Source organism: Muscardinus avellanarius (genome assembly GCF_963383645.1).
Source record: "Muscardinus avellanarius genome assembly, chromosome: 12".
Classification (NCBI taxonomy): Eukaryota; Metazoa; Chordata; class Mammalia; order Rodentia; family Gliridae; genus Muscardinus; species Muscardinus avellanarius.
Window position 1 is genome coordinate 77,689,150 of NC_137798.1, and position 61,529 is coordinate 77,750,678.

The window sequence follows — 61,529 nt, forward strand, 5'->3', positions numbered from 1 at the left end:
TTTAGTGATACCATGTCTCAGAATAACAAAATTTAAAAGACGGGTAATGCAGCTCAGTGGTAGAGAACTTGGGTAGCATATGTAAGGTTCAGTCCCCAGCACTGCAAAAAAGAAAGTTTTAATGTTTGGTTTTCACAGTGCCCTGTATGAAGAGTTTTTTGTTGATCCAAATCAATGACTGCAGGTAACACTGCATATGATCAGATGTTTGCAAATTAATTTGATGTAAGAATTTTTTTTTGGGGGGGATGGTACTGGGGATGGAACCCAGGGGCCTTCTACCTCCGGGCTACACTCCCAGACCTATTTTATATTTTATTTGGAAACAGGGTCTCTTAAGCCAGTGGAGGCTGGCTTTGAACCTGCTCGAGCCTCCTGTCTCAGCCTCCCAAGCGCGGGGATTACAAGCGTGCGCCACCACGCCCGGCTAAGAAATTATTTCTTAAATTAAAATTGGTTGTAAAGCCAGTTGTGGTGGTGCACGCTTGTAATCCCAGCACTTGGGAGGCTGAGGCAGGATGATCGCGCAGGTTCGAAGCCAGCCTCAGCTACTTAGTGAGGCCCTCAGCAACTTAGTGAGACCCTGTTTCCAAATAAAATATAAAATAGGTCTGGGAGTGTAGCCTGGAGGTAGAAAACCCCTGGGTTCCATCCCAGTACCACAAAAAACTTAAAAAAAAATTAGTTGTATTCTATCCATTCCTACAGAATATTTGAGACAGTGCTTTGGGGGTAATTATAGCTTCATTACAGAGTTGTTGAAATTAAGTAACTCTTTGAAAAAATCTTTATAATTACAAGTTTAAGCCAGCCATGGTAGCATGCACCTGTAGTCAGAGCTACTCACAAGATTGAGGCAGCAGGAGGATTGCTTTTGCCCAGTAGTGTGTGGCCAGTCCAGGCAACATAGCAAGAACCTATCTGAAAGTAGTGAATCATACAGGACTGTAGTCCTATATCTACAATTCTGAAATTAAAAAAAACCCTGAAAACCAGAAGGTGTTTCATAGCTAATTTGACAACAGATTCTTACCTGAGCCAATGTATAGTCTTTATTTACCTTAAGACTGTTTCTGTTTCACTGTAGACTTAACAATATGCTTGGTTTTATAATTCTAAGACCCTGTGAGAACACTATGTTATTTGTATCATACTATTTTTATAGAACCCCTAAACTCTGAATTGTAGACACATTTTGTCTCAAGGGTTTCAGAGAAGGGATTCTGAGCTCATCTTAGTTCATCTTCATGGCATCCTTTGAGCCAGCATTACCATTATTTTATTTAATTATTTATTTATGTATTTATTTATTTATTTTTGTTGGTACTGGGGATGGAACCATTCTACCTCCAGCTATACTCCCAGACCTATTTTATATTTTATTTGGAAACAGGGTCTCTTAAGCCTGCAGGGCTGGTTTTGAACCTGCGCAATCCTCCTGTCTCCGCCTCCCGAGCATGAGGATTACAAGCATGTGCCACCACGCCCCGCTTTCTTTCTTTCTTTTTCAGTACTGGGGATGGAACCCAGGGCTATTCTACCTCCGAACTAAACCCCCAGTCCTATTTTTTATTCTTTATTTTGAAACAGGGTTGCACTGCATTGCAAAGAGCCTCACTAAGTAGCTGAGGATGTCCATGAACTATCCTCCAGTCTGGGATTATAAGCATGGGCCGGTGTAGCATTATTTTAAAACAATAACTCTATATACCATACCTCCTCCAAACTCAGCAGCTTAGAGCATTTATTCCCTCTTGAGGCTCTGCTGCAAGGTATAGGAGTATGGATCAGTTGGGACCATTCTGATTTCTTATTCTGGGGCCCAGACTGAAGGGTCAGGGGTTACCCATGGTAAACTCTTCACGAGGCAACAGCAGAAGTACAAAAAGATAAGGTCTACTGCAGAAGCATGGGTCAAGTGTCTGCTTACGTCTCATGTGCTGAGATCCCATTGATCAAAGCGAGTTATCATTGGTGCTAAAAGAATTGCTTAGCAGGCTAGAGCTTGGCACAAGATCAAGCCCAACATTACTGGGGAGAAGTGCCGTGGTCCTTTGATGATCTTGGGACCACTGTAGATCACGAAGCCTGAGGATGTCCAAGTGCTCATATAAAGTGGTGTATTTGCATATAACCTATACACATTTCCTGTATACTTTAAATCATCTCCAGAGCCGGGCGTGGTAGTGCACGCTTGTAATCCCCGCGCTTGGGAGGCTGAGACAGGAGGATCACGCAGGTTCAAAGCCAGCTGTGCTGGCTTACGAGACCCAGTTTCCAAATAAAAAGTATAAAATAGGTTTGGGAGTGTAGCCCGGAGGTAGAAGGGCTTCCAGGAACCCCAGGACCACCAAAAAAAATAATAATAAATAAATCATCTCTAAATAATACTTAATATAATGAAAATGCTGTGTGAATAGTTATATTGTTTAGGGAATAATGACAACAGTAAAGACGTCAATGTCAGTACATGACCTGTACAGACACAGGTTTTTTTTTTTTTTTTCAAATACTTTTTTAAATTTGTGGCTGATTGAATCTGAGGATGACAAATTTTTGGATATGGAGAGCTTACTGTATAGCCCTCCCTTGGGGAAGGAGTGAATATTTGATGAATAATAATCTAATATATCACAGATGGTCCACAGGGGTGGAGTGGGATGGAAGGAGGGGGAGAAAGTTAAAAATTAGGATGTATCACTATTGCTCTTTTTAGGATTTTGAAAAACCCTCTTGTAGGGGTAGGAAATTATTTGCTCCTCATCTTTTATAAGTCAGAAGGGTCTATGTATTCCTAAAGGGTTTTTGTTGTTATGGAGGGTGTGGGGGTGGTACTAGGGATTGAACCCAGAGGCATTCTACCTCTGAGGTACACTTCCAGCCCTTCTTATTTTTTTGTTTGGAAATAGGGTCTTTCTAGATTGTTGAGAGCCTTACCAGATTTAGTTTTTGTTTGGAAATAAGGTCTTGCTAGATTTGTTGTTAGGCTATCCTCAAAACTGTGAGCCTCTGGTCTCAGCTTCCCAAATACTGGGATTACAGGCATGCACCACACCCAGATAACTCCTAAAGTTTTTAATTAATTTTAAATGATCTTTTAATAACTTCAGTGTGTTTTATAGTTTGGTTACATTTACTGTTGGATGTGAGTGTTCAGCACTTGGGCTGCCTGTCAGGAAAGACTTGTCAATGTGATGTCAAGGCTGAATAAATACTATTTCTGGAAAAGAATAAATCACAAGCTTATTTGGTCCTTGAAAACTTTTTTTTTGTGTGTGTGTATGGTACTGGGTATGGAACCCAGGGGCCTTCTACCTCCAGGCTATACTCCCAGACCTATTTTATATATATTTTTTATTTGGAAACAGGGACTCTTAAGCCAACAGAGGCTGGCTTCGACCCTGCGCGATCCTCCTGTCTCAGCCTCCCAAGCGCAGGGATTACAAGCGTGCAACACCATGCCCAGCTCCTTGAAAACTTTTTATCATTACAGTGCAGATGCAGGAAAAATTACTTTTAGCAGTTTTCTAAGTGAAAGAAAAACTATACAAGTAGCTTAGACATTAAAGCAGGCATAAGCCCGTTGTGCTGAAGAAGCTCATGATTAAGTCTCATGAAGATATTTTTGTAGAGAAGTGATTCTGTTTACATTTAATCTCTGAGAGTAAGGAAAGAAAATAGTATCAATAATCATGTTCTATAGTAGATAGAGGTTTAGTTGTTACCTTGGATGCAGTGAGACTGAAAAAGGTACTTTCCTGTGGGTGCATCTTTGAGTGGGATTTTTATTTATTTTCTTTTTGTGGTACTGGAGGTGGAACCCAGGGGCTTTTCTACCTCCCCAGACCTGTTTTATACTTTATTTGGAAACAAGGTCTCACTAAGTTGCTGAGAGCCTCACTAAGTAGCTGATGCTGGCTTCCAACCTGTGCGATCCTCCTGTCTCAGCCTCTAAAGCACTGGGATTACAAGCGTGTGCCACCATGCCCGGCTACAATGAGTGGGATTTTTAACAAGCTCATTTTATTTATTTATTTATTTATTTATTTATTTATTTATTTATTTATTCAGGTACTGAGGATTGAACCCAGGGGCATACTACCTCTAAGCTACATCCTCCAGCCCCCCCCTTTTTTTTTTGGTGGTGCCGGGTATTGAACCCAGAATCATTCTACCTATGAACTACATTTCCAGCCCTTTTTGGTTTATATTTTGGAAACAGGATCTCACTAAGTTGCTGAGGCTGGCTTTGAACCTGAAATCTTCCTGTTTCAATCTCCCAAGTACTGGGATTACAGAGGTGTGCCACCATGCCTGGCCTCAGCCCTATTTGTTACTCTTTCTTTATTTTTTATTGTTTTGGTGGTACTGGGGATGGAATCCAGGGACATTATACTTTTGAGAAATACCCCGAGACCTTTTGTATTCCTTTATTTGGAAATAGGGTCTCACTAAGTTGCAGGTGGCCTCACTAAGTTGCTGAGGCTGGCCACAGACCTGCAGTCCTCCTGTTTTAGCCTCTCAAGTATTGGAATTACAAGCATGAGCCACCATGCCTGGCTTATTCTTTATTTTTGAAACAGGGTCTCACTAAGTTGTAGAGGGCCTCACTAAGTAGCTGGGTTAATGGTAAACCTGCAATCCTCCTGTCTCAGACTCCCCAATACTGGGATCACATGTGTATACCATGATGCCCAGCTCTGACAAGCTTATTTTGAGATTCTTAAAGTTGCTTTAGATACTCTATGAAATGCTAATGGATAGAGAAGGCTTTCTAGTTGGACAGACTTTTCAATGGAGCACATCTAAGCTTTGAGATTATCTATAGCTCTCCTAAGGCTTTTTTTTTTTTTTTTGTCTTTTTGTATAAAAAAGAAATTCTAGTTGCTTATTAGGGAGTGATTATTTTCTCTTGATCTGATTAAGCAAGTGTATTTATTTTTTATTAATTTATTATTTGTTTATTTTTTTGTAGTACTGAGGATTGAATGCAGGGGGATACTACCTCTGAGCTATATCCCCAGCCCTATCTTTTAGTCTTTATTTTGAAACAGGGTCTCACTAAGTGCTGTGGCTGGCCACAAACCTGGGATCCTCCTGCCCTAACCTCCCAAGTACTGGAATTACAAGTGTACTACCATGCCCAGCTAGCAAGTGTGTATTTTATTCATTTATGTATGTATGTATGTATGTATGTATGTATGTATGTATTTATTTATTTATGTATTTTTGTGGTACTGGGGATGGAACCCAGAGGCATTGTACCTCTGAGCTACACCTCCAGCCCTATTCCTATTTTTTGTCATTTTATTTTATTTTATTTTATTGGTACTGGGGGTGGAACCCAGGGGCTTTTCTACTTCCAGGCTATACTCCCAAACCTATTTTATATTTTATTTGAAAACAGGGTCTCACTAAGTTGCTGAGAGCCTCACTAAGTAGCTGAGGCTGGCTTCAAACCCGTGCCATCCTCCTGTCTCAGCCTCCCAAGCACTGGGATTACAAACGTGCATTACCACACCCGGCTTTAGTCTTTTTAGTTTTGAAACAGGGTCTCACTGAGTTGCGGAGGGGCCTCGCTAAGTAGCTGAAGCTGTCCATGAACTTATCCTTGGCTCCTGTGCCACCACGCCCGGCTCAGCAAGTATCTTTAGATAAAGGGAATGGACAGCAGTGAACTCAAGTGCTTTGCTCTCTCAGTCTTTGGCAGATGGCCAGAGAAAAAAGAACCAAGGTGTTCTTCTGTCCCCTCCTCCATCCTCTGCCATCCTGGTCACATGAAAGAGCCACCCTTCCTAGCTACTATCTTTGTGTTCACAGGGCTCAGCTGAGAATGTTATAAAATCTCAGAGTGTCTTAGGAGGAGTGCAGTTTGCAGACAGCCTCAACTACTTGGTGAGGCCCTCTGCAATTTAGCAAGACCCTGTTTCAAAATAATAAAAAATAGAAGCTGGGCATGGTGGCGCACACTTCTAATCCCAGTATTTGGGAGGCTGAGACAGGAGGATCTCAGTTCAAAAACAATCTCAGCTGCTACTTAGTGATGCCCTTTGTAACTTAGTGAGACCCTGTTTCAAAATAAAGAATTAAAAAATAGGAATGGGGGTGTAGCTCGGAGGTGGAATGCCCCTGGGTTCCAGCCCCAGTACCACGAAAAAATAAGTAAAAAGAATAAAAAATAGGGCTGGGGGTGTAGCTCAAAGGTAGATGTCCCTGGGTTCAAACCCCAGTACTGCCAAAAAAAAAAAAAAAAAAAAAAATAGGGCTGAGTGCTGGGTGTGTAGCTCAGAGGTAGAATGACCCTGGGTTTCCTCCCCAGTACTTCCAAAAGAAACAAATCTAAGAGTATCTTTTGCCATGCTGCCCAAACAGTCGGGTCTATGACCATACTGCCATTAGTTATTTTCAGCTGTTACTGGACCAAAATCAACTCTGCTTGGCCTGCTCTTTTCTTTGTACCAAGTCTGTGTTGCCGAGTTCAGGGCCTGCTGCCTGCCTCTTCATCCTTCTGAGCTGCATGTGACAGTAGCTTTTCCAAGTATGTTCCTCTGTAGCACTGTGATCAACGTGGATGACTGGAAAACCCCGGGCTGGGCATTAGATAACATTGGTTCTGGAACTGTCCTTCCTCTGTTATTTGCTTACCCCTTAACCCTGTACATGCAAATTCTTTTATCTTTCCTAAAGATTTTTTTTTCCCATGTCAAGGCATATTCTTTTCTTCAAAGTATTTTTTAAAGAATTAAATGGAGTAATGGATATGAAAAGAACTTTGAAAATGGTATTGTGATTACTATATTATTGATGATTCTTAGAAGACTGGGAGCCAAGTGCTGTGGTGCGTGCTTGTAATCCTAGTCCTTGGGGGGCTGAGACAGAAGGATCACAGGTTCCAGGACAGCCTCAGCAATTTAGTGAGGCTCTCAGCAACCTAGTGAGACCCTGTTTACAAATAAGAAATAAAATCAGCCTAGTGTGGTGACACAGGCTTGTAATCCCAGTACTTGGGAAGCTGAGACAGGAGGATTTCAGGTTCAAGGGCAGCCTCAGCTACTTAGGCCATCTACAACTTCATAAGATCCTGTTTCAAAATAAAGAATAAAATATAAGGCTGGGGGTGTAGCTCAGAGGCAGAATACCCCTGGGTTCAATCCTCAGTTCCTAAAACAAAAATAAACTCAGTCTAGGGGGAGGAGTGGTAGCTCGGAGATAGAATGTCTCTGGATTTAATTCCCTGTACCAAAAGAAAAAAAAGACTGGTCTGAGAAAGCCCCACTATGATGATGGTTTGTATGGTTTCTAGTGATAGCTAAACAGATCCTGTAAGCATAAAGGCAAGCATGGAAACTGCTCAAGTTACAGTGACCAAGTGTCAGCATAGCTAATGTTTTTTTAAAAACCAATACATGTCTGCATATGAAGAGTGGTTTTAGCAATTTGTGGATTATAAATTATTAATTTATGGATTATTTAATTTTTGGATTATAAATTATAATTTTAGAGCAGCTTATGCAATTATAGATTTTATTTGCTTGTTTTACTACTAATAAAAATCAGCTGAATATATCTTAGTCCTCATTGCTATAACCTTTTAGAGGGCAGGGATGGGGTTTCATAGAGACGTAATAGAGAACAATATATGAGTTTGCGTTCCTTTGTCAGATATGATCTTGGGCAAGTTAATTTCTGTGTGTCACATTGTTTTCATCTGTAAAATGGGTAAAGTGAACACAGTAAGTTAACTAAATATGCTCAGTGTCTGTCTTGAGTCTTTATGGAAATAAACAGCATCTGTCTTAGTGAATAATTACTTTTCTTATTAATATTCTAAATTCACAGTATGCATTTATATTGGTCTTATTTAGCGAATAAATAATCCTTTTTCTTCTGTTCCTATTTTATCAGTAAATGTAATAGTTTATTTACCTTTTATTTATTTTTACCTGCATTACTCTCTTGCCTTTATTTCATTTGGCTAACACTATCTTGTTTACTTATCTTGTTTCTGCAGGGTCATATGAGGATATTAGTGACAGATTTCTGATTTTTTTTTATAATATAGCTATACTTTAAATGATACATTATAGTTTTCAGAGCAGCCAGTGGAAGTGACTATTAAATTTTTAAATTTGACATCTTGTGGCATTTCTGGGTTAGCTGAGGTAAGAGATGCTGTGCTAAGTGTTTTTGTGGAAAGGAATAGCATAATATGTACTCTGCTCATCATCAGTACTACATGGATGTTAAAATTCAACCACATAGTCAGCTTATAAAAATTTGGATGCCTAGGATAAGGACATTTACTTTGAATACTCACTGTCCCTTGAAAACAGAACAGTTCTATCCACTTTTTTTTAAGGTGGTACTAGGGATTGAACCCAAAGGTGGTTCTGCCTCTGAACTACACCCCAGCTCTTTTTAATTTTTTTTATTTTTAATTTATTTATTTTTTTGGTGGTACTGGGGTTCCTGGAAGCTCTTCTACCTCTGGGCTACACTCCAAGACCTATTTTATACTTTTTTATTTGGAAACAGGGTCTCTCTTTTTTTTTTTTTGGTGGTACTGGGGTGGAACCCAGAGAATTTCTACCTCCGGGCTATACTCCAAGACCTATTTTATACTTTATTTGGAAACAGGGTCTCACTAAGTTGCTGAGAACCTCACTAAGTAGCTGAGGCTGGCTTCGAACCTGTGTGATCCTCCTGTCTCAGCCTCCCAAGCGCAGGGATTACAAGCATGCACCACCACACCCGGTTTGGAAGCAGGGTCTCTTAAGCCAGTGCAGCTGGCTTCGAACCTGCGTGATCCTCCTGTCTCCACCTCCCAAGTGTGGGGATTACAAGCATGCACCTCCATGCCCGGCTTCTTTTTTATTTTTGAAACACAGTCTCATGGCTAGGTGTGGTGGTGCATGCTTGTAATCCCAATACTTGGGAAGCAGAGACAGGAGCATCCCAGGTTTACCACCACCCACCCTCTGCAACCTAATGAGGTCCTCTGCAATTTAGTAAGACTCTTTTTCAAAACAATGAAAAAGGGCCGACGGCCAGGCATAGTGACGCACACTTGTAATCCCAGCATTTGGGAGGCTTCACAGGAAGATCACTGCTCACTGCAGCCTCAGCTATTTAGTGAGGCCCTTTGTAACACAGTATAACCCTGTTTCCAAATAAAGAATAAAAAATAGGGCTGGGGGTGTAGCTTGGTGGTAGAATGTTCCTGGGCTCCATCCCCAGACCTGCAAAAATAAATAAATAAAAAAAATAAAATGAGCCGGGCATGGTGGCAACACGCTTGGGAGGCTGAAACAAGAGGATCGCACAGGTTTGAAGCCAGCCTCAGCTACTCTGTGAGGCTCTAAGCAACTTATTGAGACCCTATTTCCAAATAAAGTTTAAAATAGGTCTGTAAGTATAGCCCAGAGGTAGAAGGCCCCAGGTTCTATTCCCAATACCACCAAAAAAAAAAAAAAAAAAAAAAAACCAAACAAATGAAATGATAGGGAAAAAAAAAACTTTGCAAAATGGCAAAATTACAAGGACTAGACAGATGATTTTATGGATATATAAAAATTAGGTTGGAGTGGGCAGCATGGAGAAAGAAAGGTTAGGAATATTCCTTTACTTGTAATCCCAGTACTTGGGAGGCTGAAACAAGAAGATTGCAGTTCAATCCTCAGCTACTTATGCCCTCCACAATTTCATGAGACCTGGCAAATTGACATGTTTCTGGTTTGCAAATCAGCCTTGTAACTATTTAATGAGTATGAATGGGCTTACTAGGATTTAATCAGCTTTAAGTAACCTGGTAAAATCTTATTTCAGACCTGATCTTGGACCTGCAAGTGACAGCAGCCTTTGAGGTCTTTAGACAGCTTGGCCTGGAGGAGAACACATGAAAGAAAGGTTTGTTTCTTAGTAATATAATTGATGAAAGGATTTAAAAAATAAGTGTTATAGTAATACACAAAGTTCTGTTTTCTTTTTTCCTTTTTAGAACTCCAAAAGGCTTTGTTTTCTGTGAAAGAGTATTTCTTAACAGTTGCTCCAATGACAGAGTTACCTGCACCCTTGTCTTACTTCCAGAATGCACAGATGTCTGAGGACAACCACCTGAGCAATACTGTACGTAGCCAGGTACAGTGCCAACCTCTGAACTTCCCTTGCCAGACTGTGGATTCAGTTATCTCCTCGCCTCCAAGAGATGCTGAAGGGGCTGGTCAGGTTTTCTCTACTTTGCCAAATTTGTGTATTTGTTGAACTTCGACTGAGAGAGAAAAATCATTGTGCCCTTTGGTACTGGGGACACAGGGTTTTGTCTTGTTTTGTTTTTAAATTTTTTCTGATGCTGGAGTTGAACCCATGGCCTCCCTCATGCTAGCCCAGTGCTCTACCATATACACTCAGGCCCACAGGCTGTTTTAGGGTGTGGAGGTTGAGCCAGATATGGTTGTATATGCCTGTAATCCTAGTACTTGAGAGGCTGAGATAGGAGATCACGGGTTCAAAGACAACCTCAGCAACTTACTGAGACTTTCAGCAACCTAGCAAGACTCTGTTTCAAAAAAAAAAAAAATTAAAAGGTATGGTGTTGTAGCTTGGAGATAGAATGCTTCTGATTTTGATTCCCCAGTACTACAAAAAAAAAAAAGAAAGAAAGAAAAGAAAAAAGATATGGGCATTGATATAGTTCCTCCCTGGCTAAGATATCTTCTCAACTGAAGACTTCTCCATGTTCCCAAGGTATAAGCTTCTCATAGTCCACATTGTTTAGTATTTTAGTGTCTTGCTCTTACTTTTCTATGAGTACATTTTATTCAGTTTTTCCAGTGCCCAGCACAGTTCCTAACAGTGTTGTGACTAAACAAGTGCACATGTGAGGATTAAGTGTAAAAGTCCCATTCAAGGGAGGGGATCAGGAAAGGGCTCTGGATAACGTGGCATGGGTCATGGAGATTCTTCCCCAGCTACACACACAGGCATCAGGTCGGCCTGTAACTCATTAGCTAGCCATTAGATTGAGCACTGACGCCAGAGGAGGCCTGTGAGATGACTAGAGAATTATAGGATTTTTAGAGGTGGAGCCAGAATGAAGAAAAACACAAGGCCAGCTATAAGCTCTGCAGGGTCCGCCTGTGGGCGCAAAAGGCTAGAAATCATCAGCCAGATGTGTAGAAGTTAGTCCATGTGATGAGCAATCAAACTAGAGCACAAGGTGACCTACAAGTTTTTCTAATACTCCAAAGGCTTAGGATTTCTCACTTTTTCCATCGGTAAGAATAGGTAAAGCCCAGTGTGGTGGTACACACTTGTAATCCCAGCATTTGGGAGGCAGAGACAGGAGGTTTACGGTTTGCAGACAGCCTCAGCTACTTAGGCCCTTTGCAACTCATTGAGACCCTGTTTTCAAATAAAGAATACAAAATAGGGTTGGGGGTATAGTGCAGAGGTAGAATGTCCCTGGGTTTCAGCCCCAGTACTGAAAAAAAAAAAGAAAGAAAGAAAGAAAGAAAGAAAGAAAGAAAGAAAGAAAGAAAGAGAAAGAAAGAAAGAAAGAAAGAAAGAAAGAAAGAAAGAAAGAAAGAAAGGTAATTTAGCTGAGTTTGGTGGCACACACCATAATTCCAGTATTTGGAAGGGTAGGACAATAGGGTCTCAGGCTCAAGGCCACCCTCAGTAACTTAGCAAGACCCTGTTTCAAAACAAAAGTAAAACAGGGCTAGAAAGCCAGGTATGGTGGCACACACTTGTAATCCCCGCATTTGGGAGGGTGAGTCAGGAGGATCACTGTTCAAAGCCATCCTCAGCTACTTAGTGAGGCCCTCTGCAACTAAGTGAGACACTGTTTCAAAATAAAGAAAAAATAGGGCTGGGGGTGTAGCTTGGAGGCAGAATGCCCCTGGGTTCCATCCCCAGTACAGGAAAAAAAAGAAGAAAAAAAAAGTATAGATGGGCCAGACTTGGTGGCACATACTTCTAATCCCAGTACTTTGGAGGCTGAGACAGGAGGATCATGGTTGGCGTCCAGCCTCAGCTACTTAGGCCCTTTGCAACTCAGTGAGATCCTGTTTCCAAATAAAGAATAAAAAAAAATAGGGCTGGAGTGTAGCTCAGAGATAGAATGCCCCTGGGTTCCATCTCCGATACAATGAATGAGTGAATGAATAAAATAGGGCTGGGAATGTATCTTAGAGGTAGAATGCCTCTGAATTCAATCCTAAAACTTTTTTTTTTTTTTTTTGCAGTACTGGGGGTGGAACCCAGGGGCATTCTGCCTCCAGGCTACATGCCCATTCCTATTTTTTATTCTTTATTTGGAAACAGGGTCTCACTGAGTTGCAAAGGACCTCACTAAGTAGCAGCTGAGGCTGTCCTTGAACTGTGATCCTCCTGTCTCAGCCTCCCACATGCTGGGATTACAAATGTGCACCACCATGCCTGGCCCCAAAACTCTCTTAAAGCTCAAAAGTTTGGTATGACCAGAAGATAGGGTGGCTAATTATTCTGCTCCACCTGAGACTGAGGTTCCAGAACACAGGACTTTCAGTTTTAAAACTAGGACAAGCCAGGTGTATTGGCGCAAGCCTGTAATCCAGTACTTGGGAGGTTGAGACAGGAGGATTGCAGGTTGAGGCCAGTGTGTGGTATCTTAATGAGACACTGTTTTATAATAAAAAATAAAAAGGACTGGAGATAAAGCTCAGTGGTAGAGGCCGCCTGCATTTAATTCTCAGTGCCACCACCAAAAGAAAAAAGGAAAAAAAAGAAAACTGGAACAATCCTAGGCAAATAGGATCAGGATGGAATTAGTTACAGTACTGTAAGTAATAAAACTGAAATCATTTTGGAAATGACTAGCCAAGTCTTATTTGGTTAGAGAATGGTCTTATATAATTTGAGTTATACTACTTGAAGTTATACTGTATATTAGTATAACTATCATATAACTATCTATAGTTAACTGTCTTATATAACTTGGAGACAAAACAATATAATGACAAAACAAAATTGCAGATCAATTAAGTACATCTTTCATCCGCCTTCCTCTTTTTCTAGGATAGTTACTGACCTGAATTAGATGTTTGTCATGTTTACATAAATATTAACATACACCGCAGTATATGTTTTATACTACTTTACATGCTTTAAAACTACATAAATAAAATGTATGTCTCTAAAAGTTGTAGAAAGTTCCTACTTTTTTTTTTTTTTTTGGTGAGTCTGGGGATAGAACCCAGAGGCATTTGACCTCCAAGTTACACCCCCTGCCCAATTTTTTTTTTTTTTTTTTTTTTTTTTGCATGTCTGGGGATGGAACCCAGGGGCATTCAACCTCTGAGCTACACCCCCTGCCCTATTTTTTATTCTTTATTTTGAAACAGGGTCTCACTGAGTTGCAGAGGGCCTCACTAAGTAGCTGAGGCTGTCCGTGAACCGCAGTCCTCTGGTCTCAGCCTCCCAAATGCTGGGGTTACAAGGGTGCGCCACCACACCCGGCTAAGTTTCTATTCTTTTGAAATTTATGTAAATATACATTATAGGAGACATTCCTGTGTTTTTGGAATTTATGTATATAAATGTACATATAGCCCTAGTTCATTCATTTTCTCTTTTATAAATATAATAAACATTCTGTTTATAAATATTTGGTAGTTTCCAAGTTTCACAGTAGCCAACAAGGCTTCAGTGCCATTCACATTCGTGAATCTTTGTGAATCTATGTCAGCTTTCTCAAGGATAGATCCTATGATTGAGTGTATGGGTCTTAAACTATTTTAGCAACTGCCAGAATGCTCTCCAAAGTGGTTTGTGTCAGAATGTATTGCAGGGTTCATTCTTTAATGTTCTCAACTGTTTCTGAATCATTACATGTCAGTCTGATGGGCTTAGAATAGTATCTCATGTTCTTTATTTTACTCATTTATTTATTTATTTATTTAATGGTACTGGGGATGAAACCCAGGGGCATTCGATTTCCAAGCTACACCCCCTACCCCATTTTTTATTCTTTATTTTGAACCGGGGTCTCACTAAGTTGCGGACTCTGGCTGTGAACCACTATCCTCCCGTCTCCACCGCCCAAATGTTGGGATTTCAAGCATACGCCACATGCCCGGCCTCAGTCTGTAGTTTTGTTTGTTTATGGTGTATAGTTTAAGTATTTTGAGTAAGTTCATTGATCTTTCCTTTAAAAAGTATACATATTTATATTTTTTAAATAAAAAATAGTTCAAGAAAAAATATGCAGTATAGATTTAGCAGCCCTAAATATGGAAAAAAGTGCTTTATATTTTATAAAGTACTGTACCATTGCTGTGTAGTCAGCTATTTTTCGGCTATTCATTGTTTTACATCTAAACTGGGAAAAGAAGAGAAGAAAAAGATGTGCAATCTTGACAGTTTTTTCCTTTAGTCTTCCAAATGTTCTCTAATACATTTATCTCATACTTTTAAAAAAAGGACTATGTTAGAAAAGGATAATTCATTTCAACATGAGGAAACATCACAGAAGGACAGTATGTGTTCTGGGGAGTATGTGTGAAGAGGGCAGACATTAAATTAGTTTCTTTGATGACTAACTAAATGCAGAGATTCCCAGACTTGATTGGCATATCACTCTCTTTCCAGAAAATAAGTTACTCAGCACCTCCGCTCTGTGTGTGTGTGTGTGTGTGTGTGTGTGTGTGTGTGTGTGTGTGTGTGTTACTGGGGATGGAACCCAGGGGCATTCTAAAGCTAGACTCCCAGCCCAATTTTTTATTCTTTATTTTGAAACAGGATCTCACTGATTTGCAGAGGAAATCAAAGTAGCTGAGGGCTGAGGCTGTCTGTGAACTGCGATCCTCCTGCCTCAGCTTCCCAAATGCTAAGATTACAAACCTGTGCCACCACTCCCATCTTCCCCTAGTCCTGTTTTGTTTTTTATTTTGAAATAGGGTTTCACTGAGTTGCAGAGGGCCTTCCTAAGTTGCTGAGGTTGGCCATGAACCTGCGATCCTCCTGTGTCAGCCTTCTAAGTACTGGAGAAATCTATCTTTTGTTTTTCTATTTTCTTTTTCTTTTTTCTCTCTTTTTTTTTCTTTTTTTGTGGTACTAGGGATTGTTGAGCCCGAGGATACACTCTCAGCTCCATTTTATTTTATTTTACTTTTTATTTTTAAACAGTTTTGTTAAGTTGCTAGGCTTACTTCAAACTTTTGATCTTCCTGTCTCACCCTCCCAAGTACTAGGATTACAGGTGTGTGCAGCCATACCTGGCAAAATCCACCTTCTTTAAGTGAAAAAAAGAAGTTGCAGTGACAAATTTGCAGCTTTTTACATTTGGGAGGCTGAGACAGGAGGATCGCGGTTCGCGGCCAGCCTCAGCTACTTAGTGAGGACCTTGACAACTCATTGAGATCCTGTTTCAAAATAAAGAATACAAAATAGGGCTGGGGGTGTAGCTCAGAGGTAGAATGCCCCAGTACTGCAAAGAAAAAAAAATTGCAGCCTTTTGAGTACCTATATTTTTTTCCACCTACCACCCCCCCTCCCGCCACTGGAGAGTAGTATTAGCAATGTTGGGAACCTATGCAACTGGGGAGTTAGAACAATTGATGTAAAAGAAACCCAAAAAGCTTGATATAGTGGAGACTTTTTGATAATTGGAGTTGGTATTATACCCTCGTCCTCAATTAAAACTTGAGGTGGTTTTTTTGTGTGTGTGTTTTGTGGTTTTGGAGATTTAACCCAGGGGCATTCTTACCTCTGAGCTACATCCCCAGCCCTATTTTTTATTCTTTATTTCGAAACAGGGTTTCACTAAGTTGTGGAGGGCCTTACCAGCTGCGGCTGGCCACGAACCTGGATCCTCCTACCTTAGCCTCCCAAGTACTGGGATGACAAGAGCATGCGCCACCACGCCTAACTGTGAGTCTTCATTTTTAAGAAACTTAAGGTCTGAGAGTACAGCTCAGTGGTAGAGTGGCCCTAGCATGAGTGAGGGCCTGGGTTTTCTCTCTAGCAACCAAATACAAAACAATAAATAAAGACCAAAATGTTTGTAATGCATAATAAATATATTTATCAAAAATATTAAAAGTTTTTGGATGTGCTCCTTGATTATCTAGAAAACAAACCCTCATAAAATAACTTACCCACCGCTAGTGCCAGCCGAGAGGTGTTGGCACCCTACTTTCACCTTCTCAAGTCCTGGAAACTTTTTTTTTTTCCTGTGGTACTAGAGATGGAACCCAGGGACCTTTTACCTCTGGGCCACACCCCCGGACCTATGTTATTTTTTTATTTTGAAACAGGGTCTGGCTAAGTTGCTGAGAGGCTCACTTAAGTAGCTGAGGCTGGCTGTGAACCTGCAGTCCTCTTGTCTCAGCCTCCCAAGTACTGGGATTACAAGCCTGTGCCACCACGCCCGACCGGAGTCTTCTGCTTTTTATGTTTATTACCTCTCTAGGGAGTGCCTGTCCTGAAAGCAGAACTTTGTACTGTGTCTGAGCTGCCTTTAGAGTTTATTGGTCACCAAACCAATTCAATACAAATCTCCCAGCAAATGAACACAGATGCTTTGGGTTTTTATTCTCATGTTAGCAAGGGAAATTTTAAAGTTTGGAACCTGCAAATAAAAGTTTGAAGGGAATCGCATCAGTTGCTCTGTAGAGAGTGTTGTGGGCTCCCTGTTGTCTGTGCACAGTACTTTAGCCCTCTCCTGTCGCTCCTCTTGCTGCCATGTTATATCTGCACTGCTCTCACATGGGCCAGATCTACTGTTTTTCTGAGGAAAAACTACCAGATGATGGTTTGACCTGGAATACGCATCCTGTTCCCTTTTTGTGTGGGCGGGTCTGGGGATGGAACCCAGGGGCATTTGACCTCCAAGCGACTCCCGCTGCCCTATTTTTTATTCTTTATTTTGAAACAGGGTCTCATTAAGTTGCGGAGGACCTCATTAAGTAACTAAGGCTGTCTGCGAACCACTGGGAGCACAAGTGTGCGCCACCACGCCTGGCATCCTGCTCCTTTGAGGTGGCCTTCGAGGTGGCCGTGCAGGGAAGGCTTTACCGCCTTGCATTCTCTCGCCCTCCACCTCAGCTGCAAGCCAGCAGGGCTTGCATGTCGTGTTTGCTCTTGCTCTTGCTTGGCTATCTTAGAGACTGGAAACTAGAAGACACACTGACTAATGATTAAGCTGTTTCTGAAAAGGGCAAAGTGTACAAGTTGTGAAGTAACTGAAGCTCTTGTTTCCTAAATGATCGTGTAAATTGGCTGTTCAGGCGAGCTCTAAAGAGAGCATTGGGTGTTCTTCTGTAGTTTGTGTATCAATTGATACTAGGCTATTACCTAACATAACTTTTTGGTTTTATTCACTGTATCTATTAAAGTAATTTGTACGGTTTTATTTTTCTGGTACAGAATTTTGATGGTAGAGATCTTTTTCCCTGACTTGTTACATTTATGCCAGAAGTAAGACTCCCATTTCTAACAACATTACAGGATATGCTAAAACCAGAGAAAATGGAAGATGTCAACTTCACAGCAGTAAAAACTCAGTTCTTTTTTTTTTTTTTTTTTTTTTTTTTGACTAGGGATCGAATCCAGAGACTTTCTATCTTTGAGCCACACCTCCAGCCCCATTTTTAAATTTTGAACCAATGGGCCGGGCATGGTGGCGCATGCTTATAATCCCCGCGCTTAGGAGGCTGAGACAGGAGGATCGTGCAGGTTCGAAGCCAGCCTCAGCTGGTTTAAGAGACCCTGTTTCCAAATAAAATATAAAATAGGTCTGAGATTATAGCCCGGAGGTAGAAGGCCCCTGGGTTCCATCCCCAATACCACAAAAAAAATTCAACCAAGGCATGGTGGTACGTGCCTATAATCCCAGCACTTGGGAGGCTGAGATAGGAGGATCACAGATTTGAGGACAGCCTCAGCAAGTAGTGAGACTCTCATCAATCTAGCAAGACCCTGTCTCCAAATAAGAAATAAAATCTTAGCCGGGCATGGTGGCGCACACTTATAATCCCAGCACTTAGGAGGCTGAGACAGAGATTCATAGTTTGAGGACAGCCTCAGCCACTGAGGCTAGTGAGGATAGCCTCAGTTACTTAGTGAGGCCCTCCACAACTCAGTGAGACCCTGTTTCAAAATAAAGAATAAAAAATAGGGCTGGAGTGTAGCTTGGAGGTCGAATGCCTCTGGGTTCCATCCTTAATACCACATACACACACACCAAAAAAAGCAATTGAAGAAGTTTCTGTAAATCTCTTGCCTTCAAGTGTTGTATTTACACTATAACATGTCTGGTCTTCATAAATGAAGATTATCTGCAGTAATCTTTCCAGACTTCAAAAGATTGAATTCAGAGAACGTTAGTAAATTGTTGGAAAATTGTGCATGCTTGTAATCCCAGCATTTGGGAGGCTGAGACAGGAGGATCACAGTTCTTGGTCAGCCTCAGCTACTTAGTGAGGCCCTCTGAAACTTAGTGAGAACCTGCTTCAAACTAAAAACAAAAATATAGTGCTGGGGGTGTAGCTTGGAGTTAGAATGCCCTTGGATTCCATCCCCGGTACCGAAAAAAGAAAAGAAAGTCATAGAATGGCAGAAGTATCTTCAATTTCTAGATGGTAATGGCATAATAAATCTATAAAATCAAACAGAAAGCAAACTTAGATGCTGCTTAATGATGCTTAACTACTTGGGGCCTTGAGGAAAAAAACTTTTTCGGGGGGCAGTATTGAGGATTGAACCCAGGGTCATTCAATTCTAAGCTACACTCCCAGCCCTAGTTTTTATTCTTTATTTTGAAACAAGATCGCACTAAGTTGCAAAGGACCTCACTAAGTAGCTGAGGCTGGCGGCGAACCTGTGATCCTTCTGTCTCAGCCTTCCAAATGCTGGAATAACAAGAGTGCACCACCACACCCGGATGAGCATGCTAGCTTTTGTATAGCAGTTAAATTAAAAATTTTAGCACAGATCTTAATATTAATTTGCCAAGAAACGCTAGGCTCCAGCCTAATACAACAGTCCCATAAGTGTTAAATATTATCTCAAACCAGTTATGTCAACTGTTCAGGGAAATGACAGCCTACTTTGGTATTAGAATAATGGTTACAGCCGGGCGTGGTGGCGCACGCTTGTAATCCCCGCGCTTGGGAGGCGGAGACAGGAGGATTGCGCAGGTTCGAAGCCAGCCGTGCTGGCGTAAGAGACCCTGTTTCAAAAATATAAAATAGGTCTGGGAGTGTAGCCCGGAGGAAGAAGGGCTTCCAGGAACCCCGGTACCACCAAAAAAAAAAAAAAAAAAAAAAAAAAAAAAAAAAGAATAATGGTTATACCTCTTAACTCCAGGGAATTGAGAAGCTTGGGCAGGTGCCAGGTAGAATTCTACATGTTGTTAGAAATATATTGCCTATGATTAATAAATGTTTTCACATTTTCCACTTAGTTTGCAACCTTTGGTTAAGCTACTCTTCTAGTTCATCTGATAATGCAAGCTTAGGACATTCCACAGTTCTATTTGTAGGAATCCAAAAAGTAAAATTAAAAAGTCTCAGGGGGCCAGGCGTGGTGGCACAGGTTTGTAATCCCAGCATTTGGGAGTCTGAGACAGGAAGACTGCAGTTTGTGGCCAGCCTCAGCTACTTAGTGAGGCTCTTTGCAACTCAGTAAGATTCTGTTTAAAAAATAAAGCCGGGCGTGGTGACGCACGCTTGTAATCCCAGCATTTGGGAGGCTGAGACCTGAGGATGGCGGTTTGTGAACAGCCTCAGCTACTCAGTGAGGCCCTCTGCAACTTAGTAAGACCTGATTTCAAAAATAAAGAATAAAAAATAGGGCAAGGGGTATAGCTCGGAGGTCAAATGCCCCTGGGTTCCATCCCCAGGCCTGCAAAAAAGAAAAAGAAAAATAGGGCTGGGGATGTAGTTCAGAGGTAGAATGCCCCTGGGTTCAATCCCCAGTACCGGGGGTGGGGGGGGTGGGGGGGTGGGGGGGTGTCTCACAGGGTTATTATTTTTTTCTTTTTTTTTTTCTTTTTTTCTTTTTTTTTTTTTTTTTTGCGGGTCTGGGGATGGAACCCAGGGGCATTTGACCTCCGAGCTACACCCCCTGCCCTATTTTTTATTCTTTATTTTGAAACCGGGTCTCACTGAGTTACAGAGGGCCTCACTAAGTAGCTGAGGCTGTCTGCGAACCGCGATCCTCCAGGTCTCAGCCTCCCGAATGCTGGGATTACAAGCGTGCACCACCACGCCCGGCTTCTTTTTTCTTTCTATGGTGATGGGGATTAAACCCAGGGCCTGATGCATGCAGAGCAAGTACTGCCTCCAGCCTGAGGAGTGATTCTTTTTATGAATAATTTGCGTGTTTGTGTATGTGGTGGGGAGGTTCTGGAGATTGAACCCAGGGGTGTTCTACCTCTGAGCTATACCCCCAGTCCTATTTTACTCTTTTTTTCTTGTGTGTGTGGTACTGGGGATGGAACCCAGGGGCCATGCTATGCTCATTCACAACACTGGGTGTTCTGGTTCATAAAAGAACATGAGCCAAAGTCGGGTGTGGTGGCAACTCTTGTAATTCCAGCATTCTGGAGGCTGAGATCAGCCAGCCTCAGCTACTGAGTGAGGCCCTCCACAACTTACTGAGACCCTATTTCAAAATAATGAGTAAAAAATAGGGTTGGGGTGTGGCTCAGAGGTTGAATGCCCCTGGATTTCATCCCCAGACCCGCCAAAAAAAAATGTGAGCCAATCCCCCTGCTCTGCTCCAAGGCTGAAAAGGGTCTGCTGGAGGACTGAGCAGATGTGATTCGCAGACATTTTCACTCTCTTGAGTGTTTCCTATTATGTGCAGTTTTTAAAGTTTGTTGTAGTCTCATTGTCTATTTCCGCTTTTGTTCTTTAATTTCTCTTAGCAGTATTTTGTTATTTTCAGTGTACAGGAATTTTGGGGTTTCAAGCCTACCTTCTGATTCAGATATTTGCCTGAAGGACTCAACTCACAAAAGCCATTATACCATGGCTACTGGTTTTGTGATGAAAGGATACAGATTGACAGCCGCAGAAGGCAGCATCTAGGGCAGGATTCAGGGGACCCCAGGCACAAGCTCCCAATTGTCCTCTCAGTAGAGCTGTACGGAGGCTGCTTGCTTCTCCTGACAGCATTGTGGCAACACACTTAGAGCACTGCCAGGCAGGGAAGCAATGCCCAGCCTTGGCGTGCACAGGTTTTTTTACTGGGGATGGGCCCCATAAACTTGGCTGGCCAAGTTCTCTAGCCAAGCTGATTCTCTGTGACCAAACGCCCCTGCCACAGATGACATTGTTAGCATAAAGTTCTGGCTTGACCCAAGGCCTCTTGTGAAGACAGTCTTTCAGGCAGAATCTTCCCAGGACTTAGCAGCTTTCTTCTGGGAGCCAGGTGGGGTGGAATCTTTTTCTTGGCCCATGCACAGTTTGGACAGCCCTGTGTGCTGACTTAATCCCTCTTCTGTACGATAGGCCTCACATATCATCCTTCGGGTCCCAGCCCACATGTTATTTCTGCAGACAGGTATTCTCTGGTTATATTGTCCCAGAGCAGAGCCCCAGGTATTCTGTTCTATCCTGTCTGTTTCTTTTACAGTGCTCTCCTACTCTAATCGTCTAGTTACCTGCTTCAAAGAAGTTGGTGAGACAGGGACCTGATCTTTCTCGAGTACTGCTGTGCCCTAGCAATACAGTGTCTAGCACATAACTGGCTTCATGTGTGGGGAGGGCTACTGGGGTTTGGACCCAGGGTCATTCTACCTCTGAGCTATACCCTAGCCCTATTTATTTTTATTTTTATTTGTACTACTGGAAGTTGAACCTAGACTCATCTTACCTTTGATCTACACCCTCAGCTCTGTTTTATTTTTTATTTAGAAACAGAATTTCACTAGGTTTCTAAGAGTCTCACTACTTGCTGAGGCTGGTCGGGAACCTGCTATTCTGTCTCAGCCTCCCAAGTACTGGGATTATAAGTGTGTGCCATCACACCTCGCTACTGCTAAATTTCTAAATGTGCAGGCCATTGGGAGGGCAATTTGGCAGTATGTATCAAAATTTGAAATGTAAGAGGCCGGGCGTGGTGGCGCACGCTTGTAATCCCCATGCTTGGGAGGCTAAGACAGGAGGATTGCACGGGTTCGAAGCCAGCCTCAGCTACTCAGTGAGGCTTCCAGCAACTTACTGAGACCCTGTTTCCAAATAAAATATAAAAAAGGTCTGGGAGTATAGCTCGGAGGTAGAAAGCCCCTGGGTTCCACCCCCAGTACCACCAAAAAAAAAAAAAAAAAAAAAATAGAAGATGAAATGTAAGTAGCCAGCTTGGCGTGGTGCACACACTTGTAATCCCAGCATTCTGGAGGCTGAGATGGGAGGATCTGGGTTTACAGCCAGCCTCAGCTACTTAGTGAGGCCCTCCTCAACTGTTTGAGACACTCTTTCAAAAATAAAGAATAAAGCCGGGCGTGGTGGCGCACGCTTGTAATCCCTGCGCTTGGGAGGCAGAGACAGGAGGATCGCGCAGGTTCGAAGCCAGCCGCGCGCGCTGGCTTAGGAGACCCTGTTTCCAAATAAAAATGTAAAAATAGGTCTGGGAGTGTAGCCCGGAGGTAGAAGGGCTTCCAGGAACCCCAGTACCACAAAAAAAAAAAAAAAAAAAAAGAATAAAAAATAGGGCTGGGCATGTAGCTCGGAGGTAGAATGCCCCTGGGTTCCATCCCCAGTACTGCAAAAGAAAAGAAAAAAAATGTAAGTAGCCTATAATCCAGCAATTATACTTGAGAGAATTTGCCCTCTAGTAAATTCTCACAAGTGTTTAATGATTGTAGGATGCATATATCATAACATTGTTTACAAAATAAAAAAAATGGAAACAAGTTAAATGTCCATCATTAGGGCATTGGCTAAATAGATTATGATGCATTCATATTCTGGCTATTAGCTGCTTAAAAAAAAAAGAATGTGGAACTGAGCATGGCGCCACAAGCCTGTAATCTCAGGTACTTGGGTCTGACACAGGAGAATCGAGAGATTGAGGCCAGCCTGGACAACAAAGTATGAGTCCATCTCAAAAAACTTTTTTAGAAAAGGAAAAGGAATGAAAGAAAGAAGATGTCGTCACACACTGACGTATAACAAATCTCAGAGTTACCCAGCGAGGTGAAGAAAGCCAAGAGCAGCACTGTGCGTTCACTCTGCTGCCACTGTGTGAGAAGGGGGCGCATGTCTATGTTTGCCTATAGATGCAAAATGATTAGGAAGGATTTGTAGAGCAATAATAGTAAATTGGGGGAGGATAGGAAATGAGGTAGAGATAGTTAAGAGGAGGCTTTGAGGGAGACTTTTTGTTTACCTTTTTAATTTTTATTTATTTATTTATTTTGCAGTACTGAGGGTGGAACCCGGGGGCATTCGACCTCCGAGCTACACCCCCAGCCCTATTTTTTATTCTTTATTTTGAAACGGTCTCACTAAGTTACAGAGGGCCTCACTTAGTAGCTGAGGCTGTCCACGAACTGCGATCCTTCTGTCTCAGCCTCCTGAATGCTGGGATTGCAAGTGTGGGCCACCACGCCCGGCTTAAATTGTATCTTTTAAAAAATAAAAGTTTTAAAATAGACACATGTCTATAATCCCAGTATTTAGGAGGCTGAAACAGAAGGATCACAGGTTAGAGACCAGCCTTACCAGTAATTGGTAAGACTGTCAGCAACCCAGGAAGACCCTGTTTGAAAACAAAAAATTTAATGATCTGGAGTATAGCTTGGAGATAGAATGCCCCTGGGCTCAATCTCCAGTTTTAAAAAAAAGTATTCAGAGTACTACAAAGGTTAGAGGTGTGTGGTTGAGAGAGACAATGAAAGTGTGTTTATGTTACTGTTAAACATGTTAAGTGAGATCAGCCAAGCACAGAAAGAGAAGGTTTCTCTAAAATGCTAACGAGTGTTTGGGACACCAGAGGGAGTCCAGATGATAGAGGGGATCCTCAGTGCAGCCAGGGAGGAGGGTAGGGAAGGAGGAAGACTGAGGTTCATTAATGGAAACACTACCTGTGACTCTGTGTACATGTGAATATACCATTGTTAATCTGGACACTTGGTATTGGGAGGGAAAAGGAAGGGGGGCCACCAAGTACTGTGTGAATGTATGCCATTGTCAACATGATCTACATTATATGAGACTAATGCACCAATAAAAAAAATTTTTTTTTAAAAAACCCAGTGCTCCAGCAGACCCTTTCAGCCTGGGAGCGGGGTTTGGCTCACGTCCTTTTATGAACCAGAACACCCAGTGTTGTGAATGAGCATAGGATGGCCTCTCTGCCAGATTTAGCTAATTTAACTGTTCATGTAGCCCAAGAGGAGGTTGTGATGCCCAGAGACAACACAGGGTTTTGTGTTTTTTTTTATGGTGGTACTGAGGTTCCTGGAAACCTTTCTACCTCTGGGCTACACTCCCAGACCTATATTTTTATATTTTATTTGGAAACAGGGTCTCTTAAGCCAGCAGAGCTGGCTTTGAACCTGCGTGATCCTCCCGTCTCTGTCTTCCAAGCGCAGGGATTACAAGTGTGTGTCACCACACCCGGCTAACACAGATTTTGAAGCAGGAGAATGGCATTTGATTCTTGCCTCTGCTGTTTCTGGTTGTAAGATTTTGGAGAAATTGCTTTGTGAATAAATGATATAATGACTGGATATGGTGGCACATGCCTGTAATCTAAATACTTGACAGGAGCTGCGCGTGGTGGCGCACACTTGTAATCTCAACATTTGGGAAGCTGAGACCGGAGGATCGTGGTTGGCGGATAGCCTCAGCTACTTAGTGAGGCCCTCTGCAACTTAGTGAGATCCTGTTTCAAAATAAAGACTAAAAAATAGGGCAGGGGGTGTAGCTCAGGGGTCAAATGCCCCTGGGTTCCATCCCCAGACCCACACACACACAAAATGAATGAATGAATGAATGAATGAATGAATGAATGAATGAATAAAAAATAGGGCTGGGATGTAGCTCGGAGGTAGAACACGCCTGAAACAGAATCTCTACTAAGTTGCAGAGGGCCTCACTAAGTAGCTGAGGCTGGCTGTGAACCTGCGATCCCCCTGTCTCAGCCTCCTAAGTACTGGGATGACAAGCGTGCGCCATCACACCTGGCTTCTAAAACTTAAGTACAGGGTCTAGATCTTACTGATTTCAGTATTGCCACAGCAAAGCACCTGGAATATAGGAGATTTTGATGATTACTTCTGAGATGGTTATATAGAAAATGAAGTAAAAGAGCGCCCTTCACCCCTCACTGGGTCTGCAGAGCCCTGCTGGTTTTTGTTGTTGTTGTTGGTGGTGGTGGTGATGGTGATGGTGGTGGGGTTTTTTTGTGTGTGGGTGTGGGTGTGGGTGTGGGTGTGGGTGTGAGAGAGAGATAGATAGATAGATAGAGAGAGAGAGAGAGAGAGAGAGAGAGAGAGAGAGAGAGAGGCACACACACAGAGAAGGAGACAGAGACTGACTTTGAACCCAAGGACTCTCTACCTCCAGGCTGTACTTCTAGCCCTTTATTTATGTATGTATTCATTCATTCAAGGAATTGAACTAGGAGCATTCTACCCCTGAGTTACACCCCTAGCCCTTTTTTTTTTTTTTTGAAACAGTTTCACCAAGTTGCTGAGAGCCTCACTAAGTAGCTGAGGCTGGCGGTGAACCTGCAATACTCCTGTCTCAGCCTCCCAAGTACTGGGATTATAAGTGTGTGCCACCACGCCTGGCTTAGTGTGTGTGTGTGTTGGGGGGGGTGGTGTTAGGTACTGGGGGTGGAACCCAGGGGCTTTTCTACCTCCGGGCTATACTCCCAGACCTATTTTATATTTTATTTGGAAACAGGGTCTCAGTAAGTTGCTGAGAGCCTCACTCAGTAGCTGAGGCTGGCTTCGAACCCATGTGATCCTCCTGTCTCAGCCTCCCAAGCGCGGGGATTACAAGCATGCACCACTATGCCTAGCTGTTTTGTTTTGTTTTGTTTTGTTTTTGCGGGTGTGGGGATGGAACCCAGGGGCATTCGACTTCTGAGTTACACTCCCACCGTCCTAGTTTTTATTCTTTAAATGAAACAGGGTCTCACTAAGTTGTGGAGGACCTCACTAAGTAGCTGAGGCTGTCCGTGAACTGCGATCCTCCTGTCTCAGCCTCCCGAATGCTGGGATTACAAGTGTGCACTACCATGCCTGGCTATAATGTTTTGTTTTGAAATAGGGACACTTGCTGGACACTTAGGTGGTGCTCCTAAGAGTCTTGTTAAGTTGGTAAGGCTGTCCTTGAACCTTTGATTCTCCAGTCTCAGCCTCTCAAGTGCTGGCATTACAGGCATTTGCCACCACGCCCAGCCTCTGTTATCTTAAAGGCATATTAGGAGATGGTAAAGAGCTTGACTTCTGGAGGCAGGCTGGCCTGTGTTCAGACACTCTGAGACACACTAGCTATCTCTCCTTCCTCATCTGTGAAGTGCTGACAATGGGGTGACTGTGACAATTAAAGGTAATGCATATATTGCAATCCTTGGTGCATTGAACTTTGAAGCTATTATTAAATGAGAAATATGTTTTTAATGATTAGTAGTAATAATCTACAGTGATTAAACTCTATAATCAAAAACTAGGTACAAAGCTGGGCATGGTGGTGCACGCTTGTAATCCCAGCATTCGGGAGGCTGAGACAGAAGGATTACAGGTTCATAGCTATCCTCAGCTACTTAGTGAGGCCCTCTGCAACTTAGTGAAACTTTTTTTCAAAATAAAGAAAAAATAGGGCTGGGGGTATAGCTTGGAGGTAGAATGCCCTTGGGTTCCATCCCCAGTCCCACAAACAATAACAACAACAACAAAACGAGGTATAAAGTAGTTTGTTCTCAAATGATCCTCTTGAGAGAGCTGCTTAATCAAGCTCATGTTGTTTTATCAGCAACAGTGACTATCAGTCTACATTCATCTCCTTCACTTACCTGTGAGGAGGATCTAGGTATTGTTTTCTGTCACCTATTATTTTTATTATTGTTTGTTGTTATTGCTTCTGTTATACATCCTACCCTTTACAAAAACTGAGTTTTGAGATATGAACACTAATACCAAAAGTTCGATTTGAAGATGAAAAACTGTAAACCCAGGCTGAGAGTATAGCTTAGTGACAGAGCACTTGCCCTGGGATACTGGAGGCCTTGAGTTTGATTCCTAGCACTGCAGAAAAGAAAAAGAAAAGATAGATTTAGGGTAAGGATGAAAGTAACAAAATCGTATTTTGATTAAGAATCTGAGATGGTAGAGCAGGATGAGGAGGAAGATGAGGAGCTGACGTCTACATATGGCACCAAACATGTCACCATACTCTTTGTCCCTGTGACCCTCTACATGGTAGTGGTGGTAGCTGCCATCAAGTCAGTCAGCTTTTATACTCAAAATTAAAATCTAAGAGCCAGGCGCACACTTGTCATCCCACGCTTGGGAGGCTGAGACGGGAGGATCGCGCAGGTTCAAAGCCAGCCTCAGCTACTTAGTGAGGCTCTCAGCAACTTAGTGAGAGCCTGTTTCCAAATAAAATATAAATAGGGAGTATAGCCCGAAAGTACAAGGCTTCTGGGCTCCATCCTCAGTACCACAAAAAAAAAAAAAAAAAAAAAAACCCAGAAAACAAAAAAACTAAAATCTAAGAAAAGTTCTCTTGCAGTCATATATTAGTTATGTCTTGTCACCTTGTGCAGGGCATAGTTGGGTAGGCTGTTAAGGCCTAGTTGCTCTCTAGGAGATTTTTTTTCAATTGAATAGTTTTTTAGGGTACTTGTAGACATGCATGCAATTGTAGGAAATAACTCAGAGCAGCACTACTCAGATTTGGTTTTGTGTGTGTGTGGGTCTGGGGCTGGAACCCAGCGGCATTCAACCTCTGAGCTACACCCCCAGCCCTATTTTTTATTCTTTATTTTGAAACAGGGTCTCACTGAGTTGCAAAGGGCCTCACTAAGTAGCTGAGGCTGTCCGTGAACCGCAGTCCTCCAGTATCAGCCTCCCAAATGCTGGGATTACAAATGTGCGCCACCACGCCCGGCTGCACTACTCAGATTTGAAAGTCTGATGGCTCCTCTCCTCGCTGGTGTGCGCCTGCCAGTGGAAAACCCCTCATGATTTTGAAGCAAGATGACTCTGCTTGCACCTGTAGCAAATAAGGTGTGGGGCTGGTCAGTGTTTGAGCCAGACCTCTAAAGATGAGCACATCATCTTGTGTTGTGAATGGAAGGAGAGAGGGAGGTGAGCCAGGACTCAGTGCCTTCAGGAGACAATGGTAAAAGATCTAGACTTTGGTCTGTGTGTATGTGGGGGAGGTTATTGGGGATTGAACCCAGGGGTAGTCTACCTCCAAACTATACTACCCAGCCCTATTTTATTCTTTATTTTGAAACAAGGCCTCACTAGGTTGATGAGAGTCTCACTATTTCTGGGACTGTTCTCAAACCTGCAATCCTCCTGTCTCAGCCTGTCAAGTACTGGAATTACAGGTATGTGCCACCACATCTGGTTGATCTAGACTTTTGAACTACACACTGCCTGTAGTGGGCTTTCTTGCCCCAAGGTTTTAGAACTCAACTAATGACCAGTCTAATCACTGCATAATCAGTTTCTGCTGCAGAATATTTCTTATCTTGCTGAGAGTCTTGTTTCCTGACACAGTGTTTCTTGTGCTTTTAGAATGACAGTCGTGACCGGCAGGAGCGCAACGACAGGCGGAGACTCGGCAGCCCGGAGCCAGTATCTAACGGCCAGCCCCAAGGGAACTCACGGCAGGTGGTGGAGCAGGACGAGGAGGAAGACGAGGAGCTGACGTTGAAATATGGCGCCAAACATGTCATCATGCTCTTTGTCCCCGTGACCCTCTGCATGGTGGTGGTGGTGGCGACCATCAAATCAGTCAGCTTTTATACTCGGAAAGATGGGCAGCTGTATGTATATCTGTTTTATTCCCAAAGTCGATGTGGCTTTTCTTCACAATCAGTGATAACATGAAGTTTCTAGCATAAGGGACCAGATTGGTTGTGATGACAGACAGAACACAAGAAGATATGCAGGCTAGAGAAATAAAAAATCTTTTGTCAGAAATATAAGTGAAACTAAAGTACTTGCAACAGAAAAGTCCGAAGGCATTTAGCAATAGGAATGAGGGAATATTACCTCTGTAAATTAAGATTAGGTTCAGCCACTTTTTATAGGACAAGAGTTGGCAAGCTGCAGCCCACAGACCCCTCTGCCTGCCTCTTATTTCCATGAGTGAACTTTCACTGGAATAAGACTGTCCATTTACTTATATTTTCTCTGTGATTGCTTTTATGCTATAGCAGCAGAGTTGAGTGTTTGCAAGAGAGACCATGTGACCCACAAAGCTTAAGACTTGCCATTTGGTCCTTTACAGAGAGTTTATTGATTTTGTTATAGAAAACCAGAACGAGTGATACACATATTAAAAATGACACAAACGTTTTCTCTCACCCATAGAGCAATGCAGAGGTAGGCTATTCACATTGGTCTAGTGGCTCTGCGCTCGTTAAGGGCTCAGGTTCCTTCTTCTTTGACTTCTGTCCTTGTAGTTACTCAGGGTCCAGACTGGAGCCCCAGCTTTCATCCAGACAGCAGGAAGGAAGAGGGGATAGAGACATAGAACATCTCTCTCAGAATGTATGCATGTCTCAGAAGTTCTTTATACAACACCTGCTATATAGCTCATTGGCTGTTACTTGTATAGCTCATTGGCTAGCTAAGTAATAGTATTTGGTTACTAAGTAATAGTAGACTCAGTAATAGATGAAGTAAGTAATAATAGACTAAGTAATAGCCACACCTACCTATAAAGGAGTCAGAAAGTCTTTTGGCTGGAAACATTGGCACCTGGCATAAAAGTATTTTTATGTGAGAAACAAGGGGAAGGTGGATATTTAATGCCATATCAAGACAACTCTAATTGCAGTCACCCTGCAGGTGAAGGGCAGTATTTTTGAGCCATGTTATCTTCCTCCAACAGCCACTTCTCAACCTAGGTAGTTAACGTGGCAGAATCAGTTACTAATATGCTGTGGGGACACATTTGACAAAGTAATTCTTGTGTGTGTGTGTGTGTGTGTGTGTGTGTGTGTGTGTGTGTGTGTGTTACTGGGAATTGAACCCGTGGGCAGTCTACCTCCAAGTTACCTACTCGGCCTTATTTTTTATCTTTATTTTGAAACAGGGTCTCACTAAGTCAGGAAAGGCCTCACTAAGTAGTTGAGGTTGACCGCGAACCTGCGATCCTCCTGTCTCAGAGTGCAAGCGTGTGCCACCACACCCCACTCCAAAGTAATTATTTCAATATGAAGTTTCCACTAGGTGGAGCTAGTGAGTGGCTCACACAGTAAATTCATCTCTCCATAACAAAGATGTTTCCTTTTATTTTGAAGCAGTTATTTTAGAATATAGCTATTTTTGTTAGGTTAAAAATTCTGAGCTAGACTGATGAGATGGGAGAAAGTGATTTTATAAGGTATCAGTTGAATCTAAGAAAACAAAGTTATGGTGTTGGACAGAGGATGTGACTTGACATATCCATTAACACTTACCTAGGGCTTTTGTGTTTTGTTTTATTTTAGAATCTATACCCCATTCACAGAAGATACTGAGACTGTGGGCCAGAGAGCCCTGCACTCCATTCTGAATGCCGCCATCATGATCAGTGTCATTGTTGTCATGACGATCCTCCTGGTCGTTCTATATAAATACAGGTGCTATAAGGTGAGCAAGTAGCACAGCTTTGTGTCCCACTTTCTGTGTATGATCAGGTTTTCCTGTTGTATGCCTTACTTGGTGTAGCAAATAAAAATGTCTTATATTTTATACCTAAGTTAGTTTTTAGTTACTTTCCCCTTCGTTGTGGAACATTTAAAAAATACAAAGAGCCTAGCCAGGCGTGGTGGCGCACGCTTGTAATCCCTGCGCTTGGGAGGCGGAGACAGGAGGATCGCACAGGTTCGAAGCCAGCCCCGTTGGCGTAAGAGACCCTGTTTCAAAAATATAAAAATAGGTCTGGGAGTGTAGCCCGGAGGTAGAAGGGCTTCCAGGAACCCCAGTACCACCAAAAAAAAAAAAAAAAAAAAATACAAAGAGCCTGGTATGGTGGTGCACGCTTGTAATCCCAGCATTTAGGAGGCTGAGACATGAGGGTCGTGGTTCGCAGACAGCCTCAGCTACTTAGTGAGGCCGTTTGCAACTCAGTGAGACCCTGTTTCAAAAATAAAAGTATGCTGGGCGTGGTGGCGCACGCTTGTAATCCCCGCGCTTGGGAGGCAGAGACAGGAGGATCGCGCAGGTTCAAAGCCAGCCGCGTGCGCTGGCTTAGGAGACCCTGTTTCCAAATAAAAATGTAAAAATAGGTCTGGGAGTATAGCCTGAATGTAGAAAAGCCCCTGGGTTCCACCCCAAGTACCACAAAAGAAGGGAGGGAAGGAGGAAGGAAGGAAGGAAGGAAGGAAGGAAGGAAGGAAGGAAGGAAGGAAGGAAGGAAGGAAGGAAGGAAGGAAGGAAGGAGCGGGCTTGGATGTAGCTTGGCAGTAGAATGCTCCTGGGTTCAATCCTTAGTATCACCAAAAAGAAAAGAATAGAAAAGAAAGTAGGGGTGGAAAGTTGCACAAGAAAGACATAAACCCAACCCTTCCAGCTTGTCTCCTGGTTCTCTCTCACCAAGTGACCCACTCCTCAACTTCAGCACTTGGCACATGTTTCTGATTGAAGCCTTTAAAAAGTTACAAATTACTACAAGTCATGGACCCTTGAGGTCATTCTCAAATAATAGCAATTATAAATATTAACTTTCTTTTTTTGGGGGGTACGAGGGTTGAACCCAAGAGCATTCAACCTCTGCACTACATCCCCAGTCCTATTTTATTTTGAAACAGAGTCTCACTAAGTTACTGAGGGCCTCACTAAGTAGCTGAGGCTGGCCACAAACCTGCAATCCTTCTGTCTCAGCCTCCTAAGTACTGGGATTACAAGTGTATGCTACCACACTTGGTCTGCGTATTAAGAGTGTGCGTGTGTGTGTGTGTGTGTGTGTGTGTGTGTGTGTGTGTCTGTGTGTCTGTGTGTGTGTTACTGAGGATGGCCTGGTCTGCGTATTGTGTGTGTGTGTGTGTGTGTGTGTGTGTGTGTGTGTGTTACTGAGGATGGAACCACCAGGGGCATTCTACCTCTGAGTTACACCCCCAGCCCTTTTTTATATTTTTATTTGGAAACAGGGTCTCACTAGATTAAAGAGTCCACTACTTGCTGAGGTTGTCCTTGAACCTGCATTCCTAACTTTCTCAGTCTCCCAAATACTGGGATTACAGGCATGTCCCAAGGCTGGGCATGGTGGCGCATGTTTGTAATCACAGCCCTTGGGAGGCTGAATAGTAGGAGGATTGTACAGGTTCAAAGCCAGCCTCAGCTACTTAGTGAGGCTCTCAGTAACTTAATGAGACCCTGTTTCCAAATAAAGTATAAAATAGGTCTTGGAGTATAGCCCAGAGGTAGGAAAGCCCCTGGGTTATACCCCCACTACCACACACACACACACACACACACACACACACACACAGGCATGTCCCACCATGCCTGGCTGGCTGCCTTTTTTTTTTTTTAAAACAGGGTCTCACTAAGTTGTCTTGCTAAATTGATGAGATTTTCCTCAAACTTGTGATTTTCCTGCCTCAGCCTCCCAAGATTGGGATTACAGGCATATACTACCATGCCTGTCTCTTCTTCTGATTTTTTTCACATTTTATTAGAGGATGCAATTTGGGGGGGGGGGACACTGGAAATTGAATCTAAAGGCATTCTACATCTAAGCTATACCCAGCCCTACTTTATTTTTATTTTTAAATAGGGTCTTTCTAGGTTTGTTAGAGTCACTATTTGCTAAGGCTGTCCTCAAATCTGCAATCCTCCTGTCTCAGCCTCCCAAGTACTGGTATTACAGGCATGTGCCACCATGCCCAGCTTTAGGGGATGGTATTTTACCTTTTCTTTCTTGTAGTCTAGAATTTGCTTCCAGATTCCTGCTTTTCTTTTTTAAAATACCTGTGTAAATGAATAGATGGTGCTCTGCATTTAGGATTATGTTACCTGAGTTCTTTTTTCTGTTAATCTTAGGAAAATATCTAATTATCTCTAAACTACCTTTCCTCTCTGCTTTTAAGCATGAATGGATTTTCCCAACTTCCTGTAGTGACATGTATGACAAACCATGTCTCCTTTGTTTGATTTGCTCTTCAGGCCAGTTTGGTTGGGAGCTGAGGGCAGAGGTCACAGAGTTGGTATGGGCTGGAAGCTAATGGGTCAGTATGGGAGGTAGGCATGACGGAACAGAGAACGGATTTCCTAGCTCTCTGTGTGTTAGGAGACCACTCTTGTTCCTTAGGCCAGAATCAGACTTTTGCAGTTCCCATTGTCTTGCTACTGCCCCCTGGAGGGTTTTGAGCTCAGGTGAAGAGAGGTGGCACTGGAGGAAAAAAGTGGCAAACTTGCCGCTGACTCTATGATACTTCAGTCCCCAGTGCACCCACCTCTCTATCTGCGGTCCTAAGCTACTTGTGGCATGCTTTCAAGCCTGATGTTTATAGTTGCACTTAATGGGAAAGACAGGGTGGAATGTACTTACTCTGTCATATCTAAAACCTATCTTAATATTTTTCAGGTTAGTTCTGTGCATCTTTTACTTATAATAAATTTTAGACAATCTAAAACGTTTATATTCAGCCAGGTTCCACACTTGTTCATTTGTGTTGTGTTGTTTTCTAATGGTCAAGTCTTAGCAAGCAGAGCCAATTCTATAGAAAGAAGTTGTTTGCTTTGATTCCTACTATCAAGTAGAAGGAGCTTTTGTGTCAAAGATTCAGAAGCTTGCTGGAACCTGTTTGGAAGTAAACCTCAAGGATTTCTCGTATCAGTGGTTGATTGTGCAATGCCTATGAGACGTGCAAGAAGCTAAAAAACAAAACCTTTCAAAGAAACAGAAAATGTAGTTAATTATTACACATCATTTGTTATTGATGGAACTATAACTTATTAAAGTCACATGGCCTTTGTAGCTTGGGTAGTTCATGGTTTAGAGGAGGTCCTCCCTATTGTGTACTGAAGCCGGGCTTCTGTCTTTCAGAGCCTTTATTTTTTATTTTATTTTATTTTATTGTGGTACTAGGGGTAGAACCCAGGAGGTTTTTCTACTCCCAGACCTATTTCATACTTTATTTGGAAACAAGGTCTCACCAAGTAGCCAAGGCTGGCTTCGAACTTGTGCGATCCTCCTGTCTCAGCCTCCCAAGCACTGGGATTACAAGTGTGCGCCACCACACCTGGCTTTTCAGAGCTTTTAGTACAAGGAAGCTGAACTAGGAATTTTTGCAAGATGGGAAGGGTCTATTTACCATCCAGTGTTTTAGAAAAGAGGGCTACTATTTAGTCATCATTGGCAGAAGCTTTGATTTCAGGAATTCAGGAAATCATAACAAATGACCAACCTAAATAGGAAAACTGTTTACCCTTATTACAGGCAAAAGGCTAATATTTTTGCAATATAAAGAACACATACAGCCAGGCTCAATGGCCTATGATCCTAGTACTGGGACAGGAGGATTGCAGTTTCTATGCCAGCCTGAGTAGTTTACCAAGACCCTCAGCAACTTAGTGAAATCCTATTTCAATATAAAAAATAGAAGAGGTTGAGGGTGTGGCTTGGAGGTAGAATGTCCTTGGGTTCAATCCCTAATACCAAAAAGAGGGAGGGAGGGAGGAAGGAAGGAAGGAAGGAAGGAAGGAAGGAAGGAAGGAAGGAAGGAAGGAAGGAAGGAAGATCTTTTCTTTCAAAGTAATTAACAATAAGCTGGACATGGTGGCGCATGCTTGTAATCCCATCATTTGGGAGGGTGAGACAGGGGATTGCAGGTTCTCGACCAGCCTCAGCTACTTAGTGAGGCCCTCTGCAACTTAGTGAGACCCTGTTTCAAAATAAAGAATAAAAAATAGGGCTGGGGGTATAGCTTAGAGGTAGAATACCCTTGGACTCAGTCCCCAGTAACTAAAACACACACACACACACACACACACACACACACACACACACACACACCACCCCATCCCACCCCAAAACAAAGTAATTAAGAATCACTGATTGTAAAAAACCTTGGGTGATCAAAACAGAGCCAGAGAGGAAAATAACAATCTTATTGCAACTGGATTATGTCTCTCTTTTTTTGCAGTACTGAGGATTGAACCCAGGGCCTCACACATACTAGGCAAGTGCTTTAGCACTAAGCTACATCGCTAGCCCTTCTTGAAATTTTATTCTATTTTATTTATTTATTTATTTATTTTTGGTGGTACTGGGGTTCCTGGAAGTTCTTCTACCTCCGGGCTACACTCCCAGACCTATTTTATACTTTTTATTTGGAAACAGAGTCTCTTAAGCCAGTGCGGCTGGCTTTGAACCTGTGCGATCCTCCTGTCTCCGCCTCCCAAGCGTGGGGATTACAAGCGTGCGCCACCACGCCTGGCTGAAATTTTATTTTGAGACAGGGTCATACTAAGTTGCTAATGTGATCCTCCTGCTGAGTAGCTAAAATTACAGGTGTGTGCTGCCATGCATGGCCTGCACGTAAGCTGGGTTTTTTTGTTTTTTTTTTTTTTTTTCAGTACTAGGGATGGAACCCAGGAGCATTCTACCTTTGAGTTATACTCCCAGCCCTATTTTTTATCCTTTATTTTGAAACAGGGTCTCACTGAGTTGGAAAGGACCTCACTAAGTAGCTGAGGCTGCCCACGAACCACAATCCTCCTGTCTCAGCCTCCCAAATGCTGAGCTTACAAGCGTGTGCCAGTATACCTGAAGTTACAAATTTACATTTTTTAAGAGTTATAGGATCCATTGATTATATTTATTTATTTATTTATTTATTTATTTATTTATTTATTTATTTTTGCGTGTTTGGGGATGGAACCCAGGGGCATTTGACCTCTGAGATACACCCCCACCCTAATTTTTTTATTCTTTATTTTGAAACCAGGTCTCACTGAGTTGCAGAGGGCCTCACTAAGTAGCTGAGGCTGTCTGTGAACCACGATCCTCTGGTCTCAGTCTCCCAAATGCTGGGATTACAAGCGTGCGCCACCACGCCCAGCCATTGATTATATTTAAATGCTTTCTTTTCTAGGTCATCCATGCCTGGCTTATTATTTCATCTCTGTTGTTGCTGTTCTTCTTTTCATTCATTTACTTGGGGTAAGTGGTAAAATGTTTAGTCTCTTTTTTTAGACATTAACTCTTTTTGGACTTTTAGAACTGTCCTTAAAACAGTGTACCTCATTGATCAGTTACTCAGTCATCAGCATTGTTCATGGATAAGTTATAAGTGGTTCTACGTATGTATCATTTCTGGTATGTAAAATTCAAGTTAATATTACTAGTAGAAATATTCTTGTTCCTTACTATTAATAATCAGTGAAAGAACTCACAATCACTGTTAATTCTAAACCTTTCTCAAGATTTTTATTTTATTTTTTATTTTTGGCATTACTGGGATTGAATCCAGGGATCATTCTACATCTGAGCTATGCTCCCAGCCCTATTTTATTTTTTTATTTTGAAACAGGGTGTCACTAAATTGCAGAGGACCTCACTAAGCTGAGACTGGTCACAACTTTCAGTCCTCCCAAGAAGATTTTATATTCTTTGCCAAGCACCTTGGTACTTCCTAGTAATCCAGTACTTGGAAGGCTGAGACAGAAGGATCTCAAGTTCACGGCCAGCCTCAGCTACTTAATGAGGTCTTTTGCAACTTAGTGAGACTTTATTTCAAAATAAAGAATAAAAAGTAGGGTTAGGGGTATAGCTCAGAGGTAGAATGCCCCTGGTTTCTATTCCCAGTATGTATGTATATATAAATAAATAAGTAAATAAATAAATAAAATTTTAGCTGGGCATGGTGGCGCACAGTTGTAATCCCAGCATTTGGGAGGCTGAGACAGGAGGATCACAGTTCATGGCCAGCTTCAGCTACTTAGTGAGGTCCTTTGCAACTCAGTGAGACCCTGTCTCAAAGAACAAAAGGACTGGGTATGGTGGTGCACACTTGTAATCCCAGCCTTTGGGAGGCTGGCACAGGAGGATTGTCATTCGTGGACAGCCTCAGCTACTTAGTGCAGCCCTTTGCAACTCAGTGAGACCCTGTTTCAAAATAAAGAATGTGAAGAATAAAAAATAGGCCTTGGTGGTGTACTTTGGAGGTAGAATGCCCCTAGGTAGGTAGGTAGGAAGGAAGGAAGGAAGGAAAGAAGGAAGGAAGGAAGGATGGATGGATGGATGGATGGATGGATGGATGGATGGATGGATGGATGGATAAATAGTGCAGCTCTGAGGTAGAATGTCACTGGGTTCCATCCTCAGTAACACAAGAAAAAGAAAGTACGACAGTGTCTTGGTGAAAATTGCTGTACATAAATCTTTGTAAAGCTCTGCTCGTTTTTTGTTGTTTTTTTCCCCAGGGAAGTATTTAAAACCTATAATGTTGCTGTGGACTACATTACAGTTGCACTCCTGATCTGGAACTTTGGTGTGGTGGGAATGATTTCCATCCACTGGAAAGGCCCGCTTCGCCTGCAGCAAGCCTATCTCATCATGATCAGTGCCCTTATGGCACTGGTGTTTATCAAGTACCTCCCGGAGTGGACTGCATGGCTCATCTTGGCTGTGATTTCAGTATATGGTAAAACCCAAGACTCACAATTTGTTCATCACAGAAATCCCTTGCTGGTGTGTTTTTCTTCCTCTTCTTCTCTTGATATCAGGCAAATCTTAACAGTTACATCCCATAGTTCTTCAGTAAATAATAAGCCAGGCGTGGTGGCACAGGCTTGTAATCTCAGTACTTGGGAGGCTGAGACAAGAGGATCGCATATTCACTGTAACTCTCAGCTACTTAGACCCTCAAGGGCTAGGGGTGTAGCTTGGAGGTACAATGCTCCTGGGTTCCATTCCCAGTAATGCAAAAATAAACAAGTTAATTAATTAATTAATTAATTAGAGTATTTTGTGTGTGTGGTACTAGAAATTGGACCCAGGGCCTTGCCCGTGCTAGACAAGTGCTCTTCCACTGAGCCACACCCCCAGCCCCTGAAGTTATTTAAAAATGTTCTAGTGCTCCCCAGTTGAGCTCAGTGATGGGTGAGTAGGAAGCACTACAGACAGGGGATTCAACCCAGGGGTGATCTACCATTGAATTATGCTCCCAGCCCTTTTTATTTTTTATTTTGAAACTTAGAATCTCACTAAGTTGCAGAGGGCCACACTAAATTGCTAAGGCTATCCTCGAACCTGTGACCCTCCTATTTCAGCTCCCCAAGTACTAGAATCACAAGTATACACCACCACACCTGGCTAGAACCCCTCTCTTAGCACATGTGATCCCCAGCACCACAACAAAACAAGGCACCATCTCTACCACCAACAGTTTTTATGAGTCTTGGAAAGTGACTCCAACTCTCTGGACTTCAGTTTCCTCTTTTGTAACTTAGAAACAGTGCTTCAGGCTCATAAGAGTTCCATGAATTGGACATGTGTTGAAAAGCACTAGCAGAATGTGGGGGTGGGAGTGGGGGGGGGGTTTGAACCCAGGGGCATCTACTTCCAAGCTACACCCCAGCCCTTTTTTATTTTTTATTTGGAAACAAATTCTTGTTAAATTGCTGCGAGCCTCATTTGTTGAGGCTGGCTTTGAACCTGTGATCCTCCTGTCTCAGCCTCTCCAAGTACTGGAATTACAGGTGTGTGCCACCGTGCTCAGCTGCTTAGTTCACTTTTATTTTTTTCTTGTGATAACAGGGGATTGAACCCAGGGCATCCTACCTCTAAGCAATACACCCATCCCTATTTTTTATTCATTATTTTGAGACAGGGTTTCACTAAGTTTCAGAGGGCTTCACTAAGAGGCTGAGACTAGCTACAAACCGCAATTCTTTATCAGCCTCCCGAGTACCGGAATTACAGGCATGTACCACTGTGCCTCTCTGCTTAATTCACTTTTTTTTTTTTTTTTTGGTGGTACCGGGGGTGGGGGGGTGGAACCCAGGGGCATTTCTACCTCCTGGCTATACTCCCAGACCTATTTTTTTATACTTTTTGGAAACAGGGTCTCACTAAGTAGCTGAGTATGGCTTCAAACCTGTGCTATCCTCCTGTCTCAGCCTCCCAAGCGCAGGGATTAAAAGTGTGCACCACCATGCCCGGCTCTTAATTCACTTCTAAAATCACAATTTGGTCAACTTCTTTTTATAAAGCAACTTGAGTGGAAACATACCTTTAAACTTACATGTTAATGTGAGATTCAAATTCTTTAACAAGCAGTATGTCTGGAAAGTCAGAATGTGCTCTGACCACGAGTAGCTGAAGCAGCTCTGGAGTCATACACTCTTACAATCGCCCCATGTGAAAGCCAAAAAAGAGAAGCATTTCCAGGCATCAGTCAGTGGGCTCTATATTCTGAAAAACCAGGCTGTTTTATTACTATTCAAATACTTTTTTTTTTAAGTAGAGTCATTTTTCTTTTCTTTCTTTCTTTTTTTTGTAAGAGTCTCTTGTTAAGTTGCTGAGGCTGGCCTCAAACCTGCCATCCTCCCAAGTACTGGAATTATAGACCTGTGTCACCAGGCCCAGCTTCAAATGCTTATTAAAGTCTGTTGACTTACAATAGAAAACCTTGTCATGCCCAGTTGTTTGATGAAGAAACTGTCTGCGAGCTGAGCATGGTGGTGCACGCTTGTAATCCCAGCAATTGGGAGGCTGAGTCTGGAGGATTGAAGTTTCTGGACAGCCTCAGCTACTTAGTGAGGCCCTCTGTAACTTAGTGAGACCCTGTTTCAAAATAAAGAATAAAAAATAGGGCTGAGGGTATAGCTTAGAGATAGATGCTCCTGGGTTCAACCCCCAGCACCACACAAAAAAAGAAGTAGTAGTCTGTGGAATAGAACTGAAGTGGTTCTGTTCTCATAGTTAAGCAACTATTCAGAATTCATAGGAATCACATACTTTCTGTGCCTGTCTTTCCTAACAACCTTATGATGATCTGTCATTTGTCACTGTACAGCTTTAATTTAAGAATGCCATTTCTGGCTGGGTGTGGCGGTGTACATCTGTAATCCTAGTATGTGGGAGATTGAGACAGGAGGATTGCAGATTTGAAGCCAACCTCAGCAATTTAGTGAGGCTCTGAGCAATTTGATGAGATCTGTTTCCAAATTAAAAATATATATAAAAGGGTGGAAATATTGCTTGAAGATAGAATGCTCTGGGTTCAGTTCTTGGACCACAGGGGAAAAAAGAATGCTAGTTCTGGAGACAAAATGCCTGGGCTAAAATCCAGATTTCTTTCTTTCTTTTTTTTTTTTTTTTTTAAATCAGTCTCACTTGTTAGCTTCACAACCACAGATAAGTTACTGAAACTCCAAAGTCTCAGTTATTGCTAACATTAAATTAAATGATAGCCAGGCATGCCTGTAATCCCAGTACTTGGGAGGTTGAGACAGGGTGATCACAGGTTCAAGACCAGCCTCAGCAACTTACAAGCCCCTCAGCAACTTAGTGCAAGACCCTGTTTCAAAATTAAAAAATATAGGACTTAGGGTGTAGCTCGGAGGTAAAGCACCCCTAGATTCTATCCCCAGTAACACACACACACACACACACACACACACACACACACACAAACAACACCACCACCAAAAAAAATGAGGATTGAGAACATTATAAGTAAGTGTTAGATTTTTTTAACCATATATAACACTGTGAAGTAAACAAGTTGGTGACTATCCTTGTTTTACTGCTGAGACGTTTACAGAGTTAAATTATTTGCTCAAGCTTATATGATTCAATCTGTGATCTAAATCCATAGTCCAGTGTTTTTTCCACTGTACTATTCCTACCATCACCATCTAATTCTTTCAAACACAACAGAAATGGTTATTTCTACACATCTCTGAGTTCCTTTAAAACAAGGAAGAGGCCGGGCGTGGTGGCGCACCCTTGTAATCACCGCACTTGGGAGGCGGAGACAGGAGGATTGCACAGGTTCAAAGCCAGCCACGCTGGCTTAAGAGACCCTGTTTCAAAGTAAAAATATAAAATAGGTCTGGGAGTGTAGCCCGGAGGTAGAAGGGTTTCCAGAAACCTCAGTACCACAAAAAGAAAGAAAGAAAGAAAGAGAGAAAGAAAGAAAGAAAGAAATGAATGAATGAATTTGGGTATCTGGTATTTATTTATTTATTTATTTATTTATTTATTTATTTGTTCTGGGGTTTGAACCCAAGGCCTTGTACATGCTAGATAAGTGCCCTACCATTAAGCTCCATCTCCAGCTCTGATGCCCAGTATGTATGTATGTATGTATGTATGTATGTATGTATGTATTTATGGTACTGGGGATGGAACCCAGGGGCATTCTACCTCCAATCTACATACCCCCAGTCCTATTTTTTATTTATTTTGAAACAGGGTCTCACTGAGTTGTAGAGGGCCTCACTAAGTAGCTGAGGCTATCCGTGAACTGTGATCCTCTGTCTCAGCCTCCAAATGCTGGAATTACAAGCGTGCGCTACCATGCCCATTTGGTACCCAGAATTTAGAGGAGTGATTCTCAACTCCATTTACATTCTCAAGATGTTTTGTCACAAACATTCTGAAATTTTCAAAGCAAAATTAATTTTCATTCACTTAAATTTCTTGAAAATTAACTTAGCTTTTCATTTCAAAATTCTATAATTCAATTCAAAATTTTATTCATAAAACCAGAAGAGTTAACGGGATGTGCCAGCTACACACAGCTGGGGAGCTGTCCTCTCAGAGCCAGGCTGAGCAGTAGGAGAGGGGAGAAGAGGGGATTCTGTGTGAGTGAGAGACAAAGAGAGAGAGAGAGAGAGTTTTTATGTGTTTCATTGCTGTGGTCTTCCTTTTTTGATGATGTATCATCGTTTTTATTTTTATTATTATACAAGGAGAAGTGACTACTTGAGGCATGAATCTCTTGTTTGTTTTTTATTTAAATGAATCTGAATGACAGTAATGTCAACATAAGCTATCAAGTCTTCCTTTACAGGTTTAATAAATTTTTATTTTTTGGTACTGGGGATTGAACCCAGAAACAGTTTGCTTCTGAGTTCACCCCCTTCCCTTTTTTATTTAAAAACAGAGTTGTTTTTTCTTTTTTCTTTTTTTTTTTTTTTTTTTTTTTTGGTGGTGGTACTAGGGTTCTTGGAAGCCCTTCTACCTCCAGACTACACTTCCAGACCTTTTTATTTTTTTTTGGAAACAGGGTCTCCTAAGCCAGTGTGCGCGGCTGGCTTCGAACCTGCGTGATCCTCCTGTCTCGTCTCCCAAGTGCGGGGATTACAAGGGTGCGCCACCACACCTGGCCTTTAATCCTTTATTTTGAAACAGGGTCTCACTAAGTTGCAGAGGGCCTCACTAAGTAACTGAGGCTGTCTGCGAACCACGATCCTCCAGTCTCAGATTCCCAAATGCTGGGATTACAAATGTGTGCCACCACGCCCAGAGGCTTTATTCTTTATTATTATTATTATTATTATTATTATTATTATTATTTGGGGGGGGAGGTACTGGGGGTGGAACCCAGAGGCTTCTCTACCTCAGGGGTGTACTCCCAGATCTATTTTCTGTTTTATTTGGAAACAGGGTCTCACTAAGTTGCTGAGAGCCTCACTAAGTAGATAAGGCTGGCTTTGAACCTGTGCGATCCTCCTGTCTCAGCCTCCCAAGCGCAGGGATTACAAGCATGCGCCACCACGCCTGGCTATTTTGTTCTTTATTTTGAAATGGGGTTTCATTACATTGCGGAGAGCATCACTAAGCTGCTCAGGCTGCTCTCTAACCTACAATCCTCCTGTCTCAGACTCCCAAGTACTAGGTTTACAAACATGGCCACCATGCCCGGCTTCAACATCTTTTTGTATTAAAAAAAGGACTTAACCTTTCCCCTTGGTTAATTCCTCCCTAACATACCTATTTATATGTATGACTGATACATTTTACTGAAGTATCTTTTTTATTTTTCTCTTTCTAGATTTAGTGGCTGTTTTGTGTCCCAAAGGTCCACTTCGTATGCTGGTTGAAACAGCTCAGGAGAGAAATGAAACTCTCTTTCCGGCTCTTATTTACTCCTGTAAGTATTTCAGAATGATGTTGAGTTAGAAATCAGCCTAGAATCTGTGGGACACAGGTGCTTGTAATTATGGTCATTAGCATGGTTGGTCTCTGCTGAATAGATACTGGAGTGCAAGTCCTGCAGAGCTTTTGTTTCCTCACACAGTAGTGTCTACTGCCTGCCCTCAGCTTAAGAGTTTTCAATATGGGTGGAAAAGGGAAATATTTAGAGATCAGGAGTCATTATTTCTGATTAAAATCTTATTAGTCAAGAATTATTAACCAGGCATGGTGGCATACGCTTGTAATCCCAGTACTTGGGAGGCTGAGACAGGAAGATTGCAGGTTCAAGACCAGCCTGAGCACCTTAGTGAGGCCCTCTGCAACTTAGACCTTGTTTCAAAATGAAAAACAAAGTAAGGCTGGGGTGTAGCTCAGAGGTAGAGTGCTCCTGAGTTCAACCCCCAGTATCATACAAAAAAAGAAAGAATTATTGAGCAATAAATATATATAAATATCACAGATTAATTTTGCCCTAGCTCATTGAAACAATTATTCCATTTCTGCTGAATGTTTTGCCTTTTTTGTTTCAGGATTATTCTTATCATTCAGTATTAGGGCAGGATCAAGCATGCCTTCAAGCTAGGTGTGGTGGAGCCTACCTGTAATCCCACTACTCAAGAAGCTAAGCCAGGAAGATCAAGTTTGAGGCCAGCTTGGGTAACTTAGCAAGATCCTGCCTCAAGATAAAATAAAAGGGGATGTAGCTCAGCAGTAGAGCACTTGCCTGGCATGTGTGTGGCTCTGGGTTCAATCCCCAGTACTATGGAGGGGCGGGGATACCTTTGAGTGACTGGTTTAGGTGTCTGTATGCTCTTCAGTGATTACTGGAGAATCGTAAAAGGTACTTGTGCAGGAAAGTAATGTGATGAGGCAGCATCTTTGCAGACTGGCAGCATTGTGTAAGATGAATTCAAAGATGGGCACTGAGATAAAGGGCCACTTGACTAAGTACTAAGTATCATGGATAGGATATTGCCCTGGTGTAGGTACAGATACTGAGCACCTGAATTGTAGAATTAGCAATGGCCTTCAGGTTGCTAACAACTAAAGAAAGAAATGTTCATCCTGAAGGAAAGGGGATGAGGAAGAAATGTTTCTCTTGTTTGAGGGATCTGTTTAGTTTCATAAAGTGTGTGGCCCACATCTAAATTAGTTGGCTAGACTTGTGGGCCATTCAGATAGAAATTTCCACACAGTTAAGCATTAGTAAAAATTCTAAAAGTGAAGTGTGATGTAATGGAAATGACCAGTGCATCTGTCGAGTTGGGATCAATATTGACTGGGCCTTGTGAGCCCCAGTTTGTCCTGAGTTGAATCCAGTAAGCACTTTCATGAATGTGTTCCCACTCTTTCAAGCATTTACCTAGTGTGGTTGTCATTTCAGTCCATCTTGTGGCTTCGACAGGTTTCCTTCTGGTTTCTTTTCAGAGAATACAAAGAACAATGGACAGTTTTGTGACAGCAGCTGCTGTGCAATATGAACACTAGAGTAAACATTATATTGTTCAGCTTTCTTTAATGTGTTAAAAACAAAGAGAAGCCAGACATGGTGGGACACGCCTGTTACCCCAGTACCTGAGAGACTGAGACAGGAGGATGGCAGGTGTGCAGCCAGCCTCAGCATCTTAGGCCCTCTGCAAATTAGTGAGGCCGCACTTCAAAATAAAAGAATAAAATAGGGCTAGGACTGTAGCTCAGAGGTAGAATGAGTTCTACCTCTGGGTTCCATCCCCAGTACCACCAAAAAAAAAAAAAAAAAAAAACTTTTTATGGTGCTTGAGGCATTACAAAGATTGGTGGTTTGGGTAGAGAGATAATGGCCTACTATCTGTTCATGCTGTTTCCTTCTATGTTCCTAGTATTCACCTGGAATTTTGTCTATCTCAACAGCAACCATGGTATGGTTGGTGAATATGGCTGAAGGAGATCCAGAAGCCCAAAGAAGGGCATCCAAAAACTCCAAGTATAACACACAAAGTAGGTGACTTTTATTTGGAAATACCTGGTTTTGTGGGATCACTGTCATCTAATAGTGGGTTATGAAGCAATGACTTTAACCTGTTTCTCTGGTAATAAACATCTTTAAGAATCTCCCGAGCCAGGCATGGTGGCATGGTGGCACATGCTTGTAATCCCAGCATTTGGGAAGCTGAGACAGTAGGATCACAGTTCACGGACTGCCTCAGCTACTTAGGATCTTTGCAACTCAGACCCTGTTTCAAAATAAAGAATAAAAAATAGGGGTGGGGTGTTGCCCAGAGGTAGAATGCCTCTGGATTCCATCCCCAATACTGAAGGAAAAAAAAAAGTCTCCTGAGCCAGGCATTGTGGCACATGCTTATAATCCCTGTACTTGGGAGGCTGAGACAGGAGGATTAGGATTCGTGGCCAGCCTCAGCTACTTAGTGAGGCCCTTCACAACTTAGATCCTGTTTCAAAACATAGAATAGAAAATAGGGCTGAGTGTGTAGTTCGGAGGTAAGATGCCCCTGGGTTCAATCCCCAACACTATTAAAAAAAAGAAAAAAATCTCCTGGAAGTTGGGCATGATAGTAGTGCACACTGGTAATCCCAGTGCTTGGGATCCTGAGACAGGAAGATTGCCATTTGCGGACAGCCTCAGCTACTTAGTGAGGCCCTCTGCAACTCAGTGAGACCTGTTTCAAAATAAAGAATTAAAAAAAAAATAGGGCTGGGGTATAGCTCAGAGGTAGAATACTCCTGGGTTCCAATAATAATAATTATTATTATTACTCTAAGAGCTGTCATTTCTATTTTCCCTTGAAGGCGCAGAGAGGGAGGCGCAGGACACGGGTGCAGACAACGACGACGGCGGCTTCAGTGAGCAGTGGGAAGCCCAGAGAGACAGCCACCTCGGGCCTCACCGCTCTACCCCAGAGTCGCGGGCAGCCGCCCAGGAGCTCTCCAGCAGCATCCTGGCCAGCGAAGACGCAGAGGAGAGTACGTGCCCTCTCTGCCCTGCCGTCACGGGCTCCTCCAGCCGGCTCCATGATCAGCCTGTCCAGGACGGATGGATGAGAACACGGTCACCTCACTCTGAGCAGCACTGTAGCTCTTAGTGGGAGATGCCAGTCAGCTAGTGCGTTTGGTGTAGTTTAGTTCATGAAGAGGCCAAATCCTGCCCTTGTGGTTTTTTTTAAAGCTCAGTCAATCTGTGCCATGGTCAGACTCATATTCTTTTTTACTATAGCCTCCAGGATTTTTCTAGTTTCTTCAAGAAAAGGAAGGGATTTTAGTGTTAGAAAGGTAAAATAATAAATTTCATCTGGGGGCTGTGACACGAGTCTATAGTCCCAGCTACTCAGGAGGGTGAGGCAGAGGAGGGCAAGTTCAAAGCCAGCCTGGGCAACCTAGTGAGGCACTGTCTCAAAATAAAACAAAATGAAAGGAGCTGGAGGTTAGCTCAGTGATAGAGTGCCCTGGTTCAATCCCTGGCACCACAAAATAAATACAGAGATAAAATTTAAGCAGTTTTTATATGCCTAGATTTATTGAAAAGATAATAGAAACTGTGCATGGTGGTACATGCTTGTAATCCCAGTACTTGGAGGCTGAGACAGGAAAACAGGAGACAGGGCATTTGCTAGTCTATCAGATATAAGATTGGTAATGACAAAAAATGATGGTGAATATTCTCTTTCACTGTAAGATTTCTTTAAATAACTTATAGCAAGCTGGGAGTGGTGATGCACGCTTGTAATTTCAGCATTTGGGAGGCTGAGACCAGAGGATCCACCTTTCGCAGACAGCCTCAGCTACTTACTGAGGCCATCTGCAACTCAGTGAGACCCAGTTTCAAAATAAAGAATAAAAAAAATAGGGCATGAGGTGTAGCTCGGAGGTCAAATGCCCCTGGGTTCCATCCCCAATCCCCAGACCCGCAAAAAAACAAAAACAACAACAACAATATATATATATATATATATATATATATATATATATATATATATATATATATATATATATATAGCAGTACAAGTCCAATATAAATATAATAAATTTTTCTATTATCTTTTTTTCCCCCCAGTACTGGAAATTGATTCTAGAGGCATTCTATCTCCAAGCTACACCCCCAGAGCTATTTTTTAGTCTTTATTTTTCAACAGGGTTTCACTGAGTTGCAGAGGGCCTTATTAAGTAGCGGAGGCTCGGGGCAAACCTGCAGTCCTCCTGTCTCAGCCTCCCAGGTACTGGGATTACAAGTGTGTGCTACCACACCTGGTTCTTTTATTCTAATTTTCCTAATACAATATATCTACATTTATTTATTTACTAAAATAGATGCTATGAAGTAGAACTATAACATTTTGATGATATTGCTAATATTTAATCAAACAGCATTTCAATTTTTAAAAAGTAGGAACATAATTTTAAGACCCTTTTTAAAAATAAAAAATAAAATAGAGTTGAGGTGTAGCTCAGAGGTAGGTTCCATCCCAATAAAACACACACACACACACACACACACACACACACACACACACACCACAAAGAAAACTTTGTACCTATTAGTCCTTTTCCCAACACCAACCCCTGGCCCTGGCAACCTATATTAATAGATTTGCCACAGGGCATGGTGGCGCACACTTGTAATCCCAGCATTTGGGAGGCTGAGTCAGGAGGATCGGGTTAGTGAATAGCCTCAGCTACTTAGGCCCTTTGGAACTCAGACCCTATTTCAAAATAAGGAATAAAATATAGGGCTGGGGGTGTCGCTCGGAGGTAGAATGCTCCTGGGTTCCATCCCCAGTACCGAAAAAAAAAAAAAGATTTTCCTACTCTGAACATTTCATAAAATAAGTGATCCTTCGTACTGGTTTCTTTCATTTTACATAATATTCCCAAGGGTCATTTATGTTATAAAATGTATAGATACTTTTCTCAAAAAAGTAATAGTTCATTGTATGAATGTATCATGTTTATCATCCATTCATCAATTAATGGACATATGCTTCCATTTTTAGCTACTATGTTATGAAGGCCACTGTGTACATGTCTTTGGTGGTCATGTTTTTATCTCTTTTGAAGGTACACATAGGAGTAAAATAACTGGGTCATGTCTAATCTTTTGAGGAACTACCAGATTGTTTTCCGAAGTGACTATTTTACATTCCCACCAGCAGTGTGAGGGCTCCAGTCTGTCTTTTTTTGTTTTTGTTTTTGTTTTCCTTTTGGTGCTGGGGATGGAACCCAGGGGCCTTCTACCTCCAAGCTACACCTCCAGACCTATTTTGTATTTTATTTGGAAACAGAGTCTCATTAAGAGAGCCTCACTAATGCTGAGGCTGGCTTTGACCTTGCAATCTTCCTATCTCAGCTTCCCAAGTACTGGGATTACAAGCCTAACATTACGCCTGGCTCAGTCTGACCATTTAATTTATAAAGTGATCTTTCACATTGGGGTTGGTTTGCATTTCCCTGATGGCTAGTCGTACTGAGTATGTTTCCAGGGTTTTTTGTTTTGTTTTGTTTTGTTTCCTGTCTGTACATTTTCTTTAAAGAACTATCCAGTCAGATCATTTGCTCTTCCCCCCGCCCCAGAATAGGGATCAAACCAAGGGTCACTCTACCACTGAGCTACAGACTCTTTTTTTTTTAAACAGGCTCTCACTAAATTATGCTATACTGGCCTTGAATATGTGATCCTTCTGTCTTAGCCTCCCAAGCACTGGGATGGGATCACAAGCCTGAGCCACTACATCCTGCTCCTTTGTTCACTTTTTTATTTGCCTTTATTTATTGTGACATTGGGGAGTGAACCCAGGGCATTCTCCTTCCAAGCTATATCTACCAGCCATTTTTATGTTTTATTTTGGAAACAGGGTCTCACTGGGTTTCTGAGAGTCTCACTAGTTGGCTGAGGCTGTCCTAGATCCTGTGATCCTCCTGTCTCAGCTTGCCTAGTACTGGGATTACAGGCATGCTCTGCCATACCTGGCTTAAATTAGTTTTAAAGCACTTAATATTTGGAATAAAAAGCCTTTCTTAAGTTGGGTGTGGTGGCATACACGTATAATTTTAGTATTTGGGAGGCTGAGATAGGAGGACTGCAGATTCATGGTAAGCCCCCGCAACCTAGTGAGTCCCTCTACAACTTAGTGAGACCCTGTTTCAAAATAAAGAATAAAAATTAGGACTGGGGATATAGCTTAGGGTAGAATGCCCCTGGGTTCAGCCCCCAGTGATAAATAAATGACTTTCTTAAGGCTATCAGTTGTTAAGACTCTATATATGCCAAGAAGTTTTCCTATACTTTTTTTTTCTTGTGGATCTGGGGATGGAACCCAGGGGCATACGACCTCCAAGCTACACCCCCTGCCCTATTTTTATTCTTTATTTTGAAACAGGGTCTCACTAAGTTGCAGAGTAGCTGAGGCTGTCCCTGAACCGCGATCCTCCGGTCTTAGCCTCCCGAATGCTGGGATTACAAGCGTGTGCCACCACGCCCGGCTTTTCCTAAACTATTTTTAACTGATAACAACCCTGTGAATCCCCGTCTTAGAGCTGAGGAATTTGAGGGTTGAAGAGGTTCAGTGACTTGTCCTGGGTCACTCAGGACTTCGAGTAGGCCCGATCTGCATCATATCTGGACCTGGTGAGGGTGTTCATCAGTGAGGAAGGTTAGTGGGTGTTCATCAGTGAGGAAGGTTAGCAGCTGAGGGTAGCTGGCCCTGGAACTTACGGCATTGGATTCTGTGTTTGTTTTTCCACCAAGGAGGCCTTAGCTCTGGCTTTCACAGCAAGGTCTCATTAACCAGCTCTTTGCTACATTCTCACCCACATGAAGCTGACTGCACTTCCAGGACCTTTGGCACCTGTCTTCCAAAGTGACTGCTAGCCCAGCAACAAAGCTTTAGGGCCAAGTCAAACTTCTCTAGGGAAGTGTTACTTAACAGCCAGCTTGTTGGAACATTTGTGGGTTGTGCTGGGATTATAGTTCAGTAGTACTGCACTTGCCTAGAATGCATGAAGCCCTAAAAATGCCAAAAATTTTTTTAAGTTGGTGAATTAATATTGGACCCCAAGTCAAAGCATATCTTTTTTTTTTTTTGGCGGGTCTGGGGATGGAACCCATGGGCATTCAGACCTCCGAGCTACACTCCCTGCCCTATTTTTTATTCTTTATTTTGAAACCGGGTCTCACTGAGTTGCAGAGGGCCTCACTAAGTAGCTGAGTCTGTCCACGAACCATGATCCTCCGGTCTCCCGAATGCTGGGATTACAAGCGTGCGCCACCACGCCCGGCTAAAGTATATCTTTTGAATCCATAATTTATTTAACTATTTATCTTTCTTTGTGTGTGTGTGTGTGTGGTACTGGGGTGGAACCCAGGGGCTTTTCTCTCTCTGGACTACACTCCCAGACCTATTTTATACTTTATTTGGAAACAGGGCCTCACTAAGTTGCTGAGGCTGGCTTCGAACCTGCACGATCTTCCTGTCTCAGCCTCCCAAGCGCGGGGATTACAAGCGTGCACCACCACGCCCGGCATATGTGTCTATTTCTATGAAATTTTCCGAAGAGGCAAATTTACAGAGAAGACAGATAAGTGGTTACTTAAGACCTGAGGCAGAAGGGGATAAGTGTATACAGAGAAGCTTGCTAGGGTAGATTGTGGTGATGGTCTGTACAGCTCTGTATTTTGCGTAATCATTGAAAGATGCCCTTCCAGTGAGTGACTGTTAGGAAATCTAGTGTACTTCAGTCAGGATGCAGAGGGGTTCTTGGGAGGATTTATTAGTGCAAGTGCTAGATATAAACTTAGGCATTCAGTAGATGACCACTAGGATTATTGGTATTGTTATAATAGCATCTATTGAGACTCCAGTCAGTCACATAGAATCTGAAACTTCTGTTTTAGAAAACCAAGAAGAAGAAGAAGAAGAAAAAAAGACTCCCTGGATAGAGCTTTATTTTGTCTTTCATTCACTGACTTCTCAGCGCAGGGTCATGTTTTTGCAACTGGTCTTGCTGTGTGGCACAGGCTAGCCTGGACTCCTGGGCTTGAGTGGTCCTCCCACCTCAGCCTCCCAAGTGGCCTGTGCCACTGCACTGGTTCAGGGTCATGCTTTTGAGTTACGAAATTATAGCAAAGAATAACAAGCCTTTTTCCATCTGTGACCTTTCCCTTTAGGGGGAGTAAAACTTGGACTGGGAGACTTCATCTTCTATAGCGTTCTGGTTGGTAAAGCCTCAGCGACCGCCAGTGGAGACTGGAACACCACCATAGCCTGTTTTGTAGCCATATTAATTGTAAGTATCACGGGGCTGCTAGGGCCGAGTTTTCTATTCCTGTCCCTCTGAGGCAGTTTTGATGCCTGTCACCTGAGAAGCTTTTTCCAAACCCTTATCAGTGGACCTTACCTCAGTGGTCTCCACTCTAGCCTCCCTCTAAAATCACCTGAGAGCTTTTTTTTTTTTTTAATTTTTTTAAATTTGTTTTGATACTGGGGATTTGAACCCAGGGGAATTCTACCTTCGAGCTACATCCCCAGCCCTATTTTTTATTCTTTATTTTGAGACAGGGTCTCACTAAGTAGCTGAAATTAGCCTCAAACCTGTGATCTTCCAGTCTCAGCCTCCCAAGTACTGGGATTCCAAGCATTTGCCACCATGTCTGACTACCTGGGAGATTTTAAAAGTGAGCTCTGCCCTGAGCTACCTATTTAATTTAATTGTGTTGTATTTATTTGTTTGTTTGTTTGTTTTTGTGGTACTGGGGTTCCTGAAAACCCTTCTACCTCTGGGCTACACTCCTAGACCTATTTTATACTTTTTTTTATTTGAAAACAGGGTCTCTTAAGCCAGCATGGCTGGCTACAAACCTGCGCGATCCTCCTGTCTCCGCCTCCCAAGTGTGGGGATTACAAGCGTGTGCCACCACGCCCAGCATTCCTATGTTGGGAAATTCTGAGTGTTCCGGGTTAGGAACCACTGCGCTGAGCTCAGCATGGCTACGGGAGGGTCGCACTCTGCCAGGCTCAGCGCTCCCGTTGTCCCAGGCGGCTCACGGAGGGCCTCGTTGTTTTGCATTTAATGACTCACCTGCAGCAGACAGTGCTCTCTGGGCAGGTATGAAGTGTGAGAAGCTAGCCCACCTGTGCACCCACTACGTGAACCTGAGGCCCAAAACTGACTTGAGGAAATCCAAACACATTTCTTATTGCTCTTTTTGTATTTTTATTTTATTTATTTATTTTATTTATTTATTGTACTTGGGATTGAACCCAAGGATGTTCTACCTTGGAGCTACGCCACCAGCCCTTTTTTTATTACTTATTTTGAAACAGGGCCTTGCTGAGTTGCTGAGGCTGGCCTGTCTCACCCTCTGAGTACTGGGGTTACACACATGACCCACCACAGCTGACTGTGTTGTAGCTTCTTTTTTTTATTTTTTATTTTTTTTTGGGGGGTACTGGGTACTGAACCCAGGATTGTTCTACCTCTGAGAACTCAGTTGTTCTACCGTTGGTCTCTTTTTCATTTGCTCATTTTGTTTTGAAATAGGGTCTTGCTAGGTTGCTGAGAGTCGTCGCTCATTAAAGTTGCTGCTGAGGCTGGTCTCAAATCTGCAATCCTCCTGTCTCAGCCTCCCAAGTACTGGGATTGCAAGCATCTGCCACCAAGCCCAGCTGTGTTTTGTCTTTTAAAAAGAAAAGTACTAGCCGGGCGTGGTGGCACACGCTTGTAATCTCAGCATTCCGGAGGCTGAGACTGGAGGATCGCGGTTCGCGGTCAGCCTCAGCTACTTAGTGAGGCCCTCTGCAACTTAGTGAGACCCTGTTTCAAAATAAAGAATGAAAAATAGGGCAGGAGATGTAGCTCGAAGGTCAAATGCCTCTGGGTTCCATCCCCAGACCTGCAAAAAAAGAAAAGAAAAGTACTGGGTAGCCCACGCTTGTAATCCCAGTACTCGAGAGGCAGAGAGAGACAGGAGGATCTCAGTTTCAAGGGCAGCCTCGGCAACTTAGTGAGGCCCTCTGCACTCTATTGAGACCCTGTTTCCAAAATAAAGAATGAAAATAGGGCCAGGGTGTAGCTCGAAGGTAGAATGCCGCTGGGTTCCATCCCCAGTACCGAAACCGATAAATACTTGCCCTGAATTAACTGCAAGAGCCCCGCCTTCAGACTTTATAGCTAGCCTTAGTAACTAGAGCGAAAATGAGCCGTATTGTACAGCTGCTCTGCTTATCAGAAAGCAATAGACTCTTTTTTTTTTTTTTTTTTTGTAGCTCTGGGGATTGAACCCAGGGGCATTCTTCCTCCGAACTACACCACTAGCCCTATTTGCATTTTTTATTTGGAAACAGGGTCTCGCTAATTTTTCGAGGCTGAGTCAAGCCTGTGGCCCTCCTGTCCCAGCCTAGCACTGGGATGGCAGGCGTGCGCCACTGCACTCAGCAGCCTGTACTCTTCACACGGTACGTTTTGTCACTGGTCTGTTGTGGAGCCTCTGTCTCTGCGTGGCATGAGGACTGCTCATCACCTCCAGGATTTTCTTTTACATTTATTTATTTATTTATTTATTTATTTATTTACTAGGGATTGAACCCAGGGGCATTCAACCTCTTAACTAAACCCAGCCCTATTTTTTTTTTTTTTATTTTGAAACAGGGTGTAGCTAGATTGATGAGAGTCTCACTTTTTGCTGAGGCTGTCCTTGAACTGGCAGAACCTCCAGTCTCAGCCTCCCAATTATTGGGATTACAAGCATGCACCACTATGCCCAGCTTACTTACCTCCAGGATTTTAACCAGCCAAACTAAAATCATGTATGCCTATTAAATATTTTAGATAGAAACTTCAGGGATATTTTTCTCTTTTTTTTCCTCTTTCTTTCTTTCTTTCCTTTTTCTTTTTCTTTTCCTTCTTTCTTTTCTTTTCTTTTCTTTTCTTTTTTTTTTTTTTTTGTAGTACTGAGGATGGAACCCAGAGGCATTCTGCCTCCAAGCTACACCCCAGCCCAATTTTTTATTCTTTATTTTGAAACAAGGTCTCACTGAGTTGCAGAGGGCCTCCTCACTAAGTAACTGAGGCTGGCCGCAAACTGTGATCCCCCATCTTAGCCTCCCAAATGCTGGGATTACAAGTGTGCACCACCACGCCTGGATTTTTTTTTTTAACATAGTTTTACTTATTTTCAGATTCTATTTCTTTCCTGGAATTGGGGAATAAAATATTGACACTGTGGGAGCTCTCTATAGCAGAGAGACAAATGTAGTTGCTTTTTTTTTTTTTTTTTTTTTGCAGTACTGGAGATGGATTCTACCCCCCGAGCTACATCCCCTGCCCCATTTTTTATTTATTTATTTTATTTTATTTTGGTGGTACTGGGGTTCCTGGAAGCCCTTCTACCTCCGGGCTACACTCCCAGACCTTTTTTTTTTTAATATATTTTTATTTGGAAACAGGGTCTCCTAAGCCAGCGCACGCAGCTGGCTTCGAACCTGCGCGATCCTCCTGTCTCTGCCTCCCAAGCGCGGGGACTACAAGCGTGCGCCACCACGCCCGGCTTATTCTTTATTTTGAAACTGGGTCTCACTGAATTGCAAAGGACCTCACTAAGTAGCTGAGGTTGCCCACAAACTGTGATCCTCCAGTAGAGTTGCTTTTTTTATTCAGAAGCTACATTTTGGTAGAGCACAGGCTGAGCATGTGCCAGGCACTTGGTTTAATCGCCACACCCCCCAAAAAAAAATAGTTGCATTGTTTTTCATATGACTTCTGTGATTCAGAGAAGCACTTGTTCTCAAGTTAACCCAGGGAGCGGCTGAGTTCGTGCGGCTGTTGCACTGCAGTGGCTAAGCCTGGCTTCCCCTCTCCCGCAGGGCCTGTGCCTTACGTTGTTGCTCCTGGCCATCTTCAAGAAAGCGTTGCCAGCTCTGCCCATCTCCATCACCTTCGGGCTTGTTTTCTACTTTGCCACAGATTATCTCGTGCAGCCCTTCATGGACCAACTAGCATTCCATCAATTTTATATCTAGCACATTTGCAACCAGAATCCTGTGGACGTTTCTCCTTTGACTGTGCCCAAGCCTGGGGAGGACAAGGGTCATTTCCTTGCATCCACATCCAACAAAGTCAGGATCCCAGCCGGACTTTCCGCAGCTTCGCCCACGTTGTCCTGACCACCTGCACTACTGGACATCGGAAGAGCGGTGTCTACAGAAAATGGTTCTGAGCCTAGTTCATCGCGGAGGCCTGTGTCCCTTGGTGCAGACACTACCAGATTTGAGGGACAAGGCCAAGGGAGCCTGGTGGGCCAAGAAGTGGCTGCACTCCCCAGCAGTCTGGCCCTCGGCCACAGGAGATTTTACCAACACTGCGAACTCTCAGGACTTCCATTACCAAGGTTAAGTGAAGTGTTTTTGACCAAACAGGACTTTTCATTCTAAACTACATGTTGGAAATCAGCCTAATAAATCCGTATTCATTGAATTCTGAACTTTCTCAGGAGGTACTGTGGGGAGAGCAGGCACCACTGCCAGGTGGGAAGGCGGAAGCTTCACTTCCAGACTTTTTTGATGCAGACTTTTAATTTTTCAACAAGACGTTTTCCCCTTACTTTGAGTCATATCAGATGTGTAGAATGATTTTGACAATTTTGGTCTCCAGCACTTGAAACTCATTACCTTCTGTGGGGGCCATTTCTTCCCAAGGCCAGTCTGAACTTATTTGGGGTTGCTTTATCCTGAAAGTCTTAACCTCAGGTTCCAAATCAGTAATTTCTGGAAATAATGGAACTGTTTGCTTAATGATTCCCCAGCATCATTAAGTAAATTCTGGACTTTCAACCAAATTCCTAATTTTTAGACATACTTGTAAGCTCAAGCCCCAGGTACCTCCTCTGCCCCGGCTTTCCCTCATCCCCTCCCCAGCAGGTCTTTTGGACAGCAGTGGGGCAGTGCTGTCTTGTAGCAGTGATCCCACTGGCCCAGGGTTTTACTCTTCAAGATGTGAAGAACACGTTCTGAATGAGTGCTGTCAGCCTTGCTGTCACACAGCTCCTCGGCAGCAAGACATGAGCCCAAAGTTAGTAGAATTAAAGGAGAGTGAAATGGCTGGTGAAGCACTTTCTGTCCTGGTTTTTCTTTTGCTCCAGTCCACTGTCTCTGACAGTAGCCCAAAATTTGAATGAGGGGCTGGGGATGTCGCTCACGGGTAGAGTGCTGGCCTCAACCAGCATGGCCCTGGGTTCCATCCCCAGTGCTACACAAACCCACAGATTAATTAATTAATTAATTAATACCCACACTGGTGGTTTATAAGTTTAGGAACCAGTTGTATCAGTACAAAGCAAGAATTTGAAGGAAGCCACTATTTTACTTGATGAGCTATAGAACACGGGCTTAGGAGGAGCACGAAGGGGCCGCCCATGGTCGCATGGTCGTGGCCCAGGTGGGCGGACGTGAGGGAGGAAAGCCAGGGGTTCTTCACGGCCCTGCAGTGGCTCTTCCTGGTGTCCTATCTTGTCACTTCGTACGGCTCTCAACATACCATTGTGTGACCTGGGCTTGCGGAAGCCCCAGCTGAAGTTCAGTCAGACCGAACACACAGGCAGCTGCAGCCTGTGGCATGGCTTCTCCAAGGAGACCCCGCGAGCCCTCGGCTGGGGAGGGGGGCCACTCCCTCCTGTGGCTGCAGAAGGCCGCCTTTCCTCCTTGGCCTCTGCTTTCTCTCCCAGCCAGCCCTGTGAGCCAGTGTGGGTTTTTCCTGGAGTTTAGAGTATTTGTTTTCCATTATGGAATAGTCCTAATAAGTAGTGACGCTAGGACAGCAGGATAGCTCAGGGTAGAGCACCTGCTTAGTACGTGTGAGGCCGGGTGCCATACTCAGCACTAAAAAGAAGCAACTTCAGGAAGAGTTGCTGTATTGACCTCAGCATCAGGCAAAGCTGGCTCGTCTCGAGCACTTGAGAAGAGCTGTTCAGGGAAAGGGGCTTGCTGCGGTAGAGTCTGTCGTCTTTCATTCATTCAGCCCCCTTTTTCCAAGATTCTTTTTCAAGCACAGCTACTACAAAACCATGTGCACACTAGTTTGTGATTTGAGGCACTCTTGGAGTTCTAAACTAGAACTGTTGATTAGAGTCCCAAGTGTTATATCTTTCATGACAAGAGTATGCGGTGTGTATGTGTGTACATGCACATGTGTTTTAAGTCTGTTCTATGTATTATTGTCTTATGTAGAAAGATGGCAGCAATTCTGTCCCAAGTTTGAACTGCATCCTGACCACATTAGAAGGCGGCATACACAGAGGCCAACTTCTTTCTTTTCTTTTCTTTTCTTTCTCTGGTGCTGGGAATTGAACCCAAGGACATTCTACCTCCAAGCCACACCCCCAGCCCAAGTTTTTATCCTTTATTTGGAAACAGGGTCTCACTGAGTTGTGAAGGGCCTCACTAAGTAGCTGAGGCTGCCCATGAACCCAGAGCCTCCTGTCTCAGCCTCCCAAGTACTGGGATTACAAGTGTGCACCACCTCGCCCAGACCCCGCCTTATTTTTTTAAATCACTGATCTCACATGGAACTTTCCCCATTATTCTTTTAGAATCAGTTCAGAGCCGGGCGTGGTGGTGCACGCTTGTAATCCCCGCGCTTAGGAGGCTGAGACAGGAGGATCACACAGGTTCGAAGCCAGCCTCAGCTACTTAGTGAGGCTCTCAGCAACTTAGTGAGACCCTGTTTCCAAATAAAAATATAAAATAGGTCTGGGAATATAGCCCAGAGGTAGAAGGCCTCTGGGTTCCACCCCCAGTACCACCAAAAAAAAAAAAAAAATAGAATCAGTTCAGTCAGCCGGGCATGGTGGCGCACGCTTGTAATTCTAGCATTTGGGAGGCTGAGAAAGGAGGATCCCAGTTCGTGGCCAGCCTCAGCTACTTAGGCCCTTTGCAACTCAGTGAGACCCTGTTTCAAAATGAAGAAAAATAGGGCTGGGGTATAAGTCAGAGGTAGAATGTCCCTGCGCTCCATCCTCAGTACTGCAAACTAAATAAAAGAATCAGTTCAGTCATTCTGAAATATCAAAGAGCAGGTCTGGAGATGGTCATGGTGGTGCACACCTGTAATCTCAGTACTTGGGAGGTTGGGGTGGGAGGATGCAGGACTGGAGACAGCTTCAGCAACTTAGTAAGACCCTGTTTCAAAATAAAACAAGGCTAGGGATAAGGCTCAGAATAGAATGTCCCTGGGTTCAATGTTCAGTCCCCAGTAACACACACACGCACATGCACACGCACACTAGTGTTCCACCATGAAAACTGGTGCCACCAGAGGAAAGCAGAAGCTTCTGTTGAGGATTTCACACACAGGAGAGGAGCGGCTGTGAGCCAGGAAAACCAGTAAGAAAGCCGGACTAGCTGAGCCAACTGCTTAAGTGAAAAGAAGGGAGACGCGGGGGAGGAGCCAGGGAGGTCTGAGGCTGAGCGGCATACGGCACCGGGCGTTTCTGTACAGAGCGCTGCTGCGTTGCCCCGGGAATGCCCACCATGCTGGAGAGCCCTGGAGAGCTGCGCCAGAGAGGAAGGGCTCACCTTCCTGTTTTTAGTTTTCAGTAGGTTCTGTGGGGTCCAAGGATCACAGGTCTCCCTCTGTGATGAAATCTCTCAGTGAGAAAAAATGGAGAGAGAAGTGTTGTAAGCCTCTTTGAAGAACACAACCATAAAGCAGTTTGTTGTGCTGGGGATGAAGCTTAGAGGCCTTGGGTTCAACCCCTAACACCCCACACTCACACACAAAGCTGTGTGTGTTGTGCTGAGATTTGAACCCAGAGGCTTCTACCTCTGAGTTACACCCCAGCCCTTTTTTTTTTGTTGTTGATTTTTTGAAACACAGTCTTACTAAATTGCCGAAGGCCTCACGAGGTTGCTGAGGCTGGCTGAAAACCTGCGATCCTCTTGTCTCAGCCTCCCAAATACTGGGATTACAGGCATGTGCCACTTTACCCAGATCCACAAAGCAGTTTATTCACTACAGAAGCCACAACTAAGGAGTGTATTCTACATTTTTCTTCTACTCTGTTTCTTACAGCTGTAGCCTTTTGTGACAGCATTGACTTCTTTAAAAGACTGAGAATTTATCAATAACCACTTTTTATGGTTATTACAAGGGGCTCACAAAATGTATTGCATAAAGGTAAACTTCTTCCTTTCAGAAACTAATCCTTACAGGGCATGATGACAAACTGTAGTCCCAGTATTTGGAAGGCTAAGACAGGAGGATGGCAGGTTTGAGGCCAGCCTCTACAACAAGGACTTCAGCAACTTAACAAGACCCCTTTCAAAATAAAAAATAAAATAGTGCTGGTGGTATAGTTTGGAGGTGGAACACCTCTGGGTTCAATCCCTAATACCACTAAAAAGAAACGAATCCTTTCAATAAAGAACTTCTCAAAACTGCTTTTGGGTAACCTGTAGAGAAGTCTGGCCTGGTGCTCCCATGCCTCAGGATATTCAGCATGGCTGAGTTTGGACAGAAACTTGGAACCTGGACCTTTGGTTTTGCCCTGGGGATGGACACGATACCGTATCAGTATCATAACTGTGAACACAGAAGAAGTCTTTAAACTCACCTCTTACCAACTTGTAAAAGCTTCCAAAGCAGGGGATTCCAAACACTGGCTTTAGCGCGTCTGAGACTGCTTACTGAAGCCGCGCCCTGAGCGTCCCCACAGCCGCGTCCAGGCGGCTGCTCGGGCTCGCCTGCTGTTGTCTTCTGGATGGTGGGAAACTCCTCAGATTTGCTGACCACACCGTGCCCTGGTGCCGAAATGAGCTTTTTTTTTTTTTTTCCGGGTCTAACCCAGAGGCATTTGACCTCTGAGCTACACCCCCTGCCCTATTTTTTTTTATTCTTTATTTTGAAACAGGGTCTCACTGAGTTGCAGAGGGCCTCACTAAGTGGCTGAGGCTGTCCCCCGAATCGCAATCCTCCGGTCTCAGCCTCCTGAATGCTGGGATTACAAGCATGCGCCACCATGCCTAGCTTTTTTTTTAATTTTTTTTTGTGGTGGTACTGGGGTTCCTGGAAACCCTTCTACCTCCAGGCTACACTCCCAGACCTATATTTTATATTTATTTGGAAAGAGGGTCTCTTAAGCCAGCGCAGCTGGCTTTGAACCTGCACGATCCTCCTGTCTCCATCTCCCAAGCGCGGGGATTACAAGCGTGCACCACCACACCCGGCCAGGATCACAGGTTTGAAGCCAGCCTCCACAATTTAGGGAGGCTCTCAGCAATTTAGTGAGACCTTGTTTTAAAAATAAAAAAATAAAATAGGGGCCGGGCGTGGTGGCGCACGCTTGTAATCCCCGCGCTTGGGAGGCAGAGACAGGAGGATCGCGCAGGTTCGAAGCCAGCCGCGCGCGCTGGCTTAGGAGACCCTGTTTCCAAATAAAAATGTAAAAATAGGTCTGGGAGTGTAGCCCGGAGGTAGAAGGGCTTCCAGGAACCCCAGTACCACCACCAAAAAAAATAAAAAAATAAAAATAAATAAAAAATAAAATAGGTTGGGGTATAGTTTGGAGGTAGAATGTCCCTGGACTAAATCCCCAGCAAAACACACATACACACACACACACACACCCCAGATTGTTTAATTCTATAATTGCTATTTAAAAATTTTTCCTGGCAGGTGTGGTGGGGCACGCTTGTAATCCTCACACTTGGGAGGCTGAGACAGGAGGATCGCACAGGTTCGAAGCCAGCCTCAGCTACTCAGTGAGGCTCTCAGCAACTTAGTGAGACCCTGTTTCTGAATAAAATATAAAATAGCGCTAGGAGTGTAGCCTGGAGGTAGAAAGCCTCTGGGTTCCACCCCCCAGTACCACCAAAAAATAAATAAAATAAAAAGGGCCAGGGTTGGAGGGGCAGTCGGGCATGGTGGCGTACACTAGTAATCCCAGCATTTGGGAGGGTGAGACAGGAGGATCACAGGTTCGCGGATAGCCTCAGCTACTTAGTGAGGCCCTTTGCAATTCAGGGAGACCCTGTTTCAAAATAATAAAAAATAGGGTTGGGGGTGTAACTCAGGTAGAATGCCCCTGGGTCCCATCCCCAATACCACACACACACACACACACACACACACACACACACACACGGCCTGGAGTGCATAGCTCAGACGTAGAATGCCCTTGTGCTCAATCTCCAGTACCAAAGGGGGAAAAATTATCCTTTGTATAAT

General features: G+C 43.2%; 1 protein-coding gene across 2 annotated transcripts; it reads left to right on the forward strand.

Moving 5' to 3' along the window:
- Positions 1–10,050: 10,050 nt before the first annotated feature.
- Positions 10,051–55,330, forward strand: PSEN1 (presenilin 1; the record flags this gene model as incomplete). 2 transcript variants are annotated; one of them, XM_080707420.1, is made up of 10 exons in its annotated part: positions 10,051–10,137; positions 28,751–29,001; positions 30,676–30,817; positions 36,268–36,335; positions 37,598–37,818; positions 43,183–43,281; positions 45,216–45,302; positions 46,113–46,286; positions 51,481–51,599; positions 55,175–55,330. In XM_080707420.1, 10 exons carry the CDS (start codon positions 10,051–10,053, stop codon positions 55,328–55,330), a joined length of 1,404 nt encoding a protein of 467 aa, XP_080563546.1. The 2 variants fall into 2 exon arrangements, with proteins under 2 accessions (XP_080563546.1, XP_080563547.1); XM_080707421.1 differs by having other exon boundaries at positions 10,051–10,125.
- Positions 55,331–61,529: the final 6,199 nt, after the last annotated feature.